The sequence below is a fragment of the Pieris brassicae genome, chromosome 9 (assembly GCF_905147105.1).
Source record: "Pieris brassicae chromosome 9, ilPieBrab1.1, whole genome shotgun sequence".
Classification (NCBI taxonomy): domain Eukaryota; kingdom Metazoa; phylum Arthropoda; class Insecta; order Lepidoptera; family Pieridae; genus Pieris; species Pieris brassicae.
The window spans coordinates 13,772,895-13,844,983 of NC_059673.1; the positions used below are offsets into that span (position 1 = coordinate 13,772,895).

At 32.4% G+C, this 72,089-nt stretch overlaps 2 protein-coding genes across 4 annotated transcripts; both read left to right on the forward strand.

The window, feature by feature from the left end:
* Positions 1-7,383: 7,383 nt before the first annotated feature.
* On the forward strand, positions 7,384-34,932 carry LOC123714298 (lachesin-like). Its single transcript, XM_045668514.1, has 11 exons — positions 7,384-7,536; positions 19,050-19,106; positions 24,426-24,529; positions 25,285-25,492; positions 26,890-27,045; positions 28,611-28,739; positions 30,016-30,153; positions 32,720-32,869; positions 33,437-33,511; positions 33,836-33,913; positions 34,730-34,932. Exons 1-11 carry the CDS (start codon positions 7,464-7,466, stop codon positions 34,816-34,818), a joined length of 1,257 nt encoding a protein of 418 aa, XP_045524470.1. The 5' UTR covers positions 7,384-7,463; the 3' UTR covers positions 34,819-34,932.
* An 8,744-nt stretch (positions 34,933-43,676) lies between these two features.
* On the forward strand, positions 43,677-50,577 carry LOC123714257 (4-coumarate--CoA ligase-like 9). 3 transcript variants are annotated; one of them, XM_045668457.1, is made up of 9 exons: positions 43,677-43,819; positions 44,184-44,391; positions 45,120-45,429; positions 45,676-45,835; positions 47,419-47,558; positions 48,398-48,527; positions 48,785-49,006; positions 49,439-49,609; positions 50,298-50,577. In XM_045668457.1, the coding sequence occupies exons 1-9, from the start codon at positions 43,712-43,714 to the stop codon at positions 50,412-50,414; spliced, it is 1,566 nt and encodes a 521-aa protein (XP_045524413.1). In that variant the 5' UTR covers positions 43,677-43,711; the 3' UTR covers positions 50,415-50,577. The 3 variants fall into 3 exon arrangements, with proteins under 3 accessions (XP_045524413.1, XP_045524414.1, XP_045524415.1); XM_045668459.1 differs by lacking the exons at positions 43,677-43,819; positions 44,184-44,391; positions 45,120-45,429; positions 45,676-45,835 and adding an exon at positions 46,847-46,880; XM_045668458.1 differs by lacking the exons at positions 47,419-47,558; positions 48,398-48,527; positions 48,785-49,006; positions 49,439-49,609; positions 50,298-50,577 and adding an exon at positions 46,143-46,271.
* Positions 50,578-72,089: the final 21,512 nt, after the last annotated feature.

Here is a 72,089-nt window from a genome sequence, read left to right on the forward strand (position 1 = left end):
CGGTGAATAAAAACATCGTGAGGGAACCGGCATGCTAGACTTTGATAATGAAGTCGACGGTCTGTCACTCCACTCGCAGTTACAGATATTAAGTTACCTTACCTAAAAGGTTCTAGTGGTTTGTTTATATTGAGATTTCCTTCTCTTTCATTCTTAACAACAGGAGTCTTATTAAAACTTAATCATCTCTAAACATAATCTGTGGCTGGAATATTTACAAAGACATTGGCGTATGATTTCTTAAGGGCGCTGTGGCGAGAAAAACAACCTAGACTCGTACTCTGTGTACAACCGAAACATTTAATTCCAGCGAAAATCGAACCTATAATGTGAATAAACTAAGCCAAGTTATTAATAAGCAAAGGCTTATAAAATCATGCGCCGGTGAAACCAGGGCTATAAAGAATTCTAAGGCCGTTGTATTGTTATTGACTCGGCCTGTGGAAGGAAATTGCGAGTCGAGAACTTTTGGCTTTTATCAATTATGTATTGTGTTTTAGGGGAAATGTTATATTTACATTGAATCAGATTAATGTAAGTGTCATTGTCAATTACATTGTATTTATTTACTTGTTTATTGATTTATATGTTTTAATAAGGCATCTCATACAAGTTATTGCAAGTATTATCTATATTTCTACTCACAAAAATAGTAAACAGCTCGCAATAAAGATACCTAGTAAATTTAAGTTGAATTTTTGCAAGCAATTATCTCTTTAGAAACCGCTCTTGGAGGCTTTTCAGCGAGGCTTACCTTAAGAAGGTATATTCAGCTTGTTATTAAATTTCAAACTTCTTTCACTTAAGCACCGTAAAAACTGTGCATTTTTTATTATGAAACTGACCCTGATAGCTAATGTAGGTGATACCTCGCGAAAATACTAATAATAATTCATAAAACAAGTTTGAACCCCAGAATAAATACCTTTATGTGGTCATAATACGTTTTAAAAAAAAAATACAGTAAAATTTAAATAACTCGAACCTCGAAATCCTCAGTAAGTCGAAAAAAATTGCCTTCCGCTGAATCCCTAAATACGCAGTATTTCGAATTATTTTGACTTTGTAACTCGAACATAATGTTATTTCCCTACGCAGTATTGATAATATACATTTATGCTCCATAACTAGAATTTAAAAATGAAGACTCTGTAAGTCGTACTTAGTAAAATATAATGTCTTACTTGGAATTCTCCGAAATAATAGCAATAAAATCCAAAATAAATCGGGTTCGGGGCTTATAATCTATTGTTTTTGTCTTGCACACGTGCTATGAATGAATATATTTATGTTGTTAAGTGTTGAGTTTACTTAATTAATATGTAAAAAATAAATACTACAATACTTAAGTTGAATTGTCATTCAAATTCGACTCGGCAAATAAACATCGAAATCGTGTGTCTGTAAGTCGAAATTTCAACAGTTAAATCATATGTAGAAGTTCTTGTTAAGTCGAATACTCTTTAAGTCGATTTTTTTAAATTTCCCTTGACATTCGAGTTATCAAGATTCTACTCTTAATAATTTGTATCTATTATTGACCAGTTTTAAATTATACCACATTTCGTATATATAAATATTCTATTCAAAAGTGTAGTGTTTAAAACACGAATAATATAAAATAAACCATATCAATACTATATCCGGAAACGCTTTCATTGTAATGTTGAGTTGTAATATCGCATAACAGAATTGCTCCGGAGATTAAAACGAAATACCTATCACAAAACAAGTTGTACGAAATAATAAAAATAGGTTTCTCTGTAGCAAGTTTCATCGGCCAGTGGAGCGGTACGAAGCAATTTCTGAGCCGATGTGGACCGTTTTGTTGAAAATAGCTTTCCTTCAATCTGCATTTTCTTGCTGATTTACCAACTTTCATACGAAACTTTGCGACGTCCGTAACTTTGCAGTCGACACATTAAAATATTAAAACTTACCTGAATAAATTTACTAAAATAATTTAGTTTATATAGGTTCAGATGAGTAGACAATTTTGGTTTACCCAGACTAGAAAATTTATATTGAAATTGGCTAAGAAAAGGGAAATAAAAAGCTATTAACCTTACATTTGGATGACACTTTTATGTTAGACTAGATGACCTGGTAAACTTCGTATCACCTACATTTATTTGAGTCAACATTTAAAACAAAATGTTTAAAACAGACCAAAGAGATCGGTGCATATATGACAACTAAGTGACAGTTATTTCTGAAAAGATGAAATATATCTTGGTTTACAATTTAGTTTTGTATTTTTGTTTTCTATTTGTGCTAGGCAGCTATTTATTGAAATATCAATGTTAATAAATACAAAGGAACTTTTTGTGAGCGATTATGATATTATTTTCACTGCTAAATACAAACACTACCGAATTATTGAGATAAATATCTCTTATTGTAGATATTTCTCTCTAAAAAGTATCGAAATAATACATTTCCCTATAATAAAGGGTGTAGAATGTTATCAAAGGATGAAACGTCGCAGATAACGCCGATATCGTGAAATGCGGGTGAAATATTTAAATTGCATATCTCTGTATCGATTTGGGAAAGCTACGATAAAATTTTCAATCATAAAACTTGTTCATAGATATACATAGTACCGCTGATTTTAGTTAATACCACACATATTAACCTAAGCTTTAATTTTTTCAATTTTCTTCAGAAACTACTTAGACTACGTAGGTCTTATATGGCTTGGAGGATATAATCCTCCAATTAAATTCTACATTAAAATACGAACGTGTGCTTACATACATACACATGTGATACCTACGCCCGTATATTTACAGATATTAACTAGCCTTTCAACCGATTAAACAACAGACTACACATGTAACAAAATCCCCTTCGATTTTTTAAATTCAGTATTATTTAAGCCATCCGTAACTGGAAACAAAGTAACTACGTCCCCTTCGATTTTTAAAATGAGGCTCACATAAAATCTCTCTATAACAGGAAGGGTTTCATGGTCGGTTAATATAATAAAATTCTGCATATAAAAACCAAACTGGTTAAGGAAGCTATAAAGTCTCAAGGAACAAAACGGGCCATTACTTTAAGCGCATCCTTACTGCAACAGCGTTACGACTATTTGTCGTAAGAAATGTCATTATCCTACGTCGAGGTCGATAAACTGGAGAGTCGCGACTAAATGGCGACCCGCTGGCTGCCTCCATTACTTGATCAAATCACACATCATCTAGAAAAAACTGTGTGCCATGAATTTTCATGTTTGGTGACGCAATCTGTTCCAATTGGCTCCGACTGAACTTTGGGAGGCATCTAAATCGTTGTACTGTGCTTTAGTAAATTGATTAACGCCCGGGTTCTAAATTGAAATATTTGTTAATTTTACGAATGGTGGATTCAAAAAGTGTCTATGTTTATCAAACATAAAAGTTCAGTAGTAAATATGGGTATATCGTTCGAGTGCTGATTGCACATACAGCCTGACAAATAAAATTAAAAGAAGAAGAAAACTCGCCATGTTGCAAAATTCTATTAGAACTCATTTCGTCAAATGGAAACAATCTTTCAAAGTATGAATTAAATCGTGCTTGGTAATTTTTGGATATAGATTGTTGTTATTACGTTAATATTCCGAAAACTATTAAAACCAGCTGCTAAAACAATTCACAATAAAACTAAGTATTTAATAATTAATATTCAACTATGAGAATATTGATATTTTCCACCTCACCATAGAAGATGTGAGGAAGTTTTTGAAGAGGCGGGAAGACTCTGATTTTGTTTAAGCAGTAATTTAAAATATTAATTATTATTTGCTGTTTCAAATGTTAAATTTCAGTTTTCTTTAGTTTAAATTCTTTTTTAATATTTTTTGTCTGTAAATGTACTTACTTGTTTTCTGTTACATATATATTGTTAATCTATGTAATCTCTTTTGGCTTTCAGTATTGACTAAGTGTTTTGTTTTATAATGTGTATATTAGCTGTAAGATTACTAGTAAATAAATAAATAAAAAAGCCTGAATAATATACCACAACATACTTGATTACACTAACTTTTGCTGTAATGTAGTGCCCATAGCAGGTTTTTTCTTTTATAAGTCGGGCTGTATACGAGGGGAACTGCACTACATTTTTACGTAAAAGCTTTATATCATTTCGTTTACTCTCATCTAATTATAGCCAGATAAGTCTGGCGAGATTGAAATTCTACATCGATTTATTATATAAAATGCCGGCAACGCACTCGCGAGCCCTCTGGCATTGAGAGAGTCCATGAGCGGCGGTATCACTTAACATCAGGTTACCCTCCTGCCCGTTTGCCCCCTTTCCTATACAAAAAAAAGTTTATCGAGACATTTTTGTGTCTGTTCTTGGTAATATTTAGTTTTAATGCTGGGAATATTCTATGCCTATTCATTTAAACTCCTGTTCTAAATCCATTTAAGTTAAAAACTTATACAGCACATAACAGCTTGCAAGTCTTAGCAGCTGTTTCTAACACAAGTTTCAAGTACGTATTATTGTCGTTTTAGTAGTATACTGTATACAGTATTAATATAATATTAACTACTAATAAAAACTACTATAGTAGTAAAACAATTATTGCAGTGAACAATATTACAATGTTTTACTATTTTATTAAGAACAATATAATAATATTGCTTAAATCTAGTTTTTAAACCTGAGTCCTATAAATATTCTTTCGAGATTTTTAAATAATATTTCAATAGATGCATGCTACGTCTAACTTTTACCAAGACAACAAGTAATGCTGACAGCACAAAGAAATATGAATTTACACGTTCTAGTTTTGCCTGCTTTCTTTTACTAGGTTCATACATAGACAAAATTTATTTTGCTAAGTAATTTTTTTTCGTAAAGGCAAAAGTCTGCACCGTTTATATCTGAAGTATAGAATTACCTTATCCAAACAATAACTAAAGAACATAGGAATATTTAATAACTAAAATCCTTCCCCTAATATAAATGTATACAATTCTGTATAGTGTTACGATAGTACACATTAAAGTGTGGGTGTCGGACATAGACGATGTGCATGATACAGCAATAACGGTGCACATTCAACTCTCTGACGCTCGTTTCAGTTTATATTATGACTGGCTCACGTTGAGGGATAACCAATGCTTTTAAGATAAGTTTTAAAACTACATTTTCCAAAGTGTAGTTACAGGACCTGAATTCAGGCAGGCATTATGCATGGTATGGTGCATGTATATTTGGAATACAGATAACGTTAAAATATAGGATTTATAACATTTTATTATGTCCGATTGATATGCTAAAATGTGTATGATAAAACGATTGATCTGGTAGAAATATGTAATGATAAGTCTTTTGTAGCTGTACGCCGAATTCATTAATAAAATTGATGCAACTGAATAAATTGAAAATAATCTCTCAATAATTAAAATATGTACTAATAGAATTGTACGGATCAAAACAGGTTTTTACCAGAATTTTGGTGAAGTCTAGTTTATATTTTAAACTACGACGTCTTCTAGGTGGACTCCTTGATTGTAATGTCTTTGTCCTTACAGAAAAGTGAGTAATGAAGTGATACAAAAGGCAATGTTTATTTTCCTTAAAAATGTAATAAAAATAAAAATCATATCTTTACGCAAGATTTCCAACTAGCGCAAGAGCGGTAATTTTGCATTAAACATATATAATTTGCAAGTGAAAAAATCAATAGGCCTCAAATCCAGATGTTTTGGTTTATATATATAAACATAGGTTAATTTATCTATTTTCTTCGCTGATAACATTCATTATATCAATAAACCCATAAAATCTACAAATAACGTTTGCTAATGTTATTCGTCGTATATGTATCATATGTATAATAAGGCAGACAAGTTTTAAAACTTTCGACACACAGCAATTATAACATTTACAGGATTAACTGTTATAATTGCTGTAATCTACTACTTTACATTATCTTCATAGTATAATATATTTATTTTTTTATTAACACTTCGTTGCACATAATATAAAAATTTAACATAATAAAATTAAAACTGGCGGTCTTATCGCTTTCGAGCGATCTCTTCCACGTAACCACTGTGAGAAGAGAAGAAAATGTATTAAATTAGATAAGGTAGACAAGAAGTGCAAAACATATTACACATAGTTATTAAGACAAAACTAAAAAAGGATATATGAAAAAAGTAAAAAGTTAAATATATTTAAGAAATACAATATTTTATATAACTGTACAAATCACGTTGCAGTATCTATGCAGTATGCAGGTTTTCCCTTTATGCTTTACCGCTTTTCCTACCGGAAAGCTTGGAAAAGATTCGAGCTATTTAAATTACAATCTTGAAATAATTATTTATAAAGTATTAGTTTACAAAAGCATTTTTAAACGTAAATGCATGCGCTATAATGCGAAGGTCCAGGGTTTAAATCCCGGTGAAACAGAATTGTTTTAAGTTACTAAAAATATGAGCATGGTTTGAAACCCTCTAACACATTGCCCGTATATAATTTTTGTGAATAATTAATTTTATAAGAGACCCTTCCTTTTTTATCGGAAACTATTTTTACAACATAAATCGAACCTTTATACTCCGTGTGTTTGCAACAAACATACGAGCCAAGAATTGTCTACATATCGTGTATATAACAGCTATTATATATACATGCGCATAAAATTATACATAAGTTTAGCTAAGCTTATATAATGTTGCAAAGCCTAAGGCGTTGGAGATTTTAACGCAATTGCTCTGTAATTAGACTAGATGAAGCCTCTAAACCTAAGTAAACATTTTCACGACACGACGTCAAAGCGCCGATTTTGCGTTTGATATATATGGGAGTTTCGCAAGAAGCATATTTTAGAACAAATCTAGTTTAAATCTGAACTAGATGCTGTCAAAGCATTTCTCCTAGTTTTTTGAGATTACGATGAGATTATAGATTGATACACGTATTATGCGGTAGTTGTAAGTTGAAAATCGTTTTTCAAAAGTTTAAATTTAGAATTTTAAAATTATCCACCGATTAGCGGTCTCTAATATTTATGATCACGGGATGTAGCTTTAACAATAAACTATAGAAGCAGCTGGTTCGTTTTCAGAAACCTCATAAAACTAAATGACATGCCTTTTAAATGTTTGAAAAAAGAATGATATTACAAAAATAATTTATCTTTGCTTTATTCAAGTGTATTCGGATTATGCATATTTGACAGCGAGCCGTCTCGTGGCTGCGCGGAACGTTTCTCGGTTATTCGTCTTTTGTCTTATTTTATTATGCCATAATTCGGCAGCTATAAAGGCTAGCGAGACGGTTTGTCTGCGTGTACCCAGTTTTCTCACCCTTGTTTATCTGAATGGGGTTGTCAGTCCACCCCGCGCCAGTGCTTCCGTCGACCGCCTCGCGATGGCACGCTCGCTGCTCGTAGCGGACTTTTCACGCGTCAACGTAATTCGTGAAGTTTCATAATAATAATTCAATTTATGTATAAAATGACTCTTTTTTTAAATGTATACGGTGTTATATGGATAGCGTTAACAGCTTGCAGTACGACAGGTAAGTGAACGTAGTGTATTTGAGGCGTCAAAGTTTCTTCGATTTGAAAATTATACTATTTCTTATTCATATTGTCTATAATAATACTGGCCTAGCAATAACCTTAATAAAATACCTATAGTATACTTGAATCAATTGAATAGAGAATACAATTTCCCTAATAATCTATTTAAATCTGTTGAATCGCAGTTAAACAAATCAATTGTATTTTGATAAATTATATATAATTATTTTACTAAGATGCCTTTAGGAATATTATTTCACAACGTACTTGATAAATTAACATTCACTAACTGGAGTAACGAGCTTGAAATAAATGTAAATTAATGGAATAAATCGCCATAAGGTATATTTTAACTACGATTTCGTTCTCCCAGTTGAATTCGATAAACATTTCATGACGTCTCGTGAAAGGCAGATTGCTATTACTATGAATTTATAAGTTTATTTAATTGGGGAAAACTTTTGAATGATAAGAATAAATTTGAATTAAATCATAACAGAGATGACGCACTTAACCGCGCCGAGATTCTTCAAAAGCTAAATTTATTCAGAGGGTTTGAGATAAGAAGCTCTCGTATTTCTTTAACATAATTCACTTAACAAGGGGAAGAATCGCAAACAAAACGGACAGGGGTCGCTTGGGTGACTCATCTACGGATATCCGCTGGTATCTCCAAGACAGTTATGGATGTAAGACGTTGTAAATAAAAACACTTGAAAAATTTTGAGGGTATCCTAAAGCCGTACTACAACTCCCGGATTGTTTCTTTGAGCTTTTTTTAATTGCTTAGTCAAAAGGCCTGTTTATCGTGTAAATTATTATTATTTCGGGATTCTAAGCCTGGACCCCAGTAGCATAGACCTCCAAATATTATATAGGTGGTCAATACAAATCGATGGGAAGTAAAAGTTTAAATATGGAATAAATTGTATGTTCTGTTCAAGGGTATCGTGAATATTATATTTTGACTTAGGCTAATAAGAGGTTTAGTACTCACAACCTTACTAGTAGTTTCAAGCGGATTTGTGCACTTTTTACGCGTAGCACTGCTACATTTGTCGCTACGAATTTCTCCTGTCAGAGTTGAGTTTAAAACTTTTGTTTGTTTTAAATATAAACACTATCTTTTTATTTATTTTGTCTCTTTTTCCATGGAATACTTTATTTACATTTAATTATTATGTACGTCAACGTAAATAATTTTTAATGGATTTCTTTATTACTTTCACTTGTTATAAGTCGTTCGATTCGATTAGAACGTTTAACGTATTTCAGTATTTTAAATTATTTATTAAATAAGAGATGTATATAATTACCAGTTATAAAACTGAACGAGTGTTGTAAAATTGTAATACGAAAATGTTTTAAATTGGTTAGTGTATCCTTTAGAACTGTCACGAAATATAATACAATAACTTACTTAAATAAAATACCTTTGAATGCATACTATTTTAAATAAAATTGTTAAATAAATCTCAATATTTACCACTACCAAACTCATAAATTATTAGGTAAATTGTCGCAAGAACGCGTTGTGGCCCAAAACTTCGATATTCAGTTTTATAGGATGTTATTCGTCGTAAGCCGCTCAAAGAACCTTGTAAATATTCCACAACGAAAAGCGATAAGACATTTATATAATATTGCTAGTTTTCGTAGCCGCATTTGTGTTTTATATATTCGTACTAGGTATGTGCTCCATGGGCAAACCACTCGTACTTATTAAATGTCGTTTATTTATTTAATCTTGCAAACTTAACCTACATTATTCCAAATAGAATATTTGCATCACTTCATTGCGGGAGTGCTTTGGGCATATAAGAAAAGAATAATCCTTAGCTATGGCCCTGAGGCAATATTATATATTTTCATATGGAATCTTAGGGTTGACAATCGTGTGTTTAAATTGTCGATGGCCTAGTTATATAAGGACTAAACTAAGAAATCATAGAGTTAACCATTTATAACTTCCATATAGATTTATGATTTAAATCTACACAGTGTTAGTAACTGCTAACCTTCAAGCAACAACTATTAGCTTAAGGGAACTAAGATTTAACTTCCATGGATCCTTAACTGTATTTTCGTCTATTAATATTAAAATGCTATAGTGATTTCAATACTTCAGTAAAATAAACAGCATTATAACTCGTTGCTTAATTTTACGTAATGTAAAGCAAATTTGTTTGACCCGCTCCTTCATTTAATTAATATCTTTGATAATGCTTAATTATTCCTAACCAACTTCAAAGGAGAAGAATTCTAATTTGGAATATCGGAATCAAATATGTTTTAAATTTATTACTTTAATTATCATATATTTATTAAATTTAATGCTTCATCATATTAAATTCAATTAATATCGTTATTTACGTTAGTGTGTGTCATATTGATACATAATATTTACATATATCTACAATAATACATATTTCTACTACTATAAAACTCAGTTTATTTAAATAATGAAGATTGACTCGTAATTAACAATTATCTGTAACTAATTTCATAACATCACTAGTATTATTGTTTCGATCAAACAAATACAAATGTTTAAGTTAAATACAGAAGTATCTGTTAGTACTACTACTACAAATAGTATTGTATTGTCTTTTGTTACAATTTACATAGCTTCAATCCGTTTAAAAAGTGTTTTCTTAATAGTATTGCATTGTCAATCAATTCATCTTATAAAGGCGCTTTACTAATATTTTTGCTATGTTAAAAATACAAATTGTTGTGGTATAACTGTTATGTCAAACTAAATGATAATAATTTCATTCCAGTATCTTTTCGATATAACTACTCTATTTGGGTTCTTAAATGAAATAATTTCATGGAAATTAAGCGATTATTTGAGATATTAATTGTAATTGATATTATTACCATTACCAAGAGCTTGAACTCAATGAAACCTACCAAGCTGCGTGCAGCGTATACCCCGCAATTATATGGTTTATCAAACATCTTTTAACGCTAATCCCCGTTTAACTAACGGTTAAGGAAACTACTCACAAGTATTAATTTCAATTACTAAGTTTCACGTAACGGAAATAATAACTTTTATTGTTAGTACACAATATCTTATGTTAAATCCTTATTAATAAATTAGTTTTAAGTTAGACTATATTGTCCTAGGGTGTATTAACTTGTAAATAAAATAATAGTATAATTCTCAGTATAGAATTAAGAACATAATCAAACATTTACTGTGAATGTAAAATACAACGAAAACAACTAGTGGCGTATGTCAGAATGTTGAACCACACATGCCTTATAGTAACATGATGAAAACAGTTGTAATCCTAGTTTATTTATTTGTATAGAATTAAAGTAGTACTATCTGCGTAACTAAGGGTTAAGTTTGTGAAATTGCATCCATATAATTTTGTCTATTATTTATAGTCTATGTTAATAAAAAACTAAAAGTGGTATTGGTTGTAATAATAAAATTAAAAACATTTACATCATTCTTTTAATAGAAAAAACTACTGACTAAAGAATATAATGAGTGCAATAACCGTAAATATCAAGTCGCTATTATAGTCCATCAAAGCTAGGTCAAATTAAGTGCATAGGAAAAATATACGTTACTATTAGCATGAAGTATTTATATGTCTGCATAAAGGATGTGGTGCAAAGCATTATTCTATGCCTCAATTCATCTTGATACTATGTTTGTGTGTTGTTCCCAAACCTATGCTTCTATTTAATTGCGCTTTGCTGCGATTATTTTATATTTAATCTCAATAATTAACTGTTTCAATATGTGACGACAAGTACGATGTAATGGTGCTTACAAATATTTTGTAAAAACTTTGGCGGTTTAAAAGAGTGACCGAATTAAGAACTATTATTATTTACTAACGTTGATAAGGGCATATAAACTTATCTACATGATTAAATTATATTTTGAAAATACAATTACATTCGAAATAAAAAAAAATTAAATTATCACATAAGCCTCGGTGAAGTGATTTATTTGTTGGTGACAAATATTAGGTCCTTACATATGAAATTGGCGTATTTCGTACTGGCCACTTTAATCACGATGTTCTCCTCTTTGGTAAGGAATTCTAAATTCAAATTTGTACAGCTATTTACTCATGTATTTGTGCTTCGATGACCGTCATTCATTTGTTTTTTTCTTCTGTTTTTTTTCTGTTTGCGTCACTCATTTTACAAAATGGGTAAAATATTATGGAGTACGAGTTCCGCCGGAACCTGCGGAAACGACTCGAAGGGTGAATGATGTGTATGACGGTCATATTGCAAAAGAAAACACAGTTCTTGGTTCCAACGTTTTCGTTCTGGAAATTTCGGCCCCGGCCCGGGCCCCGTGGACGGCCTGAGACTCAAGTTGATAATGAAGTATTGAAGGCTATTGTGGAAGCGGATAAAACTGTTTTAATTCACTTGAAGCAAATTGGGAAGATTAAAAAGCTTGAATGGTGGGTACCTCACGAATTGACTGAAGCAAACCGGCAAACGCGCGTCGACTGCTGCGTTACATTACTGAACCGGCACAATAATGAAGGTATTTTAAACCGAATGATGATGAAACCTGTGATGAAAAATGGATTCTTTACGATAATCCTACGACGATCCTGGCCAGCCAGCCAAATCCTGCCCCAAGCGAAAATTAACCCCAAAAAAGTTACTTGTAAGCGTTTGGTGGACTAGTGCCGGTATTGTTCATTGCAGTTTTCTCAAATCTGTCCAGACTATTACGGCTGATGTCTATTGTTAGCAATTGCATACCATGATGGAAAAGCTAGCGGTTAAACAAACTAGGCTGGTCAATCGCTCCACGCCACTGCTATTTCACGACAACGCTAGACCACACACTGCACAACAGACGGCTACCAAATTAGAAGAGCTTCAATTGGAATGTCTAAGACATCCTCCGTACTCCCCGGACCTTGCTCAAACAGGTTACCATTTTTTTCGAAATTTGGACAACTTCTTGCAAGGGAAAAAAATTAACTCTGATGGGGCAGTCTAAATGGCCTTCACAGATTTTATTGATTCCCGTCCGACTGGTTTTTTAGTAAAGGGATCAATGAACTACCTATGAGATGGCAAAAGTGCATAGAAAACAATGGTTCATACTTTGAATAATTAAATATATTATATTTAAAAATATTCGACTTTTTGTTCCTCTCATACAAAACGCCAATTTCATATGTAAGAACCTAATATAATAAAATAAAAATGCGTTTATTCATTTTAAGTACAATTGCATTACAATGTGTAAGATTTGGGAACCTTTTTAAGTAAAAAATACCTGTGTCAGGGTTCCCAGCTCTTCCATATCAAACTGAATTATACATTGCTTAAAATATATTTACATATAACTTAATTACGTCTTTTAATATTTCAAATTCAATCAATTTGAAATCATTTACTCATTTAGGTAACACAATGTACACTTATGAACGTCAATAAAGAAATACATATTAAATGCTAAATGCTTCTAATTTTACATTTACTGCTATTTCTCAAGAGCGTAGAACGGACGAGAAGAACTGGCAATAAACTGTCCGCCACTTTTTTTAAGCGCCAAGCTTTTTTGTTTTACGAAATGTTTATAAGACAACCATTACACCATATTCCAAATAACATCTTAAGTAATTAATAGATAATTCATAATGAAAAAAAAATTATACACTTAACAATTTTAATTTGTTTCGACTTGAACGAAATTCGTTCAGTAATATTTCATAAACGCCAAACAATGATAGATTACCTATAAATTTGCCCATTAAGTAATAAGAAATCACCTTAATGACATCAGTTTAAGATATTGCCAATTCACTTATAGATGTTTACTTAGGGGCTTTGAGTCGACAGTAAGTAAACTTACAGGCGGTATTCAAGTCCTTATTAAAGACAATAATGTATATTTAATAAGTTACAGGTAGGTCATATAATATAAATGAAGGTCGTGGTGACGTTATGCAACATCATTACATACAGCCATCGCCTCCCCCAGCTCTTCAAATCAGGGCGAATTGGCCGATGCTAGTATGGCCATAGCAGTGCCAAGGGCCACATCATTTATGGCCATGGAAGACTTTAGTTTCAAGGGCTCATTACGTGCAAGACTGGTGGAGCTGTAGGTTTGAGTGGGTAAGCACAGAAGAGAGTTCCACATAACCACGTACTCGTGGCGTGGGTACGTTACGAATTCGAAAAAAAAAGATAACGTCATCCCTGCAGCGCTGCTGCGGAAACTAAATAGACCACACCCGTACAACCCAGTATTAGCAGGGCATGAACCTTCACACCACCCGAATGGGCCTAAACACCCCCTTGCGTTGGAGAGTGCAACAAGATCCGCAGTCTATGTATGGTCAAAAATCTATTGGATTTTGACATACGGGAGTAATAGTTCGTAAGTCTTGATTCTTACCCAGGCATATGGTGTTTTACGAGTTCGACAAAGTACTGCCATTCACACTCATGGGTGTTTTTTCGTATATATATATATATATTTGTGAACATTTTGTGATCCTAAATGAATTGCTATTTAAGTCCACGATTCTACTCTTATGTTGAGATTTCTAAATTTAAAATAAATCGTATGTGGTGTGTGTATGTACATTGGGGTAGGTTGCATTGTTTAATCTTTTTAGTACATGGTTTGACTTTTTAAATTATAATAATTTTAATACAACTATTCTTCCGTCCTTATCACCCAATTCTTATATATGTCATATTTTGTGCAATATATATTCTTGATAATCAGAAATGTATTTAATTAAAAAAAAATCCTACCTAATTATAGCAATTATTGTATCTGTCTTGATATTGTATATTCGATGATCCGTTGATCCATGCGACTTCTTTGATACAAAAAGTCCTCTCGGAAGTATGCTGCGATATTACGGACACCTTGATTGGGACGAAGTTGCAAAAATCTGGTTAGCACTGCGCCTTTTTATGTTGTCTAATTTTTTTGTCCAAACTAGTTTTATTGTCCTCATTTTTATAACTGTAATCATGTTTGAGACCAGAAAATAAAATAAAGTACCACACATTTGTCACGTTCCAGCACTTGTATGTAAAGCAGGTGATGCAGGAAAAGTAAAAAAAACCTCTCAATATATATATATATATATATATATTGATAATATTTTATATGAAACCTCCACGGAATTTATAATAATTTATTTCTGAATTTAAAACAACTTTTACGAATTTATGAGTTCCAATGGACAATATTAAATATTAAAATTGTTTGTATAAATGTTTAAATTTAAGCAAACATACTTTTTAGTTGTATAACACTTATTTAATTATAATGTGATTATTGTAGATAATCACATTTCTCAATTGTACCAAAATAAAGCTTTTTCATGTTGAAGTATAGCTTTTAACGAATTCCAACAAATAGAAAACACATTTCATATGTTTTGACAGCTAAAAATAATATTCAATGCAACCCAAAATAGCCAACGCTATCAAAGCCATTCTAAAACCGGAACAAAATCCATTTTTTCCACTTCCCTATGAAACACTAAATCTCTCAACGTAGGTGTAAAAAGCGCTCGATAGTGTGAACACGGTTGAACATACTTGTGTGTGTCAATTATTCATCTGTTCGTCGATAATGGAACAATCCTGTCGGGCTCACGAAGAGACCTGTCAACGCTACCCATAATGGTATACTTAATGCAAAAAGCGATCCTATTTAATACGCCAAATATACAAAACCAATTAATGGTTTCTCGTCATTACGTAAACAATCAATAAACTTACAATGTCATTGAAAACCGACTTGCAAATTTGTTTAAATTTCGAATAGTTTTTAAACTCGAAATGTACATAGATGAAGTATGCATATGAAACTTACATAAAAAAACATAGATGAAGTATGCATAGATATTTTTTTCTGCAATTTATGCAACGCAAAACAAAGAGTTCTCGGCATTACGTAAACAATCGATAATGTAACAATATGTCATTGAAAACAGACTTGCAAATACATTTAAATTTCAAATAGTTTGCGTAAATTATAACAAAGGTTTTAATATATATAGAGTTGATCGACCTACTGTAAGTATATTAACACATACAAATAATTAACAATACAAATTAAACATATACAAAACGAAGACAAAAAATCATGCTTATGACCATGTCCATAGATATGGATAATTTTTTAAATTATGAATAGACAAAAAACGTTTTGCGTTTTACACGTTTGCTTGTGCAAACAAAATTAAGCCACATCAAATATTCGAAACAGTTATTAACAGTATAAAACATAAAGAAAAGTTAAGTACGCATTCTAATATGTATCACAAGTCACAATCTCATCATGAGCGCTATCAAATATATTAAATTTCATACGGAAAAAATGTTTGATTGTTTGAAATAGATTTAAGGTTTTATTGACGTTCTATACGGGTCGCAGCTTAGTTATTTCACGATAACCGTAATGCAGTAACAAACTGTGGTATTATTTTATAAGTTTAAAAAAAATGTGGTTTACCGAACCCTTTATAGGTCTCAAGGTAACAGGAAATATGTTTGAGGCTTCTCCTGATTGCTTACATTTACATATTTAATTCGCTAAGGAGTATGGCTTCGTTTAGTAGAAATGTACAAAAATGCTTATTTTAAGGTTGGTTAAAATAACACCCGAAATTTCTTGGGTATTATTTTTTACGGTAATTTTTTAAAGATTATTCTCCCTCTGTTTGTTGTAATGTTTTCGTTTCGTGTTTGTACTGATTTGTATTTTGATAATTCTTTAAGTTTATAAGGAGCTACAAATTTGTACTGTGGTGTAGTTTTACAGGCCAAGGTTAGACGCCTTAGTGTTTTCTTTGCACTCTTAATTTATTTATAACATTTAAGCAATCATTATAAGTTATATTTCGTAAAAAAAGTTCCACCAACCCATTAATTAATTGACGCTGGTTTGCGAATTATGTGTGAAAAATAATGTCAATCTAAATCTAACACTAGCATTATCCTTTGGAAACAGGAATGTCATACAAAAATTATCTTTTTTTAATGCGCTATTTGATTGTGTGACAAACTTATTTGGAGTTATATGCTTTAAGCTTTATGGAGTAAAATAATTTGTAAATAATTAATGTATTAGTCTCGTTACACAAAACGGACACAGGAATTGACGATGACGACTGCCTGTAAATAATGTCCTAATGATAGCTGACGCCCAAAAAGTTTACGTTTGTAACTAGCATGGAACGTAATAAACACTGGAGCGACGCCATATTGAACAGAATGGAGTTTTGGCGGGTTATTCAAATTAAATAATTTTTAATTTCTATTTTAATAACCAGTATTTAATATATTTAAGAAATATATAGGTTTTATAGAAAAATCTTCACATTATTGAATAACCTGAAATAGTTTTTAAAATCTTATCAAATAGCCTATAATAGGAAACAAATGACATATAAATATTGCAGATACAAGACTCATTACTACTTATGGTGGCTGACATCTCATTCATCAATCATCATCCGTCATGACTAAAAGCAATGAACCCGCCTCCGCAGTCCGCAGAGCTCAATTTCTACTCGAGCTAATTTAAAAAAAAAATAATGAAAAACGTAAGCTCTAATTAAGAACGGATTTTATTGGATTGTTTATTTTGAGATTTTAATTTGGATATAATACTTTATATAAAAAATCCGCGAAAATAGAGGACACCGTGAGTTATTTCTGCAAAAACCCTTCATCTTTTAGTCGATATCAACTCCAGGGAAATAAATACAGATAATATAACTTTCTCTCTTCTCTTTTTAACATTCAACACCTTTTGGCTTCAGTCACCGTGACCACGCGCGCTGTAAAGCACGCGAAACGTCGGGAAAATTTTAAAAGTTAAAAAATTATAAGTTTATAGCTATACATAGCTTCAATCCGTTAAAAAGTGTTTTCTCTAAAAGTATGTGAATATTAAGTTCAATTTATATACTTATACAGCCTCTTAGCTACATTTAAAAAGAAAACTACAATATAAACCATAAATATTCGATTTTATGTTAAGTACGCCTCATAAAAAGTGAGTATAACTTAGTTTCCACATATATCGTCATAAAGCATTTACAAGCTATAGTCGTTTCTAGCGGCAATTAAAACTTAAACTTTTAACGGCGTACTAAAGTTTCGTACTAGGGTTATTATTGTCCATAACTTTACACGATATTGTTATATGTTAAGAACAATTATTAGTTTAATAGACTGATCTCCATTCTATTGTTTTAACAGATAACTTAATCAGCTTCAGGTTTTGCGTTCGAATCACTTTTCTTTCTCTTTTCTAATAACTTCTCACTCGCATAGTTACGAAAAACAGCGAAAGGAAACCGGCGTTAACTTAAAAAGGACAAATCATAAAGATATAGAAATCTGTGGTCAGATCTAGGCGTTACTGGTTTTTATAAGGATTAAATGTCTAGTAGATAAACTGCTGATTTGTTTATATTTAATATAATTTTTTTTTATTGACAATTGATTTGATTAATTTTCTAACATAGATCATAGTGCGGTACATAGAGAGAATGGCCATTAAGAATGTCTTGAGCGTGCTAAAATATTTTTATTTATTACCTGACGTTCTTTATGTTGGTTGAGTGAACTGACAAACGGTTTGCTTTCTGTTTCTAGTGTTGGAAAAAAGGCATCTTGTAATTTTAACTTTTATTTTACTGTTATGGTAGTGTTATTTTTTTCTTTGTGTAGGTATGTATTACTTTAAATGTAATAATAAATAAATGTGTACGTGTACTAGTGTACACACGTGAAAATTCTTTATGACGATATTTTTTGAAAATTGATCTACTATATGCAACTTTACAGAAAATGGTTAAATAAAGTTTAATTATATCTAAGTTTAACATAAGGCTTTTATTATCATAGACATGATTACAAATAATGCAATTATTCAATTTACCTTACTACTGTCTACTAAGATTATTACAGAATTTCATTAATTGTAATGGAATTATTACTATCATATCTATCGTTATTTTATATTTTTGTTATTAATGGCTTCGAATCAAACGTGGTAGGGACAAGAAAAAGATAGCGCGTAACGGAGAAATGTGACGGTATTTTTTCCAACGCCGATAAAGCAGTTCAATAACCTAAATAGTTGACGAATTTATGTTTTTTTTACTAAAAATAAATAAATTTACTAGAGGAATATAAAATATATTTGACGAATTATTTATTTTGATGTAGTAACTAGACGCACCTTTACGTGGTTATGATTCTGAGTACAAAAATAAGTTACAGATTGTATATAGCGCGATATGGCTGCCAAGTCAATCAATTTTTTTTATTTCTCTATCTAGATAATTACGTCCATTTAGTAATAAACCATAAATACGATTTACTGTTTATTATTTGTTTTACAATGAGCTACCATCTAACAATATGTAATGTAGAATTTTTAAATTTTTTAACTAAGTATAGGTGTGAAGAGCAATATTATGTTCATAGTTAAGTCATATTATTATTTCAGGTCGAGAGATTCCGGGACAGAATGTCGTATCAGTCGCACCCATTGAAGTGCCCGATGGTATGTATAACATATAATTTAATGCTACATAATTAAGGTAATAAACAATTTGTCTTTATTCTGTTGAAGTATCAGTTATTTCTCCAGATATAAACGTGAAAGTAAGCGTATACAACTATAAAATAAAAAAGTGTGTGCGTTCAAAATACACATATGAGAAGTGAAACTTCTTTGTAAATTAATATATAAGGTAAAAGCCCGTATAGATGATCATGAAACAGTATATGACCATGTATTCGTATATCTATATTCACACTTATTACACACTGTATACGTGCTAATGATATATAATAATAAATAAATAAAAAATCTGCGTTTACTGCACAAGACGTTATGCGACAAAATTGCCATCTAAAGTTCTAATATGTAACTAATAAACGAATACATCAACCAATAGCGTTTATTTTTTCTCGATCTCCCTTACTATCAATCTTTCTCACTATAGCTCTCTCCCACCTCTCGCACTATGGCACTATCCGTGATGCCACGTTCGCTATATCTCACTCTCTCTCAATCGGTCTCAATCGCTCTCTAACTTTTCTTCGACAAAAACGTTTCATTTGTAAAAAAAAAATCCCTCATGCGCCTAAAGAAGTTTCACTTTAAAAATACTAATTGTACCCACAGGTTAAAGGTTGGTGGACTCCGTTTCCGCACTTAGACTCTCATTAGGTCCGTTGTGCGTAATTGTACCCACAATTATACACAAAATAATTTCCTGTTTGACTACTTATTAAGTCAAATGTCGTTAAAGTTTTGTACCCAACAAATATATTACGATTGTAGAACGTGTGGGTACACATGTATCATAACGGCTTCCCAACGAACTATTTTAATTTATATTTTTCAAAAATATTATCGTTTTCATGATTACATATTGTAAATACATGAAAATATTTTACCGGATTTTTTATAGTAACAGCAGGTTGGTGCTATGTATACACTGGTATACTGAGTAAACCCAGTGTATACATAAGCAGTGTACGCAATATATAACCATAATCAAAACTATTATTACTATTATAACTATCTTGCATTTGTCAAAGACTTGAACAATTTATTTGATATAAATAAATTAATAATAGATGGACTGACAGGTCAATGATTAAACAGTTTAACCAGTAGTTTATCAACAAATACCATAAGTTAAAGGAATAAATTATTTACAAGACTGATGCGATTGTACTTTATTTATGCTCTCAAACTCAAAATACTCAACACTATCACTTAACATGAGAGGAACCTCAAGCCAGTTTTCATAGAAAAAAACCAACAAACAAACACTTATATCAGTGTGAAAATGACGTGAGAATCAGGCGATGCGCTAGCCAGATCCAGGCAACTTCCTCGAATCGAATAGATCGCGATATCGCAGCACACAAATCCTATATTACAACAAAACAGAGTGGTTTTCAAATTTAATTAAGTTTTCTTATAGTGTATTATAAATAAATGTTAAAAATTATAAATCCATAAAGAGCGAGGTTTTCAAGTTTTACAAAGACCCATTAAAAGCTTCGTACGACAAATTAAACATAAAATTAATAGAACCAGCGAATTAAAGAAACTATTTGTCATTCGACTTCGGTTACCATACGAGCTTGTACAGCTGTTATTTCTCAACATTAATTATTCCAATGGCGCTGTTGCTACAGTTGTAATTCTCTCTAATTAGCGCCTCCACAATATATCTTTGATATATACGACGTTAAGTATGTATAAATTACGGCTTAACAACTTAACTTGGTTTAAGACAATCGGTCGCGATTATTTTATAATTGAATTAAATAAGCTTTTCAATTATTATTAAAAAAAATTTTTTTGTGTGACAAAACAGTTTATGCCCATCGCATAATACAAAAACTGTCTTAGTATAGTTATCGCCCGTTGTCCTTAATATTATTTCATTGTTTGCAACAAAGTTATTAATAAATATTAATTTTGGTTGGAATAAGAGAAACTGATTAGAAGAGAAACCAGGGTCTTAGACAGTATACAAGAGGAACAGACATTCGAAGCTGAAATATAAGTGGACTGGGCAAGTTAAAAAAGGTAGTAGAACTGGTCCAGTTATCTAACTGAACGGTCTTCATGTTACGGAAAGCGTGGGACAAAGAGGACGACCACATAAGTGATGGGACGATATTCGCAAACGAAGAAGAGGGGGGGGAAGACTTTGCCACTTGGCAAGCGGATGAGAAGCTAGATATTATAGAGATAGATTAATTGTAAATACTTTACTATCAGAATAAAAGTCTTTATTAATTAGACATCTTGTAGTGTGAACCAATAATGCAGTCCTAATCGTTATAAGCCCAAATTTATTTATAGAAATAACCTGGAACACCTACTATACACAGTGAAGCACAAAAAAGATTTACAGGACTAACTTTAATAATAATTTTAAAGTAAATAAAGTGCACTAAATTATCAAACACCTGGGATACGATAAGATCCAAATTAAAATCTCAAGATAAAAAAATCCGTTAGTCATACCTCCAAAAAACCTTCATCTTTTAGTCGATATCAACTCCGGGGAAATAAATACATTTAATAGAACTTTCTCTACAGCTGTGATATTTTATGACATTTAACACCTTCTGTCTTTCACGCACGCTGTACAGCACGCGAAACGTCGGTTTTTTTTAAAATATGTAAAATAATTATACGTTTATACATAGCTTCAATCCGTTAAAAAAGTGTTTTCTTTGAAGTGCACTGTTTAATTTAAGAGAATAAGTGATGTCGTCTTACAATAACAATATAAACTTAAAACAAAAAATAAGTATATACCTACTAATACATATAAAAGGTCACAAACATTATGAGTGATATTTACTAACGATTTTACTCTCTTTGGAGTACATACTCTTGCAGAGGAGAGAGGACATGAGGGACAAGCTCAACTGCCCCAATTAAAAACTATTGCTATACAGCCTACAAACATTACAATACAACGAGGTAATGCTGCCAGCGTTAAGGGTACTCTGCCACAGGGCCCAGTATTATTTTATTGATTATTGTTACATATGAATATATATAAAATATACTTGACGCCGTGTTACTACTGTATACATAAGGTGTAAAAAATAATAATATTAAATCAATGGCGCTACGGCCTTTATAAGTCTGGGTCTAGGCCTCAGATTTCTGTTTCTGTTTCATGATCATTTGTAAATCGAATAGGCAAGTAGGTGATCAGCCTTCTGTGCCTGACACACGCCGTCGACTTTTTTGGGTCTCAGGCAAGCCGGTTTCCTCACGATGTTTTCCTTCACCGTTTGAGCTAATGTTAAATGCGCACATAGAAAGAAACTCCATTGGTGCACAGCCGGGGATCGAACCTACGACCTCAGAGATGAGAGTCGCACGCTGTAGCCACTAGGCCAACACTGCTCCTACATAAGGTATACGTTTCGAATACTTAACAGACTACTGACCACGATATAGAGTAATGGAAGTTATATTTAAAGTCATAAATAAAACTGGTACTCACCAATCGATAAGTGCAATAAAATCGAAGGCAAATAATTTGACATTTAAGCTTCACGCGACATGATCGTTATCATACATACTAAAAGATGCAATGATTGCATTTTCGTAACGGTATGTAAAATTCCAGTTACGAGAATAAATACAAGCCATTAACCATTCAAATAACCATTTCCAGTGTAAAAACGAGTGATTGTTCGGCGACAAATTGTTCGCTTAGATTACTTGCGTGATAGAGGCAGTTGAGTGTTGTGCGGAAATAACACGATTTTAACACTTATTCATAGGAAATAACACATTGAGCATGAAAATTCCCAATATATATATACAGTGTTCAAGTAGGAATATTTTAGTTTTACATTCAAACATATTTAACTCAAAAACAGTAGGTCAAAACATAGAAGATTTTGTCGAGGTGTCACTAGGCTATCCGTGATCACATTACAATACGTGATACAATTTATTATACTATTTCAAAAACGGTTATAACAATATAATACAATAAAATATATCAACTAAAATACATAGCGTAAAGTTTAGATCCATATAAATTTATTCAATTATGAGATGGCGTGAAACGGTACCAAAGTATAAAAATACGTAGCAAAAACTCAGGCCGCAAAAATACATTTCGCACAGTTGTATGTAAATTACATACCTCGCAACGCTTTTAAAGGGCTCCTATATTGAGAGTTTTAAACGTGATATATTATTCCGAGCAAAAGAGTGATACAACGACAAACCGCTATTTGTCGAGGTGGGTCGGACATAAATCACGCACCCCACGCAGACACGATGGCACCGTTGTTGTGAAGGTATTTGCTCCATTTTTGACGGTAAACTCGAGTGATGAAATCGACGTGCCGATGTCAATCGGGATGCCACATCTGTTCCTAGTAGACAAGACAAATCGTGGATGTGCATTATGCACCTTGCGCTTTAAGTTCACTTATATGGTATAAATATTACTGTTTTAATATTTTAATATTTTCTGTGGACATTGTCAGGGTAAATTAGTTTGACAGTAAACACAAAACAATCATAGTTAATTACTAGACAAGACAAATCGTTAATGTGCAGGTTGCCGTTTAAGTTTGGAATCACACGAGTTTTGCTATTACTAAAGTATATTTTAGTCAGTTAGTAATGATTATAAAAATCGGTATAAGTTCAACTTTATTTATTAAGTTCTAAAACAACGTGTAGGCATTTATTTATACACGAAAATATGATATCATAAATATTACATTAATTATATTAAAAAATAGCTGGCAAGGGAAAACCACAGATTTACAGAAATTGGTTAAATAAAATAAAATGATATAAAGTTTAACAAAAGACTTTTATTATCACATACATGAATACAAATAACACAATTATTTCATTTTACCTTATCACTACTAAGATTATTACATAAAGTGTAATAGATTTATTACTATCATTGTTATCGTTATTATATTTTTTGTTATTCTTAGCTTCGAATCTCTTCGAATCAATAATTGTATTGCAAGAAAAATACGTAACGGAAAAATGTGTCGCGTAACTCAAAATTGTGACGTTAAATTTTTTTCCAACGCCGATAAAGAAGTTTCACTTTAATAAAAAAAAACAATAATAACTAAAAAATACAATAACAATAATTAATAACAGTAGTAATAATTATAATATTGAATAAGCATTTTTATTAGCATCAAATAACATTTAGACAATACAACAGATAAATCCCTTTCAATCTGAATATGTATTATGAATACATACTTTCCATATTCCTAGGTTTCTTTAAGTAAACATGTTTTCGTCTAGTGTAATTCATATGTATTTTTACAGAGTCCATGTACCCGAGATTTGCAGAGCCAATACCAAACGTTACCGTAACTGTTGGCAGAGATGCATTGCTTGCTTGCGTCGTCGATAATTTGAGAGGATTTAAGGTATTATTTTATCATTATGGTGTGGTACACACAAATCAACCATTTACGATGTCACTTGTCTTGAATTGTTTCTACATGAACCAAATTACTGTGTAACTTCCAACAGACATACCGAATTTAATAATAAGTCTTGTTCCGCGCCAACAAGGTAAAACTCTACCACTCCTAAAACAAGATACTACCATAACTTCATGAAAGTAGAATACACAAATGTCGGGATTAGTATTACTATTAAGTAAAGTAATATGATTAAAAAGTAAGATTTATCCCGACTAATTCGATACAAGAAATATCGCAATAGAAAACAGAGCGTTATTTGACGCATCTGTTTTCACGCATTATATTCTGACATATGGCCACAGATATATAATAAATGAAGTAAAGTGTGACTATTAAAACAGTTTTTAGATTAATTACTAATAGAAAAAGCAGTGCGGTTATTTTTGCAGTGTTATACAAATTAATATTCCTGCGTTTTTGAAAATACTTCATACTAAATGTTGGTTTTTTTTAATTAAAATCATTGATAAAGCTTGTAATTGCGTTTACAAGGAGTATGTTTCTGTATATCTCCAGAGACCCCGACTATATTTAGTATGGACTGTGAAGCTATAAAATCTTGGGTTTATTTATTTATTAAAGTTTACTACATCATACATAATATTAAATCTACTGCATTTTTTACAAAATCATCTATCTAAAATGTAAGACTTGAAACTTTATTATCTTTTATATATTAAAAAAATCTATTTTAGGTGGCGTGGGTCCGTATGGACACTCAAACAATTCTAAGTATCCACCATAACATCATAACTCAGAATCCTCGCATCAGTCTCTCATACAATGACCACCGGTCATGGTACCTCCATATAAAGGACGTGCACGAAGTGGATCGAGGATGGTACATGTGTCAAGTCAACACTGACCCCATGCGATCCAGAAAGGGATATCTTCAAGTAGTAGGTATGTTAAGATCTATTGTCGCTAATTAAGTTCCCTGCCCTCTAAGTTATCATATATGAGGTGGACCATGTAAGACGGTGCAGCCCAGCTACGTTAAAATGATCAGGAGTTAATTAAAAAATAGTCCGATTAAAACTAACGTTATTAAAAATCGGAAATATTGAGTCAATAGTTTTTAACCGATCCGTTTATTCGTTTTAAAACTCAAGTCTTACCTATAATAATGCATAAAGCTTGGAGGATATTTAAGCTATAGCACAATAGTTACAACAGGAACAGAGTATACTCCACGTAACGTTCCTGGATTTTACGAAGAACTCCCTAAAGCATCGAAATCAACTGGCTTTGGCTGGTTTAGCTTGTCTTCCATATAATGATACACTTTACATAGCAAAGTAAAGATACACTCATTCTAAATAACTTCACCAACTTGCTAAAATTAATAAAAACTGCGCAACTGTGTACGTTCTTTTTCGCTTTATTATCCTAGCCCGAAATAAACTCGACAGTCGGCTACATGCATATGAACTTTCTAAGAAACTCGTGATTTTGTTGTCAAATTGGGATTGCTTGCAAGTGTAGATGGTTGTTGACCATGACTAATAAGTAGGAGTCATTGATTATCTATACCGTTTTCTTCTCTCCATTTAACAACAAATCTTTATTAAATATTGCACAGTGTCAGTGACTTTCTATAGAGTTTATTAATATCTTTCAAAACATAACAAATATTATTCCCTTTTGCAACTTTTAATTATTTCACATGAAGAAAAATTTCAGTAATTGTAATTGAATCCCAAGTCATTACAATAATTAGAATCAAAAGGAACTTTTCAAATTATAAAAGTTTTCTTACAAAGTTTCAAGTACAAGGATTGAAATTACACGCTTGAAGTGACACTCGCATCTAGTTAAGCAATTTAATGAAAGCACTAAACGCTTGCATGCAACCTAATTATCTTTAGCGTTCACAAACACTACATTGAAAGGCATAGACGGCTGTTCGATGGAATTCATCGTTCTAATGGCTTCTTGAGTCTTTATTGTGTATTGATTTTGATTATGAAATTTAAGATCGTTATGACGTTTTTCTAGTATAAAACTTAACCATTTGTTATTTATGGCATTGGAACTTTAAACGGTAATAAGGTTTTTTAAGAAGAATTTTAAAACAACGAATTATTGACAGTACTATAAGAAGTACTTTCAGAAAGTTAAGTTAAGTTCCTTACTTAATTCGAGACTAAAAAAATTGTTTACCATTGAAGAGATTTATACCAAACTTAGAAATGTTTCTGACACCATGTCCCATTGGAGTATTACGAAACAACCAGTAGTCCGGGAGTTCTAATTTTGATTGCCGATATTTCATTATTATAATTAGTTCAATTTCCCAGTGCCACCATCAATCATCGACAACATGACGTCAACTGACATGGTGGTAAGGGAGGGTGCTGATGTAACCATGGTGTGTCGAGCCTCAGGGTATCCCGAACCCTATGTGATGTGGCGACGGGAGGATGGACAAGATTTTAATTATAACGGAGAATCAGGTAAATTAAATTGTTACCTTCTAAGTCGGGGTTTTTTACCGTAGTAATTGTGGGTTAGTGCAACACCTACTCGAAAAGAAAAATAATTGTCTACAAGTCATAAGGTATCTATAAATAATAACATTACAGACTTTTATATATATTTTTTGCTATGCTCTAAAATCTCATTTGAAATTATTTTATTTATTTTATTAATTATTTATTAACACTTCGTTACATTACAATATAAAAATTGAACATAATTAAATGAAAAGGAGGGCAACTGGCGGCCTTATGGCTTTCGAGCGATCTCTTTCAGGAAACCACTGTGAGTAAAGAAATTTTTTTTATTAAATTATATAAGGTAGGCAGAAAGTGAAAAATTAAAAATTACATATAGTTATAAAAAAGAAACTTAACAGGAACAAAAAATAAACTAAACTGATGTTGGATACATGTAAGACAAAAAGTAAAAATTGCACATAAATCACGATAATCCAATTCAAGATCAGTCTCAGATTTTATTATAAAGATATTCCAATTTAGATGTTCGAGTATAACAATAAAATATGGTATGGTTACATTTATTCGAAATACCAAATTGATTAAATTTGTAATCACTCTTATATACCTGTTAAGAAAGGATAGCTAGAAGAATATATCATTCTAAAGCTTTTATATAGTATCTAAAAATGATTTATGTGTCTTTTTATTTTCTATTTTTAAATGTATCATCTTTTTAGTTTAGTTTCTTTTTTTTGTTCCTGTTTAGTTTTGTCTTAATAAATGTGTATAACATGTATTTTTGCACTACTTGCCTATCTTATGTAATTTAATACATTTTTATTTTTTTCCTCCTTTTGATTTTATTATGTTATTTTTTATATTGTAGTGTAACGAAGTGTAAATAAATAAATAAACAATTAAAAATATCTTGCATCGTTACTAACCTTATGACATCTACTGCTATACGCATGAATGTAAATAACACTAAACCTTTGATCTTACATGTGGATGTAAGTCGGTTTATGCCACAACAACAGCGGTCCGTCTAAAGCTAAGATTTAAAACAATGTCGAAACCTTTACGTTACGTATAAATAATTGTAATATAAAAAACATATTACACGCATATTAATTATTTCCTCCATTTTATATTTAAATTATCGAGAATTTTGGCATATAAAAGCAGTCTGATAAAAGTGTGGTACCAAAAATCGAAAACTACTCATAACATAAACCAGTCCTAGCATATTTTTTTAATCTGTTTCTCATTGTGTCAAACTGTGTTAACGCTGTGATCTGTGATCTTTTACAACTGTAATTAATATTGTTTTAAGCGACTTCTGCATATTTAAATAAAACCTTTTTATGTATGCCATTTGTGTCTTTTATACGATACACTTTATAATATATACAAGACTGGCTAATCCCGGGATAACACCCGCGTTGATACAGTAAAAATTTATGTCCACAAAATCAATAAAATTGACGGCCTATTTCTAGTCGAGGTGTTTCGGCATTAAGACCACAGCAACACAATTTTTGTATGAGATCATCTTATTTAACCAAATATATCTTCGACAGTAAGTGTGGTCGACGGTGAAACACTCACGATAACGAAGGTATCTCGCCTGCACATGGGTGCATACCTGTGCATTGCATCTAATGGAGTGCCACCTTCAATTAGCAAACGCATCATGCTCATGGTTCAATGTGAGTATTAGCGCTAATCTAAGATTATCTGAAGCTCAAGTTGTATGTCTGTAATATTCTGAACTAATTTGATATAAGCTTCGTTACACAATGAGAAAAAAATATCTGTTAGAAGCTGGACATTTTATCGTATTCTGTACGATATTCATTCTTTTATTGTTACTTTGAACGGTCCATATATAATACAACCATTATCCATTAACGAATGATACAATAATAATTCGTATTTTATTGAAATACGAATTATTTATTGGGTCCACATTAAACTTGATCTTATTTCCATAATATGTATATTTAATAATTTGTATATTTTTTATAGCTCATCATTTACTTAACAAATTGTTTTCTTATATATATATATAAGATATATTTTATTGAATTTAATGGAATTTCCCGCTCCAAGAAGGCAGGCAGTTTCGTACTTAGTAGTTCCTTTGGTTTTCTTTCTTAGTTGGGGAAATGCATTGCGCATACTCTACCGCGACGACTGCTTACGTGGACTCGCGATTGTCCATACCCACTAAAATCCCAAGGCGCCACCAACAATCACCTTAGGCGGAATACGGTAACAGCAGAGCCTTATCCGCTTCCCGACATGTGTTGTGGCGGTTGCGTCTGCCTCTCCACGCCCATTGTTGGTTTGTGAAGATACTTGACACAGCAAGTATCCTTCACAGACCGGGCTGTACGCTTTTACAAATAGCTAGGGGAGATCGGCTCCAGTACTTGCAGAGACGGTTCACTATCCCTTCTTTTGAACGCATGGACCCCTGCTTCCCTGCTTGGGCACTTTTTAGGTGGTGAGGATTTAGTGAGCGCGTCGCGTGTACGAGACGGCCCTGCGGTTTCTTTCGCTGTCGCAGATGGTCTTCGGGACAAAGCTCCCTGGTCCTTTCCGCTTCTTCTTTGATGTTCATAACCACTTCGCAGTAATTGTAAAAAAAATCCATGGGCCGTCATTTCCTACGTTGAATAAAGATTTTACTACGTTTTGGTAGTCTTGCATTCTCGCCCTGGAGTACAATTAGCAAAGGTCTCCTTTCCGCCTCCCATGCTGGGTAGTCCTTCAGCAGTTCCTTTGCAAGTTCTGTTACACAACGGTCATATTATCATAATAGTGCCCAAGTAATATTTAATTTGTCTGTTGTGTATTTTTCATTGCTATTTTTTATAATGTACAGTGTTACAATAATTTCGTTAATATAGCAATTAAGTGTTATTACAGTAATTTAGCCCTATTTTAATATTTAAATTCTAAAATTGAGTTTTCTCATAGTTCCTCCGATGTTATCAATTCCGAATCAACTTGAAGGCGCCTATCTCGGACAGGATGTAACGCTGGAGTGCCACACAGAGGCGTATCCCTCCTCCATCAACTACTGGACAACGGATAGGGGAGATATGATAATATCCGGTGAGAGTTTTACTGTACGATAATGATAGAGATAAACCTAAGTTATATGTAGCCCTAGATAAACTTATGCAAGCTGTATAATATGTTTTTTTATGACGGCAAGATATTCTACCTTAGTAAAACAAATTTCTCATACTATTTTAATACTGACCAATTAAAGATTGTCTGCACTGTTGAATAAACTTGACAAAATTTTTTTTTTTTTATTTTTTAATCATAGTATTTCTCAGTACATAAATTGATATCTTGTTAATGTGTTGTTTTTAGTCCAGTTTTAGATATTATGATAAGATATTATTAAATAATTTTATCGTGCATTCAAACGGCAAAATATATTTTTTTTTAATACGTGCGTTTTTAATACGTAAATTGTGACGTGGTTGCAGTCGGGAGCCTTTCTACGATGTTACCTTTGGAACTATTCGGCGACCTTGATTTGAATGTGATTGGTGACCTAGGCGATAGCGTTTAACGCGTGGGGCCGTCATATGTTTCTTGAGGACCTCATCTAGCTTTTGCCAGTCGATAATGTTGTACCTTTTCTCTTGGCTGTTAGGAGGACCGAATTCAAATGGTCAGAGTCTAGTTCATGTAGCATTTTAATGCTACGCGGCTTGAGTGCTACGTTACGTAGAACCACTACGTCCAAGACGTACGATTAGAAAGCGTTACAAGCTATACCGCAACGAGTAACTCATCTTTGGAACTGAGTCTTTATATGTCTGTTTAGAAGTAATTTACATACACAAAAATAGACGTGGATTTGTACAAACTCTTATATTTTTATGAATAGCATCTTAATATATGTATATGATCACAAAAATTCACAAAATTACAAACAATATAAAATCATAATTAAAGTTGTGAATAGAGAGATACCATACATCATATTGTACTAAATAACATGCTTTCAAAATGTAACATTGTACGATTCTATCAATGATTTATTATCCGATAATGAAAATAGTTTCCTTGTAAAGGAAAAAGCACTTCTAATACATTGTGTGCAGTCATGCGTGAATTAAATACGTTTGTACAAAATAGCACTGAATATTTTGCTCGTAAGCAATTTGATTTCTGCGCGATCAGTTTTTCGTAAAGCGTAGTCTAGAGTAAAATGTTTTTTATGAATGATATTTAATGACAAAGAAGGTACGTCTGCAATGTATGTGAACTGAATGAAGATGGTCTTCATCAATTATAATTGAATGCAAAATAATTCGCAGCAACTTAGACATTTTACGTTTATATTAATTTGAAAAAAATGCATTCATTATGTGAAAACAAAGTCATACAGCCTCTTTAGATTGTAATGATTAAAAATACGGAATATAACTTATTAGTACATTATAGATTGACAGGTTTTAGTAATATCTGAAGTTCGTGGCATGAGATATACGTTTGTTTTATTTTTTTATGATCTTCTACGATCACCAACCCGAAACCATGTTGTTGAGAAGTCATTACTAAAATAGAGCTTTACTGTCCTAATATTAATACTTAAAAATAATAATTTTTTAAATCTAGTTGACTGATCAAAAGTACAATTTGTCTGGAGATTATATACAACGTTTGCGTACAGGATATTTGACTAAGTATATGTTGAGGAAAAGCTCTGGCTATCCAACGTATAACTTTTTACTTTGTTGCCTTGTCATTGCCTGAGGGGAAAAGTGTATTTCGCAATTCACTATTTTTGCCAAACGAAGTTTGTTGTAAAATACGTGAAACTAATTTAATGTTATTTGGGAAACTTTATAGATTAAACTCAGCTAAAAATATACTCGTAAAAATAACTGTATTCGTTGTATAAATTTTAAATTTTGTAAATAAAAATTAGGTTTAAAATCCACAACGCCCGATTTAGTTTGATAAAAATTTTTGTTAACTTTTAGATAAAAGTTATGTTACTAAAATAGGTACAATTTATAATTAAAGTTTTAAAACGTAACAATTAGAAGTAAATCAGTAGAGCGATGGAGAAAGTTGATTAGGTGCGTGTGAATACGGACAAATCTTATTATTTTTGTTTAGTAAATTTATTAGGAACAGTGGTGTATACTGATTTATACAAAACTACTTTAAAAATTAGCTTTGGTTGGTTTAGCTTGTCTTCCATACAATGATACTCTACTACTCTACAAAGCATTACACCCACTCTCAATAACATCAACAATTAACTAATAAAGTACTTCTTAAGTAGCTAAAATTAGCTAAAACTGCGTAGCTGTGTTCTTTTGTCGTTTTATCGTCCTAGCCCGCATTAAACACGTTTTTCGGCATACATACGAACTTCCTAAGAAATTTGTTTACAAATTGGGATTGCTTGCACGTGTAGACTGTTGTTGACCATAACTAATATGTAGGAGTCTACATTTAAGGACAACTCTTTATAACGCTATAAAATGCACAGTCCTTTCAGCGTCGTTATATAGGGTCACACATCTATACTGTATATATATATATATATATAAACGTGAACCCTATTATAATATAACAACAACAACATTTATTCCAACAAAATTGTACTCAGATTTTATAATTGAAGTAGAAATGGAAATTGTAGGTGGGAAATACGAAGCGATTCCAGTCGACAGCGGCTACAACAAGTTCATGATGCTCAAGATACGGAATATAACGAAAGAAGATTTCGGTTTCTACAAGTGCATCGCCAAGAACTCGCTCGGGGAAACTGATGGCATTATTAAACTCGACGGTAAGCATTTCTTGGTGTTTTTCTTTATTATTGCTTAATTTTTAAAGGCATCGTTGCGTAATATAATATTAAAATTTATATGTGAAACGAACTTCTCTGTTTGGTAAAATAATTACAGCTATAATCTTACCGAACCAATCTAATAGTTTAACAACTACATAATACACATATCTCAATTTAAATCACAGTGTTACAAGTTCTTTTAGAAAATAAATACCGTTTTATCTTTGAAGATGTGAGTACTACCATTGATTTTTTCTGCACAGAACTAGCCGTTTTAAGTTAATAATTTACTAAAGATAAACTAACACTTGGTAAATCCCAATTGTATTTATATATAGTAGTTATTAAATGCATCAGAGTTCTAATAAAGTTATCTCTACATAGTTCAAGCCTGAAATAATGTTTATATTGTAATATTAGATACTGTAAGTCAAAATGAATAGAAAAATATCTGTATCTACATAGGTTTGTATATAATTTCAGCATTAAGTTCTTGTATAAAATGTATATAATATTTTATACTTTATTTTAGAGTTACGACGGATAAATTCTTATTTGTTGCAGAAATACCAGCCCCGCCGTCCGCCTTTACGACCACTCAGAAACCGATACTAGACAACCAAACAATAAGGAAAAAAGGTATGTTTGCTTTGACAGACAGTCGCGGATTCCAGTTATCTAAAAAAATTAATGTGAATATCGAGCTTAATAGATCCTACGTCACTTAAAAGCGAATATCATGCAATAATTAATTAAGCTGGCTTGCATACTTGTTAATAAAATTCAAAGTCATTTCCGGTGTCGGCAAATTTTAATTACATGAGATGAAAACTCAATAATGAAATCGGAATTCATTTGACTACTGTTTTAAGCTTGCCGTGCAGTTTAGGTTATTTGGATAAAAATACTTTCTGCTCTTAGTAATGTCAAAATGTCAAATATAACAATAGTGTAAATCTACAGGGCAACTTGTTCAAACAAATGAAGCCATCAGCTCAACATTCCAAGGTGAGGTGTTTGATGGACAAATACGGGACTTTGGTATGTAACTTACAAGTTAAAAATACATATTTCCTTACACACGAATCATAATTTTGAATAAAAATTTAAAACAAGTCCCACCATGATCGGCGCATAATATCATAGAACACTTTATATGTATACATTATATGATACAACAACATTCACACCATTTTTTAGAAAAACACAAAGTATTTACAATGTTCTTAACACATTGTAGTAATAATAATTAAACACCGATGAATAGAAAACTAAAATAAGTTAAAAATTGTTTGTTCATGTAGCGGTAATAAGGAGTGTTGGCCACTAATTTGTCCACTAAAAGGCCACTGAGGTCGTAGGTCCAATCCCCGGCTGTGCAATGGACTTTCTTTCTATTTAACATGCGCTCGATCGGTGAATGAAAACATCATGAGGAATCCGAAATGGCCTTAGACCGAAAAACTTGACGGTTATTTTCAGGCACAGGAGGCTGATAAACTACTACTGTGCAAAAGGCGCCAACTTAAATCTCTAAGTAGGGCTTGCACACTTGAACCCCACGGCCCAGGAGTCTTTACTCCAAAAGTAGCAAAGAATTACTAGTAGTAATATTTTTTAAAACAATAATTATTATGGATTTATTGAGTTAAGGGAGTTGAATTTTTATATTTAATTTTTCCCATGAAGTTCATGAGCCTTTTAATATTAAATGATGCCTATTTAATAACTTGTATTCCAACACATATTTATAAATGAATCTATAAATAACGGATACGTCAATTGTTTATCTAGTGTTTATGTTTACAGAATAAAATTACAACGATTTAAGTATTATTCAACAATATTTTGTTTCAGATTTCTACGAGAACTCGGCGCCGACGCACAATTTGAACATTCATTTTATGCTATTGTTTTGTTTATATCACATAGTTTTAGTATCCTGATGAAAAATTTGAAATTTTTTGTGATAATTTACGCAAGAATCAGACGTTTTTATGAAATACAGATATTAATATTTTTTAAATCATCGGCAGGCTTACTCTGTAACTTCAATAGCAATTCATATTGTCATACTCATATTGTATGCGACACGAACGCTGCAAATATTGAAAGAATATATATATATATATATATTATTATATCTTATTTTTAATATTTATAGGATTTCATCTTTATATAACGTTGAATATGCTCTCTGTATCGAGTGTTATTGGACTGTGAAATCAATATCGATTTCACAGAGTAACCCTGCTGATAACACCTAACAAAACTTGAAACTCTTAAGTAAATAAATAACGAAAACAAACAGTAGAACAGTTCTTTATGGAGTTATATTATAAAAAATAACAAACTTTATATAGTTAAAACTGTATTTCATTGAAACATGTTCTGTATTAATACGAGTTCCTTTATGTCATGCTGAACAGACAATAACATTATTGAAGTCTGCGACCGAATTTCTACGAACCTGGCATATGTGTGGTTTAGACTAAATGAATGACTAGATGTTTCAATGTGATTGACATTTTATTTGCCAAAGAATACCGACTTAATATAAAATATCTGGGAATTTCGATGAATGAGCACGCAAAAAAACGTTTTAGTTAATGCTCTCTTATAATAAGGTGCTTTGAAATTATATATGATTTATTTAACGCAAACATTATACACTATATTATTAATAAATATTGCTAAAAGATGCTATAAAATGCAGCTTATTGAAATGTTGGTTGGCTTTATCAATAAATAAATAACTGCGCTTATAAAAAAGAAAAACCTGCGTAAAATATTGCCTCATACTAAATCCTATAATATAGAATAGGAGGGAAATCGGGCCTACGAGACGCCCAAAAAGGTCAGTAATCGCAGTCCATGGACACCAAATTTTAACACACCCAGGATTGCTGGACTTTGAGGGAGGAGTACACTCTTACTTTGAACAGTTGTCGAATCTCTACAGGACGACTTCCACAGGGAGTCGATTCCACAGTTCAGACAGTGTCTTGTGAAGCTGACTGTAGTAGTGCAGTATATTGAAATACATTAATTATTTTTTATATATTTCAAAATATATAAAAGATTTATTTAATATTATTACTTTACTTCATATATCAAGATCACAAATGACATATATTGTGACAATTAATTTTTTGAAGCCAGATAGATAGTTAACGAAAACAAATTACTAAAGTCAAATTCTTTTAGTCTAAACTGGATATTTTGGCTTTGTTTTAAAGTAGATGTAATATCTAATGTATAAATAGATTTAGGTCGAATTTTCTACATCAATTTTGTAAATTTTGGATAAGCCTTGTAGAATCTTAGACTACTAAAACGAGTCTTAAGTTAAAATTTAGTATTGAGCACTGTAACGCGTTTTACAGACTTTAAGATTGATTCACATTTTGAATGTGGAACATATACTTGGTAGTTAATTGTTTTCTTTCTAATGAGTCACACATGAGTACTATACAATCTACAAAATCGTTTGTCGAATAAAACTCATGCTTGGTTCAACGTTTTTGTAGTAAACGCACAATTCCAAATTTAAACTGCCTATTTTAGAATTTAGATCGTTAATGTTGTTTAGGAAATAAATTGCTTTATTTTATAGGGATGCACATATTTTTTGTATTGATTTAAACATTGTATTAGACCTTAACCAAATGTAACTGAAATATTGTACCTAATAGACTATTTTATCATTCAGCTGTTAAAAGTAAAAGCTTAACTATGAAGTGACATTTCAATAAAATCATGCTTTGATAAGTTGTTGTTTTTATTTTGTTTATTATATACTCTACATTTGAAGAGTTTTTTAATAATATTCCAATGAATACAACCGACGTTATTAATTCTTCACTATCAGCCGCCTTTTTATTATTGCATAAGAATGTTCCTGAGTGCAATCATGAGTTTATATAGTTTATATTTAGCCGCAGTAGCTGCAATAACATTTAAACAACTAAAAACATTAAGGATCTTTGGGGTATATCTGTATTCATTTTAAAATTAGTAATGAATGCTATCAATTCAGAGTTAGCTATAATATTAAATGAATGTATAGATTATAGCTTTTGACTGTGTCCATTAAGAAATCCTAATCAAAAAATTCAACAATATGGCATTGGCGAAAAAACGCTAAAAATTATGGAATCGTACCAGAGCAATAGAATTCAAAAGGAATCATATAATGGGGATAGCCTTTTACTATGGGTATAAGGCTCCATACTCGGTCCCTTCTTATTCCTTGTCTATACAAATTTGCCATCCAAAAATCAATTTCTTTTAAAGGTGCTTCAGGAGATAGTACTGTTTGATGATGACACTTCGCTTGTGTGAAGTGAAGTGAAACGACGAAATCCATCACTTGTGAATGTGCCATCTTCAGTGTAGTTCACTGGTTTAATACAAATAATCTTAAGCAAAACGAAAAGAAGACAAAATGTATTAAATTTGTAACAAATGTAAAAAGCAATAATGCTCAAATAATAATTAAAGATGAGGAAATAGACTTTGTTGATAATGCTGTGTTCTTGGGAATAATTTTACTTTCGTCTTGCGAATAAGTTCTGCAGCGTTCACAGTGAAAAAGATACGCGATCTTACTTACGAGAATGCAGCAAAGCTCGTTTATTTCAGCTATTTTCATAGTATTATTTCATATGGAGGTATTTTGTGGGGTAATGCAGCTGACATTAAATCAATATTTGTAGTGCAAAAGTGAGATATAAGATCGATCTGCAGATAATCTGCAGATCGACCCACGGGAGTCATTCCGAGGGAAGTTTAAAGAATTATATATTTTGACTTTGGCAAGTCAATACAATTATGAGGATATTGTATGTGCGAAAAATATAAGATATCTTTAAAAATAATAGAAGACAAAATTAGTTAGAAATTATTTCCGAGGCAATTGTATTCGTTCTTTCAACAATATTCCTATTCCTAGTGAGATACAAATGTTGTCAATAAATAAATCCAAATCGTACGTTGAAGTAAAGCTACTTGCTAAGGCCCTTTATAATACAAATTAATATTTAAACGATGCTAGTCCTTGGAAATGATTTCCATCAGTATAAAGAGGTGACTGAATCGTCAACATCCACGACGGTTTTAATGCAAACTGTGATCCATGTCCATGTGGTATCAAATTATTTCAGTATAATTACTGTTATTATTATTTTCTTATGTAGCCAATGTATGTATGTGGTATCAAATTATCATATTTCAAGGATTTTCATGCTCACCTAAATGTCATAAAATACCGGCGTCGATACGTCGGGTTGTTCCTCTGCCTAAAATATCGCGAGGGGGTCGGTGGCTGGCCATGCATCATACTCGTGAACGGGTGCTACTTGTGGTGACTGGTCGGACTTGAATTCGTATTCGGTGATGTTAGTTGTTTCGACTATGTATTTGCGTGTTGTTCCCACGAGAATGTAAGTGCTATTTCACTTCGTCTACTGCTGTTTTTTTTTTATTTTTTACTATAAATTATTTTTACTTAAGATGTCACGTGGTACATGTTGTAATGGTTGCAGCTCTAAATACTGATATTCGATATTTGAAAATAAAAAAGTGGAAAAACACTAACCTAACAAATTTATGATTTCTACAAACCACTGAAAATTACAAAACATATATGCTATGTCTTTGATTATATATTATTAAGAGACTTGGTAGATTCATTAGTCTGGAGGTTCATATAAACAGCATAGTTAGCTTAGCTACGTATAATATTTCTTCAAAATAGTTGTTAGAGACATTTTTAATACTGTTAATATAGGTTGTAGTATAAGGACTGATAGGAAATTGACTAGTGAATACCGAAGTAGGTATTTTTATCTACATATAAATATTGCAAAATATGTTGCTAACCACAAGACTCGAAGACGGGTAGATTAAATCGAGTAAAATTTTAAAATTCCTTCATTGCAATCTGAATAAGGTTTTTATGGAGAGATTTTAATTTTATTTATTACGTAGGTTTCTATGGGGTAGCATAAAAAAACAGTTCCATATGTTTGTATGTAGCAAAAAAAAGGTAAGCTTACTAAAAAAATCACAGTCGAAACTAATTTTACGGGAGCAGATAGTTTTATATATAAATAAACAACAGTGCGAGGTTAATGCAACTTGTATGTTATAATTTTTTATAATTTTTAAGTTTTCTGTATGATAATTTTTAAATTTGAACCAATACGCCACTGAAGCAAAGTGAAAACTATGGTTTCAAAAATGTTACATAATTATACTTAAAATAATATTCCTTCCAGAAATAGAAAATATTTACCAAGTTTTCGTAAGCGGTGCTCCGAGATTTGCCCACAAAAGGGAAAAAACCAGACCCGGTCGGTGTGTGGCTTCTCCTGACGTCATTCTAAAAGTACATTCTATTTTTATAATTTCTATTTAAGTGTATTTTATATAATACATTTTAAATAAAGCTATTTTTATTCCGAATGTATTTTTTAATTTGCCTTAATCGAGGTTTGTTGACACTAGTAAAAATGGCATTTATTTAAAGGTAATAGGAAATTACAATTGTATTTGTATGTAACTTCATTAAAATGCAAGACCATAAATGTGAAAGTTAACTAAGGTAAGGAATATGAACAATTTATACTTGTAAAGGAGGTGCTCTGTTTTATTATTATTATGTACATATTCCTACATAAACACCTGATATGTAGATAAGATGCTTATCTAATAATATTCAAGATTTTATTGAGAATCAATTGATTTAAAAAATACAGTACTTTTTCATTAAATAGGGGGCAAACGATCCTGCACGACGCCCAAAAAGTGCAGTCTTCTCAACATCCAGTATTGGAAGCTAGCCTGTGATATACTCTTTCTTTAAGAAATATGAGGACGAACTCCCTTCGGGAGTCACTTTCACAGCTCGCTAGTTCGTAAAAGAAGTGTTTTGTGAAGCGGACCGTGGAAGACGGAAAACTATCAAGCTGATGAATACTATGTTTAATATATACAATATTGCTCAGCCTACATAGAAATATTAATAATTACTTTTATATATTGATAAATAGAAAATTAAAATATATTTAAAAATCTCGGTTCCTGTGGCAGTGTACTTTTAATGCAGCATTTCTTCGCTGAGTGAAAGTGACAGCTAGGATCACCAGTATCACTATCAGGCGCCAACTTAAATCTTTAATTAGTGTCTGTGAACTTGAGCCCCACGGCCCAAGAGTTTCTACTTCAAAGGGAACAAAATATGATAATATTACTTATAATCAAGATATATATAAATATCCTGTATATCAAAATTTATGAACAAAAAATATATTTAATCACTAAGATTGTGGTAAATTTTTTCATGTGTCAACGTTCATGCAAGAATCGGGTGGCGTGAAATTCATTACAGAATTGCCCAGGAATTGTCGAGGGAATATTCCGCACCACAGAATTGAGTAATAAATGGATTTACGTTAAAATAAAAAAAAACTGTGCTGCAACCTTTTAGGTCGGGGCCTCACATTTCTATTGTTTTTTTTTCTAATAGGTAAACATTCTGTGCCTGTCACACACCGTCGATCTTTTGAGTATATGGCAAGGTGGTTTCCACCAAACCAATATTTTCTTTACGGGCAAATGTTAAATGCGGGCAGAGACAAAACGTCCATTGGTACACTGCTGTCTCTAGTCGGCCAAAGGGAATTTGAAAAAGTCGAATCAAGAAAAATCTAAAAAAACATAACTATCACATATATTTTATTAAAATTAGTTAAATGCTTTCGTCCAGTCTTAAACACGCAACAAGATCCAGCTATCTGACAGACCAATTACGATCATACGAAACGCGGCATTGTTTCGTCTGTTGTTTAGTTAATTGTGAACAAATACAGATCTTATCATACGAAATCAAAAAGTACAACAAAATGACGTTGGTTTGTTTAGTTGGCTTGTAGTTAGTAGTAGTAGATTTCACTTCCCGACCCCACTTGCTTAGCTCCTTCTCTATCTTCACTTTAAATCTGTAACTGTACGAACATCGTACCCCTAACTTTCGTACGTGAGACTGATCAAAAATTAACGTGATTCATGTGCACTTGTTATTTGTCATGTGTCCTTGTTTAGTTTATTTTTTTGTTCCTGTTTCAATTTTGTCTAAATAACTATATGTATTATGAATTTGCACTACTTGCTTACCTTATCTAATTTAATATTTTTTTAACAGTGGTTGCCTCGAATATGTCGCTGGAAAGCGATATATATTATTTTTACTGCAACGAAGTGTTATTAAATAATTCCAATAATATCTCTAGTGCAACCACGCACAAGAAACCGTTTTTTTTTTGTTTCAACTTATCACTCCCTAAAATAGCAACAAGACATATTTAATGTTTGTAAGCTAGTTTAAAATAGACCCTTAGACGTATACCAAACACGTTGTCAATAGACAAGACAAAAAAGACTATCATAGACTCAAGTAGTTTCAAGTGTAGCAGATAATACCGACCGCCATTCCATTAATATGTAACGAATACCAATCTCAGTGCAGTGCCCTTTATTGCCCTGATCAAATCAATACTCCTTACGCTATAACGTGTTCATTAGCTAACCGTTATTGGCAATTATTGGTAAGAGAATTAACATATTTACATATAATTACACGTAAACTGCACTATAATTGCAGATCACTAGATCTTAACATCAATACAAACAAACCTTGTTGACAATTAATCCAAAGCGTATATTATAATTTTAAAACTTTGTATAGCGAGTTATTGTAAACAGTTTTAGTTAAAAAGACGGTATTTAATACCTCAAACGAAAAGCATTTACTTTATTTTAATATCTAATCTTTTTAACTAGGATCTTTTCAAACGCGAACGATTTATATCGTTCCATGCATGACGGGCGTGGTTGGTAATTGACGGAACGGTTTATCGCGAATAATCTCAATATTTTCCTTACAATTTGTTCTTCCATCCGAATCTATAAAAAAATGGCTGGTGAAATGTATTTGTCCCACAAACGAGAGGGCAGCAGCCTGTTAATTATTCTTATCAAATAACTATTAAATTAAATTGCTTGCAATATGATACATAAATAACAAATAAAAATAACCTACTTAATTTGTTTTATTTATTTTTATCACTGACGTAGTTATTGTTACGTTAATTACAATCATGTTTTATGGTAGCGATAAATTTTTATCACCCATATAATACGTTATTTCCTTTTTTTTAATTATACATTATTTTTCGTTAACAAACTATAAATTTATAAAAATAAAAAAAAAACCTGTAAAACACGTGTGTGTACTTATGTACACGCGTTAGAAGTTGTACTTCTTTGCCGAAACAATATAAAAATCTTTTTCATAATTTTATCTCTGCCTTATTGTTGTAGAAAAAACGACACTTACAATAGAAAAAAAGGAATTTAATACATTAAAAGTTTTATTATAACGCATTATCCAGTTAAATAAACTTTATTTAAATGTCGAAAAAGAATATTTCTACATAATTAAATATAATAACTTCAGGGTGTCGGTTTTTTGTGACGCTGTGCGCGTAATTGTAAAAATTAAACTCTCATATTTTTTCCGTAACGCACCAAAAGAAGTATAACTTTAAAAATTAATCAGTAACGCTACAACCTTTATAGGGTCCTATTTCTGCATCTGTTTCATGATCATTTGTTAATACCAAATTTTGGGTTGTGACAAGCCGGTTTCATCACGATGTTTTCCTTCACCGTTCGAGCGAATGCTAAATGCGCACATATAAATAAAGTCCATTGGAGCATAGCCGAGGATCGAACCTAAGACCTCAAGGATGAGGTGTGAAGCCACTCGGCCAACACTGTCCGCCTGATAAAATTGTAATTCATAAGTTTTATGGTTTAAACGTTAAGAAATGAACTTGAACTTAGATGTGCGAAAAATGAGTAAAGAATAATGATTATATTTCGTCTTTGTAATTCATTCCACTTTCTAAATTATAAGTATGCTTTAGTGTTAGTATTAACCAGCACATGGTCGAAATAAGTGTCTGTGAAAAGATTTTCGTGTCTAAAGACGTATTACACACTTAAAAAGAAAATTCCAATGTTGCGGGGGTCAGAAATCACGCTCTTACTGTTGATCTATATTTAAGTGTCTTTTAAACGATAATAAGAAATAAGTTATTGTTATTAATACGTTTATATTAAATTGCGTTATTGCAAATATAATTGCGATACAGTGGAAATATTTGTTGTGTTTATATGGAAATGGAATTCTATAGTATTTTAAATAGCAATACAAATAAATAACAAATATTATACAATACTATAAATAATTCAAATAATTAAAAATGTCACCAAAATGGCTGATTAAACGTACAAGTTTATTGAACTTATCTCATTTACGGCATAACCTAATACTGGTTAGGGATGTAAACGCTATTTCAAAATTATATGAAAACTAGGTGGCCGCGTGGTTCCCGGTCCTCAAGTTAGTGGAGTGGGCTTATTAAGTTAAGTGCAATTTCGGAAAATAGATCTTATCACCTACGATGGAACCAATTTCGTAATTTCTATACCATTGAAAGATAGAATAAAATTTTCATACAACTTTCCATTCTCTCAAAGTGTGCTGTGTAAAATGTTGTTATTTCAAACTGTCAATTGTAAATAAGGCACTACATAAGGCGTATAAGGTCCACATTTGTAAATGTATAAAACTATACGTCCTATCAAACAAACAAAACAAACCATTATACGTGTTTACCCCATATTTATACAATAATGTTATAAAGAAATCATTTACTCACATATCGTTCTTCGTTCAAGTCGTTTGGCTTTAAATTAATTTTCACGAAAATGAGTTTATATGTTTATGGTGATCAAAATTTTGAAATTCCTGATCAACTTCATTTTGGAAAATACCTAATAAAACAGTTATTTAAGGGAGGTGACACGATTGCTGTGGTAAGTTATACAAAAATATTTACATGAATTTGCTTTGGTCATATAGGTAGGTAATAATATTTATTGTGTCAGCATCATTAATATAAGGATATATTATATATATACTGGCAAGGATTATTGCCGCCCATAATCCTATATGTGCTTTCGCCCTATTGACGTGGCTTAGGACAAATAAATACATAGTTAGGTACTTTTTTAGCAACTTAAAAAATGTTAATAAAACCTATTCAAGAGGTTAAATCGTGAGGTGGGCTCGTTCGAATCACGGCTGTGCATCTTTGATATTATTTGATATCTGTCTAAAATTTAATAACCGTGCCAGTGTCTCCATGATTAGTACAAAATAATGACAACTATAATATAGGAACATGCGGATACTGAAGACAAATTAACATACAAAGAGCTGTTGCAACATGCAGTCAATATGGCCAGTGAACTGATGAAGCTGGGAATTAAAAGAGGAGATATTGTTGCAGTGGGTTCGGAAAAACGGAACGCACTAATAATCTCTATATTTGCTGTCATTTTTACGGGAGCTACATATACTGCGTATGATTTGCATAGTGGAAAATGTACGTTTAATTTTTATTACATTACAATGTTTTGTGGACGTCAGTAATTCTACCCATTACATACATAGTTCGTTCATCAAAATTGGTACATCTTAAGTGACCTTGTGAAATTAGTTATAATGTTTAACCAATGATATCATTAATAAATAGGAAAAAATATTTTATATGTATGTTTGCGACAGAGTGTTGCGGGGAGTTTACAGAGTTAGTAAAACATTATCTAAAACTATATACATTAATGTTTTACATGATTCCAGTCCGAGACCCCAGGGGGGCCTTTTGATCCGCCTTTGAGTATTTATAAGCATGTGAAATCTCAGCGTTTTTTATGGCAGTTTTTGCCGCGCACCATTACTATGTGGAACCAGCTGCCCACTGAAGTATTTTCGAACCAATTTCACTTAGTCTCCTTTACGAATAGTTTCACTCAATATTAGATAAGCCCGTTTCCTATATAAAAAATATCAAGACTACTAAGATATACTTTAATATGTACTTGATTATCCTTTATCATATACGTACATTTACTCTAAACTGAAAAGCAAGATGGGCAAACCAAGTCTAGTGTTCCAATACAAATTATTTAACAGTTCAGAAAACAAATAATATCATCCAAATTTTGCGATGAAACTAAGTGGAAGCCTAGTAATACTGGCGGTCGAACAGGTCGTGTTGCTCGACTAGTATTCATATATAATGTTTCATTATTTGTTTATTATTAATTCCAGTTTCTCTTCAACACAAAATAACGGTGGCTCGCCCTAACTATTTCATATTTTCTAAGTTGTTTTGGGGATTGTACAATGAATTATTATCGCCTGAGTTGATGACGTTAATCACTTTCGACGATGAACCAACATCAGCGCATTCAATAAAGTCCTATATAAATAATGACGTTGATATAAATAGCTTTGAGCCGGGGGATGTGTACGGGCAAATGGATATTGCGTTAATTCTTTATTCGTCGGGAACCACTGGACTGCCAAAAGGTGTTCGGTTAACTCATATGAACTGTATATTAAACAGTTTACCATACAAGTAAGTTTCTCAAATATTTTGTAATATGAATGAAAGTTTCAAATGACAAATCCAATAGGTGTTAATACGTAGTATGTAACGGAAGAACTTTTTTGTGAGGAATCAAATAAAACTCATATATAAGAGTTTTTTTTTAAATAATGACACTATTTATGAGAAAGCTCTGAGTAAAAATCTAATATGCCATTTTAGAACTAATTTAATATAACTTACTATCAAGACGAAGTAAAAATCTCTTTGTTCCAGACTGGACCGTGACATAACAAAGAAAATTTTCACGTGCGGAGAGTGCTATCATAACTATGATATATTTTCATTGTACAAATTTATAAGTGCTGGAAGTACAATAATTTACCTTTCTGACATTACTTCACAGAGAATAGTGGAATGCATTGATAAATATAAAGTAGGTTTTAATTAAACTAGTGTATTACTAGTTTATTTTATCTACGCTGTGATAAAATGAAATATAGGTGGCTTTGTTTCAGTGGAGTTTATAATGTAATTGATATTAAATCGCTTAATTTCTTTATTTTAAAACTAATGAGATATTACTGGCTCCTTAAACTGTGAGAAACGGTAGGTTAGATTTAAATCATCTGCGAAATTGAAAAGAAATGTATACTATATAATACGTGGATAACACTGAAAATGTTTAAAACTAGCCAGTTAGAAACATTTCTAATGAAAACTTTTTTGAATTTCAATTTCAGAACTCTTTGGTAACCTAATGCATATTGCATTCATTTGTTTTTGTGAATTGGCGGCAAATCTAAAACTCCTTGTTATACGTGAAACTTAACCTAACGCGAGAAAATTTTCAGTCAATGAATTATTAGGACTTTCGTTGTGGGCTTACTCAACAACAAAGCTATGATAGGCTGCGATAGCATTTCTTAATGAAACCCAATCTCGTGCCAATTAGTTTAACGAGTTTAAGCGTGGACGTAGCAATCTCAATGTTGATCCGCGTGAGGGACGTCTTTTAACAGCGACTGCTGAAGAGTGCTGTGCGACGCATGATAATGGAAAATAAGACCTATCAACCGATACGAGCAAGCCTAGGCATTGGTATAAGTCATGTTCAAAAATTATTACACGAACATTTAGGCGTCAGGAAGCTTTATACCAGATGGATTCCCCATACTTTAACCGACAACCAGAAACACCTTCGCATGGCCTGGTGAATATTTGACTATGACAGGTGTCCAGATAATGAGTTATCCGCCATACAGTCTTGACCTGGCGCCCTGCGACTTTTATTTATACCCAAGAACTAAAGATAGAATTCGAAGTATTCACTTTACGAGTCCTGAAGATGCGGTGAAAGCGATCGAAAATGCCATAGAAGAGACCCCTAAGAAAGAATGGGCCCACTGCTTTTCTCAGTGGGTCCATCGAATGCGACGATGTATAGAGAGGAACGGAGATTACTACGAAAAACAATATAAGTATTGGCAACTAATCTAAATTAAGCCGGTTTTCATTTTTTAAACATGTTCAGTGTTCCCTAGGTAACAATTATTTATACAATAGTATGGGTGCACTGAAAATAGAGTTGGGCCCATTTTTTCTTTATTTCTTAATTTATCGAACTTTATCCGCGTTTAATTTATTTCTACGTTTTCTTGTACAATATTTTATTAAAGTATATTTTTATAAATACAGAACAACCTAATTAATAATCCCGTAAACGAGGTAGCCTGGTTTTCTAAGAATAAGAAAGAGATTTTTTATTTAAATTGGAACTCACACATACACTTATTAGATTTCTTATGTTTTTTTGTTGTTGATAATTTTACTTTAATATGTAAATAGCAGATAAACATGCGATTAGTTAAATCCCGGATTCCTCTTGCGCTCAAGTATTAGTTAAGTATAAAGAAAAATATATTTTTGTATTGAAGCTGTTAGTGCAATGCGATACCGGGTTAACACTGTTCCTCCCCAGAGGATAAGATTAATTTAATTCTTTGATTACTTTCTCAGATTAGTATGGCGATGTTAGTACCATACCTAATAGTTGGTCTATGTAAAGTGAATAACAACTACAACTTGGAATCCCTAAGAATAATATATAATCGATCAGCACCTCTTCATAACAAAACAATCGAACAAGCGAAACAAAGGTACAAGTTGTTTCCATTTTAACCAAATCGAAATAATCGAAAGCAATCATTATGTACGTGGGAGTTGAGTCACATTTTGGAAATGTGGTTTGATTCTTGAATTTACTCCCGCGAGGGTTATTTTATTATATAACAAAACTATTGCTAGGTGACTAACGGCCGAACCGATTTGTGGATAGCGGACAAAAGATTCCTTAGCAGGCTTCCCTCTTTGTTTTATTGACTGGATAATTATGGTTTTGCCATCGTTGTAAGCCGTATTATTTCTCAGTCTGTCACATTCCTAATCAAAAACTATTTCACGGAGTGAAAGCAAACAAAAATGGGTAAAATGAATAGTCAAACTATTTAAAAGCAAATCCATTTAATGAAAAGTTCAGTGTAAACTCCATGTATCCTCCCTCGATTTAACGACGACCTCCCTAAAGCGTCGAATTCAAGTGGCTTTCGTCGGTTTACCTTGTCTTCTATACATAATAGAATCTACATAGCACTACACCCACTCTCAATGACGACAACAATCGAGTAAAAAAGTACTTTTAAAGTTACTAAACTTCTTTTGTTACTTTATTATTTTAGCCCGCAATAACATCGATTGTCGGCATCATGGATACGAACTTTCTAAGAATTTGGTATTTTTTACAAATTGCAATTGCTTGCACGTGTAGACTGTTGTTGACCATGACTATAAGTAGAAATACTTATAGTCAAGGACTTATAGACGTATAGATTTTCTACTCTCCATTTAACGGCAACTCTCTATAAGGCCACTGTATCTTAATTGAAAGTATTTAATACAGATCGTCAAAACACTCGTTCAATTAAAAACTATTCTACAGATTTCAGAACGTACAAATTTTTCAAGGTTATGGTATGACTGAGTGTGGTGAACTCACATCTGAAACATGGGGACATATGGGATCAAAGCCAGGAAGTGTCGGAATGGCTTCTCCGGGTATTATTTTAAAGGTAAATAGCCTATAGTTTTATTATTTAAGCAGATTACTAACGGTGGATAGAATATTATTTATTTTCAAAGAAAACAGTCACTATTTCATAGTAATTATTTCAAATGAAACCTGTTGCAGCGAAAAAACATGTATTTAATTATCAGAGTGTTCAACTAGTCAAGGTTGGAGTAAGAGCATACCTTCCATCCTCTACACATTCCAACTCTTTTGTAAGTTTTCTTCAAGGCTGTTTGTATTTATTACCATGAATTTTAGATTTCAGACCCGAAAACAGATAAAACGCTAGGACCGAATCAAAGGGGTGAAATACGTGCTAAGGGTCCTGTTCTCATGAATGGTTATATTGGAATAGATCCTGCTACGTATTTAGATAAAGACGGATTCCTTAAAACTGGCGATTGGGGATATTATGATAACGATAATTATTTCTATATAATTGATAGAATCAAAGAAATATTATGTTTTCGGGGTGATCAGGTGGGTACTGTCACATATTAATACAGATCGAAAACAGGTACAGAAACTTGAGTCGATGTTCAGGTCACTGTTTTTTTATAGCAAAATAAAATTTTATACCAAATAATGATCAAGCCGTTCCCCGTGATATTTAACTCTTATCTTGTCGCCGACTTATTTTATTACTATGACTAATCGCTGTCTAAATAAATAAGTAACTGTTAAGTTTAATTGAAATATACATAAGTAGACGAAAAAGTATTATAATAACAAAAAAGCGCAAAGAACAGATAACGTAACTGCCTGTAAATCTGTGTTTTTGTCCACAAATTTATTAAATCCTGTATTTAAACCCTAAATTTATTTCAGATATTTAGGCATTAGCTTAGTTATATTATATGAAAGAAAAACATAAATAATCTACGCAGCAAAAGTATTAAAATAATGTTCTAGGTACCGCCATTGGAACTAGAGACTATTCTACAATTACATCCAGAGGTCCTGGAAGCCGGTGTAGTTGGAAAATATGACGAGATAAGCGGAGATATTCCGACAGCATTCGTTGTTCGTCAGCCGAACGCCAAAGTGACAGCTGAAGAATTAATTGACTACGTTAGTACTGAGGTGAGAATATATACTTTTACTTAAGGCCTCAATCAAATTAGTATAATCTTGAATCCAATTATATAACTGTTCAGTTTCGCGGTCATTTGGAAGGGAAGGCCTCTTTGGAAATTAGCCTCCAAAAAGCTAAAAAAAAAATAATACTAGCAGACTTGAGAGAGGTCTAATTGTAAATATAAGCCATTCGAAACAAAAAAATTAAGCATAATCGATCCAGCTGTTAGTTCAGTTACAAACACACACTCACAGAATTTTCATATATATAATAAACTATTTTTTTGGAACATTATTAGTTTACATATAGTTATAGATTACATACGCGATACTAGTAAAAATATACCTCTTCCAAAACGGAAATTCTTATTTAAAAATATGTGTTTTTTTATTAATTCCTATTCTGTAAACATTCACTGGTTCTGGTTTTCAGTAATGGTCTAATTACACCTGTATTTCCCTCTTGTGTAATCTATTGCTCGCTGGAGGTTAGAATTTATATATATTTAAGAAACTAAAGTTTAGATGCCCGTAGGTTAAGATAAAATGTAGGAATATAAGATATAATATAAGAAATCTAATTCTTATTACACACAACAATACTTTAATTTTTATAAGTTTCAGTTTTTCTACATATAAAATTTAATGTCATAAGGAACGTAAAGGAATTTAAATGCATATTGCAACATTTCAGGTTCCATCGTTCATGCGATTGGCGGGTGGTGTAATATTTATTTCAAAATTACCAAGAAATGCTCGAGGAAAAATCCTACGCAATGACCTAAGAAAACTATTGAATAATAATAATTAACTAACTAAAATGAGTTGATTAACCACAGCATGAATTTATAATGTTTATTTGTCGATTCCCAACAAATCATTAATTACGACATGTCATGTCATACAAAACTGGCATTTCAAGATGGCCGATCACCTATTTAGTATTTTAATAAAACTTTTGTTTATTTTTAGGCATGCATATTATATATATAAGTAATGTTACAAATGAAAATACATTTTTTTTAAAAATAGAGTAATGTTATTAAAATGTATACCTATTTACGTATACGTATTTATTAAAGTCTCAGCAAAAGATAAAACAATATTCTATTGGAAATGGCCACCTTTAGCTTTTTACATGTCTTTAATCTGTTTCGCCACGAATATATGGATTTACGCACTGTTTCCAAAGAAAATTCGCCACTGCTTACTCCAAAGACTATTTAAGAGACTCATGTAACCGTGTCGTTTAGAGCAGGCCATGTCCTCTAAAACTGACCATAATTTAAAGTCTAAAGGCTTGCAAAGCCCGGAAAGTCGGTTTCAAGAAAGGCTTGGGTAGGCAGGTGCAGAATCCTGGTGGAAAGTCCAAGGTATATTTTTAACAAGTGTATTGCTGAGAGGTTTTCACAACATGATCCAAGACTGTAACTTGTTACACGTTGGCTGAAGCTTTCACTCCTTTTTTACAAAAATGTAGTTTTGGGACTCCTAGATAAGACACGCCCCACGAAACCATCACTGACGCAGGATGATGACCACGTTGTATCTTTAAGACCACTTGAGCACCTTCTTTAGAACTGTGAGAATACGCTTTATCATTTTGCTTATTGTAGTATTCTTCAATTATCGACGGTAAGCACCGATTATAAGAGAATACCTCGCGGACGCGGACGACAAAGGACGCGACAGTCCTAGCGGGAATCTTCATTTCTCGCGATAAGATTTTTTGCTTCCTTATAGAACTTCAACGAATTCTGGCTTTAACAGTCTAACAGCCTTTGTAATTCTAACTTCCTTTACTTGTTTTTGATAGACAAGGTGTTATTGTATCTGTTGATAGTACGATATATCAACATACGGTGATATACGGTCAAGTTTTTGAATGTCTGTAATATGACCGACGGCTCCATACTCCCTTTGTGCAAGGCAATCACTGCAATCCTATTTTCTTTAACACCTCATTATATTTATATTTTATTTTATATATATTATAATTTGATAATTAACTCGAAAAAAAATGTATTTTCATTTGTAACAGAATATATGGCCAGACTAGTTATATGACCAAATCAGGCCGTATTCCTAAACAGAGCAGTCATTGTAATCCTTAGACGTCATATTATTTTTATTAAAATGTGATAATAATTGTGTGACATTTATATTCAGTAATAATTTTTATGTTATTAAAGTCTCATTTTTATTTCTTATTTCTGTATATTTTCTAAAAACCGCATTTTAACCGCAATTCATGTTTGATATATAGTATAATATTTTCCAAATAATTCTTATAAAAATATATCAAAGTTATATCTGAAGGATTTTAATACCTATAGTAGTCTGGACGATAAACCCTTTTCATTACAGGTATCAGTAGAAAGGATATTGACATTAATACCTTATTATTACAACTATATATGATATATACCATTATATGATATTTCAACGGTTACTTACTCATCGAGAATCACTGGCCTGCCAATAGGAGTTTATTATACTCCTTAGCCATTCCAAGTTCCAAAAAAACAAATACATATCGACTCCAAATAGACCACCTAAAAAACCAGCGGTAAAACTTTTTAGTTCTAAGCGTCAGCTTAGTTTATCTTTTTCGTGATCCAAAAGTCTTTTATCTAATAGGCAAGTAAGCTAGCCTTCTGTGCCTTACACACGACATCACCTTTTGGGGTCTAAGTCACGCCGGTGTTTCCTCAATATTCTTCTTCACCGCACGACGGAGTATAGAACATATTGACAGAAAGTCCATTGGTACACAGCCGTAAAATAAGAATCGGATGCTGAAGCTGGCTAGTGGCACAGCTCTTTTACCAATCAATGATCAATATTTGGATCACTTATACCTATTCAAATTTAAAAATTCTTTGTTTTACTCTCTCATACCTCACAAATAATCTTGAGATTATTGAAGCCTAAACTTCAAGCACGTTATAAGGGCAAATGTTATATTAAATTCAAATAAACGAAGAAATACTCGCTCATTCGAAAATCGTTACAAATGAGCAAATAAGTGAAATACATTTCTTTAGGTCCCGCCGTATATGCAAGTGGCGGGTGACGTGAAATTCATCACACAACTGCCAAAAAGCCCGTGTGGAAATTTTTTCCGTCGCGATTTTTTTTACATATACTTTACAAAAGTGAGGGTGACTTTTTATTCAATCTTGCCCATACAACAAATGGCTAATAATATTATTTTAAATAAAAAATGTGTGCGTGTACTAGTGCACACACGTAAGAAGTGAAACTTCTTTATGACCTTATTTTTCGAAAAATGATCTACTATATGCAACTTTACAGGTTAAATAAAGTTTGGTTAAATAAATATATGGTTAAATAAAGTTAAATTAGATAAAGTTTAACAATAGGCTTTTATTATCACAGACATGAATAGAAATAATACAATTATTTTATTTTACCTTATTACTATTATATATTTTTGTTATTCATGACTTCGAATCTCTTCGAAAAAGCTCGTGGTAGGGACAAGAAAAAGATGGCGCGTAACATAAAAATGTGACTTAACTTTTTTTCCAATGAAGTTTCACTTCAAAAAATCAGTGGCGCTACAACCTTATTTTATATCTAGGCCTTAGATTTCTGAATCTGCTTTATGATCATTTCAGTCAATCTTATAGGCAAGTAGGTGATAAGCCTCCTGTGCCTGCCTGAAGCCACTAGGTCAACACTACTACTAGGCTCAATAAGTAATATTATCTTCATCTAATTTTCTACAATACTAGCATAGCTTATAGGTAATGTTTATAATTGTACAATAATCTTCTGCCACTATGTGCGTGTGTCCGAAATTCCCCACTTATTTTCACTACAGTACACAAATTTTAGTTACTCAAAAGGATTGGTCGCGCTGCAAATTAAGAAAAGCAATTAACCAATGTATATAAGGTATGTGTGAATTTGGTTAACTGCAGAATAATTATCATTATATGTTTCGTAAAACGTTTGCTTCTAAATTATTCAGTGCTTATAAACAATTTACCACCTCGAATTCCGTACGACAAACGTGTACAATATGCCTATTTATAGTTTTTCCTTAAATAAAGTGAACGATCATACTTAGCTAACAGCCCTTATTTTTAAACCCCTTGATTTTGAGGAATTTAAAAGATCACACATATCTTATATTCTCTATACAAATTTAAAATTCAAAAATATATTCATCGACTCCAAACAGACCTTTTTAAAAAAACAGTGGTGCTACAACATTTTAGGTCTAGCCCACAGTTTATCTGTTGTTCTTTTAATAGGGAAGGAGGTGATAAGCCTTCCATGCCTTACACACGCCTTAACTACAACGGGAAGCATTAAAAGACTTATTCCACGATGTTCTTATTTAATTTCTTGTTTTAAAATTGCATAAAACTGTACAATAATTATAACTCAAGCAAAATAGTATTGTTTTAGTTTTGTTTCTTTAGAATCATGATATAGACAATTTTGTTTGAGAAAGAAATGGCTTCCTATATACCTAGCAAGGACGTCAAAATTCAGTTTTTTCATACATTATGAATACTTAGAAAAAATAAATTTCATTTCTTTGGACAAACTACACCTCAGGTAGTATACTTTTTTCTATAACATATAAAGATCGCTTTAGTCTTAAATTATTTTTATTCACAGGCTACATACTGTTTGTCTGTATAACTTCAGTGCAATAATACTAGAGTAGTATATCGATCAAAATATGAAAACGCTATTCATTCTATCCGGTTACGGAAGCGTCTGGCTGTTGGCCAAATACAGAGAGGAGTCTCGTTAAGGGGTCACGGTCCTAATTTAGATAATTCGATTTTTTTGTTACAGTTATGAAAATTCAACTATCTGCATTCTAAAATGAAGTAGATTGAAAATTGTATCTTGGTCTATACGTGACATCTAATGATCCTTAAGACAAGTGCGGTCAGTGCTTACACAGTTTTTCAAGGAATCTATATTGTATAAGCATTCACATTAGGTTTGTATTCTTTTATATATTCTGTTATATCTTACAACAGCTTACAACATTAGCACTTATAATGACAATTCTAATTTTTAATTACGAATAACTTTATATAAACTTATAGTCTCGAGGAAGAAATTCTCTTACCTAATTCTGTTCTCAAATACCCAAATACCGTGCTAAAGATTGCACAACAAGTGCACGAGCTCAGAGATTTGGTCTTATAAGGTCTTACATGTTTGGGCATTATCTTTGTCTTATTCTAGCTACATTAACAGTAACGCACTTGCGAGCCCTCCTGGCGGTATCACTTAACTTCAGGTGAGCCTTCTGCCCGTTTGCCTACTGTTCTATGAAAAAAGCTGTTTTATAGAAACTGCTGGTACTATACAGTTACCATCATGTTACAGAATACTCCCGATACGGTAGACTAGGTAGAATCAAAGCGTCAATGTGCTTGGTACGCGAAACGTGTGGGCAAATTAATGTTTTAAACTGAATTTTCTTATATAATAAAGTACTTTAATTCTTCAATATGTAATCTATTTTCTACTCAAACATGGCAAAATTCTATTTTCAACTAATTACTAGGTTTCAAATGATGAATATTACCAAGATTAATAAACATGAAAACGTGTAAGTGCGTAAGTAATGCAATTTAACTGGTAATAAATAAAATTTTAAATCCTATTAATTATTTTAGTATTGTACAATTGTAATGCATAAACATCTATTGTTGTGTCAATCTGATTATGTCGTAACCCGTTGAAGATATATTAAGTAATTGTTATCGTATTCTGTTTATTACATTATGTAATGGTTCAACGCTCTATTTAAATAAGTAATGAACAAAATTTGAATAGGAGCCAAGTACCAACAATAAGGGTAATACAAGTATTATATTCACGTTATTTCACTTTATACTTCTTTTGTATTACCCTGTGAGACGTTTAATTCAATAACAAGGCAGACTTACGTTTAAACTATAATAGTTGTAATCATTTTTCTAATATAAATTCGCAAGTGACATCAAAGTAAACTGGTTTACTCAAGACGTTAATAGCAATATCCTGGATCAGCAATTCAAACGGAAATACGTCACGAATCTCTTTATTAAACAAGAAAACGTCATGAGACGGACTTTTATACAATATTATGTAACATAGAAATCTAATTCGACTAAGGGTCCTTCAAGAAAAGAGCGTACCAAATCTTAAAAGGCCGGCAGCGCGCTTGAGTGTCTTCTGGCAGTGCGAGTGTCCATGGGCCTGGGCAGTAGCACTTAACATCAGGTGAGCCACTGTAACCTAAAAAAAACATAAATAAAAATTATAATATTTATATATATTTTCTATGTAAGGCAGTCACAAAATTAGCAGCAATCCTATACTTGCTCGATTAGAAATAAAGAAGAAAATCTGCTCAATGTTTGAGGTACACAGTCACCATCATTCCTGGTTTTCACATAAAACCATTTCATAAAAGTAGTGTTTGCTGTATGAACTTATTTCACTCGCAAAGTTTTGACTACATATAACTGAATATAAAATGTTGTTAAAAATTTCAACTAAGTGCAAACTATAGAATAACTGTAACAGCGGACCGAACAGAGAAAAGCAGACACTTACAAACTTTACACTGAACTCAGCCACAGAGGAAAATAGATAAATCAGAAGTATTTTCTTTGTTGACCTCGGCATGAGATTTCTTACGCCGAATATTCATTTTCGTAAACAAAACTTTATGCTCCAATAATGCCTAGATAGAGCAATAGCGTTGCGATTTAAGATTTTTCAAAATAGTTTGGATGCTGATAACTTCTACGTTTTTAGGACTAAGAGGATCCCATATCAAACAAACAACAAACATACCTTATTAAATTAAAAACGTTTATTAAATTTTTACAATGATTAATTAGACGTCTCGCACAAAACAGCCCCATGTGCAAAGGCTGTTTCTATGGAGAAGAATCAGTCAACCACGTAGTCCTGGAATGCGTGGTTGTGGCTAGCCAACGTACAGAAGATGCAAGGAACGAAGAAGGTATCAAATACCCACTTCTTCCTTGTATCTTTACCCTTTTGTGTTTCATTTTTTGTTTAGCTTTAGCTGGTTTTATATAATATACAAAAATCATTGAGAGTCAAATAAAAAAAACGACGTACAAAAGCGCCCAGGAGACTTCTGCGCTTTCCAGAGCTAGGCTGGCCTAGTTAGCCAGTTTAGTTAGGACTTACGCACAACGAAACTGAGTCCACCAACCTTTAACCTTTTAAACGACCTGCGCTTTTAAAAACCTACAACCTTTTTAGGTTAGGTCTTATAGGCAAGTTGTTGCCTTCTGCGCCTTACGCACGCCGTCGACTTTTTTGGGTCTAAGGCAAGACGGTTTCCTCACGATGTTTTCCTTCACCGTTCGAGCTAATGTTAAATGTGCACATAGAAAAAAAGTCCATTGGTGCCGGGGATCGAACCTACGACCTCATGGATGAGAGTCGCACGCTGTAGCCACTCGGCCAACACTGCTCAACGCTCTTGCGCTCTTAACGAATAGCATTATCACGGGTTGACTTTTAATTAAACTAATATGTGAATTAAACGCGTTCTAATTGTAGTGTAGGCACTGATTGTTCTCTATATAAAGTCCATTGTTAGATGCAATTCATATTGTCTAATAACATTAACAGTTATGCCTCACGTAATAGAATTAGAATCTCGCATTATTATATAATTACAATCTCAATTCGGAAGTACGTGTGGTACGCCTAAGAGATTTAATTTTCCAACGGACGGACCTTAATTCAAAAGCTGAAGTCTTGAAATATTTAGTTTTTATCCTTAATCGAAATCACCTGCTCGAGCAAAACTAAAAGCGTCTCTGAACGCTATATCGGGATTTATCTAAACTGTAATAAAATTTGCATTGTCAATTTTTAAATGAAACGTATTTTACATTTAAATTGACTGGTTCTACCCAGGTTCTACCTCGAGGCAATTTAGTTCGTAGCTCTCGGTCCCTGCGGCCTCTAATAGGTTTCTTAAAGGGAAATCGAGTTAAACAGGCGTGATTGACTTAATTGCAATGATCTTTATAGCCGAGATTAAAGAAATGCTTTGGGGTCGATTAAACTTGATACACACCATTATTATTACCCGTTAAATTAAATCCTATGTATTATAATTGCTACGAAATGCAATGCCTGGCCAGTGAAAAAACTGTTTTTGCTTCCAATCACCGATGAACATATGTACATCTATAGAAAAATATCAGCTGTGTTATATACGGAATTTATTTTATAGGTTTGTGGACTTAACTTTGGTTTTGCACTTATCTTAGTAATTAGGAGACCCTTAGGTCTCTTAATAGGTCCGTTGTACGTGAATTCCTGGCTAACCAACCTAGACTAGTTCCAGAAGCACAGAAGTCTCCTGGGCTCTTCGCGGGTTTTAATGAGCGACCTCACTGCTGCGAGGATTTCTGTACGTAGATTATCCACATCCACGCATTCCAGGACTACGTAGGTGACTGAATCCTCTGCACTGAAACAGCCTAGCAATATACGCAATGATTACATGTTCAGTCGGTAAAAACTAACGTGTGGTACGTATGAGTTCTAAATCCTTTTTGAGATTACGTAGTCATATTTAGCCCCAAGTCCGGACTATGGAATGTACCTGTAATTGTAATTGAAAAATCGACGCCAAGTTTACGTGATGATCCCACTTCTTCATAAAGAGGAAACAGTCAGAGGACATGACGAAAACGTTGAAACTCCACTGATTTATCAAACCCCCATTGAACGCCTGCGTATGGTACGCTGAGGTATACCTTCATGTATTTCGATTTAGTTCTGGCATTTCGTTTAATTCTGTGGAAAATAGACGCCAACAAGTTCATTAATAGCTGGCACTTCGAAAATTGAATCGCTTAATCGCAGCCGTGTGGAGCGAGAAATCATTGGCAGTTTTAATCTGATATTGTGTTGTGGAACTTAGAAACATTCTTTGTTCTTACTAACTCCGGTATACAAGTTTTATGCGTTAAACTAAAGTTAACAGTAAAACGTATTATAAATCTTAGTGTTATTTTTATAGAACATAGTAATTATTTAGATGATATGAAAGTTGACACAGTTATAGTAAAGACTAGAAAAACTAAAAGGAATAGAATTATTATTTTTTGTATGGTTATTCAAATGTTTCTTGGGCAGGTTAATGAGGAATGGAACTTTTGTAAAAATGTCAATGTCAAAGGTCAACTTTGAGTTGTGAATTTTTTTCTGTTCTGCATTCAACATTCTTGAATAACATTTACAATGAGTGTATGCCATCTATTTATATAATTCGTATACGTATCCTACGAAAGTATAATTTTATAAGTGTTTTAATCATGAAATCAGATAAAAACTTTGGTTTATAGTCAATATGTTAGGCCATTTTATAAGTCTTTAAGAGCAATTTATTAATTTTATTTCTAATGTTATATAGTAGTAGATCACAAACCCAGCTCAAGTTTTGAATGTAAAGGCCTCGCTTCAAGAGCATACAATATCGACGTTAAACTTAAACTAACTACCAAGTTATTGTATAACTTTCCGTCTAATTGGGCGTTTTGCCAAATTGTCACAAGTTGAATACGTTTCGTTTTAAAAGAACCCGTTATTCTTCAAATATTAAAATTGGACAATGAACTAAAATAGAGGCAATGTTACAAAATTTTCTTTTTATTGTCTATGAATAGATTTTTTTTAATCAATTGTCCAATAAAGTTTTATTTGAAGACTTTTGTTTTTAAAAAGTTGTTAAATTTTAAATGATTTTGATTCACGTGTAGCTTTAATTCACTATATTTAAATTAATTTGAAATTAGTTGTTACTTTGTAGTGACACTCAGTCAATGATGTCAATAAAGATGTCGTTTTCAATTATTTAATTTATCAACTTTGGCCAGTGTAGCCTTTGGGTCGGCCAACCAGTGAGCGAGCCAGTCAATACCAAAGGAATCGCGAGTGTATTGCCGCCTTTTTTTCGTTTTTCTTCCGTAGGCTACTTACAAAATTTAATTAAGTAGTATATACAGAAATATGCCTAATGCCTGGCTGGTTACGGGAACAAAAAATATATGAAATAGACAAATGTCACAAATTATTAATCCTACAAGCATAATGGTCCTATTTCGTACTGACGTAAGTACGAAATCTGACATTTGTACAAAACAGGGAGAAAGAAAATAATGTGACGTAAAAGATAAATGATATGAGGAATAATGCTCGGCAATATACAATATCATTTATACGTATTTTTTACAATCAGAGAAATAGCTATACTCTTACGACCTAGAGTACTTTTGGTACAAGTAATACTACTACTACTACTACTATCATGGTAACAAAATAGCAGGAGATGTTTTCCAAGTCTCAACCTAGGTAACCCTAGCGTTTGAACCCCGGGCGGTGCAATGCGCAATTAGTACTGGGAAACAAGATATTGGCATTTACTGGCACTTACACAAAAACAAAGCAAACATTGAGGAATCATAAGTCTACATTATGTTATCTATATGTAGATAAGTATAGTATTTATATTCGTGTTATAAAACTTATCTACTGCTTCAATTAACGTAAAAATCACTAGTCCGTTAATTTCTAATATTTATTTATGATTTCTATAGATAGAGAGATTTGATAACAATTTTACTATATTGGTTCCATTGAATAAAATATAACTAGAAGTATTTAAAGTACTAAATCAATAACCATACCATAATAGTAAAATATATTTTTTTTGAAAAGAGGTTTTATTAGGACTTACTTACGTAATCTGTACCCAATTGCATTATATTCGAAATTCAAAAATTTTAAACAACCGAAACAGAAAGTCTGTTTAAATAAAAGCAGCTGAATTGTTGGTTTAGAGTTATTAATATTAATGAGCGGCTTTAGCCTGTATTCAAAACAGCTCGCTGCACCTATGAACGTTGCGTCTAATGAACCGTGAACGGACCCAGGAAATATAAATGCATGAAATTCTCCAACATCAAATAGGATGTAGTTAGAAATGAGCACGAATACTGATCGATAAACATCATAGGATGTAAGGTGAGTTTTAAGAACGACGAATTAGTCTTAAGATGGGTAATAATTTCCCTAGAATATTTAACGATAAAAGTAGAAACACGAAGGTTTTTGATAGAACAAACAGCAAATGGACAGAGTATTGAATGGATGCTGTCACCTCAAAGAAAACGCTTAAAAGCTTCTGAGTGCGTTGTTCAATGCTGTGATTTTTAAGATTTGTTCTTCTCTGAGGGATCCTAAGTCGTTTCGTTTCAAAACATTATCACAACGTGCCAGCTCATATATAGTGGTTTTGGCAAATAGTGCTAAAAATAAAAATAAAAAATGTTCAGTTATATAGTCCAGCTATATATATATATGCATGGATGTAGTTTTTCGAAACCTACATGTCTAATGTCCTTAAGCTTTACATAATACATGCAACGTGGGTTACACTGAAAATGTTTAGGGCCAGTTAGAAACATTGCTCAAGAAAATTTTATTTGAATTTCAATTTTAGAACTCTTTGGTAACCTAATGTAGTATATTGCATTCATTTGTCATTTGTTTTTGTGAATTGGCGGCAGATCTAAAACTCTCGTTACACGTGAAAATGAACCTAACGCGAGAAAATTTTCGCTAACACTAAAACAAAGCTATGATAGGCTGCGATTAGCATTTCTTTGTGAAATCCTATCTCTTGCCACTATTTACAACTGGTTTAACGAGATTAAGCGTGGACGTTGCAATCTCAATAATGATCCGCGTGAGAGACCTCTTTTAACAACGACTACTGAATATAACATCAGTGCTGTGCGACGCATGATAGAGGAAGATAAGAGAGTGACCTATCAACCGATACGAGCAAGCCTAGGCATTGGTATGAGTCATGTTCAAACATTTAGGCGTCAGGAAGCTTTGTACCAGATGGATTCCCCATACTTTAACCGACGACCAGAAACACCTTCGCATGGACTGGTGAATATTTGACTATGGCAGGTGCCGAAATAATGAGTCATCCGCCATACAGTCCTGACCTGGCGCCCTGCGACTTTCAAATATTCCCAAGAACTATAGATAAAATACGAGGCATTCGCTTTACGAGCCCTGAAGATGCGGTGAAAACGTACGAAAATACCATAGAAGAGCTAAGGAAGAATTGGGCCCAATGCTTTTCTCAGTGGTTCCATCGAATGCGACGATGTGTAGAGAGGAACGGACATTACTTCGAAAAACAATAAAAGTATTGGCAACTTTAAGCCGTTACCGTACATTAAGCTGTTTTTCATTTTCTAAACATTTTCAGTGTTACCTAAGTAATTAATAAAAGCAATACAAGTAAAAGTAAAAAGGCTATATTAAAATAATATTAAGTATATGTTCATTATTATATAACTAGTTCACGACCTCCAACGGAATCTCCAAATTCTTCCACTTGTCTCTTATCCTCGTTGCCATTTTCCAATATTTCCCCACAATCCTTGTTATTTCTTCTCACTAGGTCATTCCAAGTAAGGATATCTTTAACTAATCCGCCATCGCAAACGCTGGCAACGTGACCGGCCCATTTCCGTTTTAATTGTTTTTATGTTACCACTTTTTGTTATTCGTATTACCTATATGGAATGTTATATGATAATTACTTAGGAACATTCAATATTGAGATTAAAGAAAACTCCAACTCTATATTACAAAGAAACTTATAGGAAAAGTTGAAAATGCTTGATGGGTCAGAAAATATATCAACGGTTGTGCCAGAGTTTACAACATCATTATGAAGCACTTATGGTGGTTACAGATACAAGTAAAATTATTAATACAAATATTTTACGAAGATACATTGTCAAACTCACATAGTTACAGAAAGGATTACTCAAGTTCCTCGAGTTTTACTTTAACGTCTACTGAATAGAGATGGCAGTATAGTAAGATAGCTAAGTTCCCGAAGGTCGTTGACTAGGTGATCGATTAACACTTGAGAACTCTAAGTGTAGGGGAAGTTGGTCCGCTAAGTTGAACTGTTAAGTAAAACTAGGAAAGTCCCGCGACCACTGAAAGTCATCCATCAAATAATTTCACCAACAAGCCCAATAATTGTTCAATGGAATAAGTTTCCTCACAAAAATGAATCTATCAAACACAGTTATTGTTAGTTATTAGAACTTTAAAATTATCGTGGAATAATAACCTGCATACACTGGGAATAATTCTAAAAGAAACGGTTAAATGGTTTAGCGTCATCCGATATACTACAAATATACGTTCAAAAATAACAAAAATAGTTCAAGATAAGTGTAATATTAATGTATAAAGTATAAAATGGTTTGATTTCTATCTCTATTTGTTGGAATATCTCCGACTCGTTGCCTTATATTAATTGTATTTCTTTATAACTCTTTAGTGTATATGGAATTAAAATGTGTTTACAAATTATGTAAGAGTATTCAACCTTTAGGTTTTTAGGTGATTTCTGTACATTTATTATATATTAAGCAAATAATTACACACAAGAAGAAAATATTAAAGCTTTTATTATACAATCAATTGTGATAGTAACTGTTGTTTAGTATTAAAAAAAGGTGGCAGTGAATTTCTTTGAATTTATAGTTTATTTTAGACATTCGTACATTCATCGCGATGCTCTTAGTCATTTTATTATCGTGATTACGCTAAGTATGTCGAATGAACATTACAAAGTAGGAATAATTCCCAATGCGGGTCCATATATAGTCACAAACACTACTTGACTGCAGTTTGCATTGCCCTACCTTGAGAGGCAGGCGGCAGAATAATAATCGGTTTGTATGCCAAAAATAACCAAGTATCTGGGGAGCCTTCACTTTGACTCGGTTGGTGCCCATTGTGTATTCTCGGACGAGGGTCTGTGATTTATAGGAGACCATTGACAACAAACAAACGCTTGCGGTTCATCTGTCTTATGATGACATCATGATTAATAAGGTCTATTTAAATATATCTTGTTTATTTTGAAATTTATTGGTTGACGAAATTGATACTATGGCAGGCCATGATGATAGTTTCTATAAACCTACTTTTAATATAGATTTGGAAATATTCGACAGCGTTCAGGACTAGTACATAATAGAATTATATAGATTCTACAAATTCGTGGAATAACGAGAAAATATTGGTCTTGTCTCTTATGACTCATAGGTCTAGTAGTTAAAGCATACACTTAGTACAAACCAATAGGATTTTTTAAATAGAACGTTTTGAACGTGGGACGTTATATAGCTAATCTGCTTGATCTAACCACTTTTAAACTTGGTACTCGAACTAATGAGGTAACTTCAAAGGTTCCATTTTGATGCACTGTAAGAGTAATCTTGTCATTGGAGTAGTATTAAGTTATTCGTTCTCTTTTACTTATTTCCTACGATTCAATAATACATTTTATACAAAATATCGTAATGATATGAATAAATTAAATTGTGCTAATTTCGAAGTAAAATATTGTAGGCTTTCGGCTCAAAACCGTAAAGAATCTAATAGATCGATTGTTAAGTTTTAACAATCTATCTATATAAAATAGGTATTAGTTGATCTTAAATTCCTATTAAAGTACAATAAAATAAATTAAAAATATTTTATTAATAAGTTTAATAAAATATTAACAAGTAAGAACAAAGTTTAGCTTTCACTTATTGATTAGTTTACAAACTCAAACATGACAATCTTAAGCTAAACCAAACTAGTGTTTTTTAACGAAAAATAAATTATAATTTGAAATCTCACAACTTTCAACTTCAGGTTTTCCAAAGTCGATAAAAAATTAGGTTGTAATATGTTTTACAGAAATTTTATTTTGAAAAAGACCGTACTTTTTATTCAAGCTCTACGCAGGCAAGATTGCAACCAGCTTCGAGCCAGATTATAATAAAAACACGATTGCAATTGAGTATAGCTGGCGGAATCTAAAAGTAATCGAATAGGAATGCGAAAAGGCAGTTTCTGTAAAGTATAAAATCAAGCACAAGGATTGTTGATATCGAAATTTATTTTCTCGAAGCTATTAAAAAGTGGTAGTGCATAATAAGCTTTAGAACTTAGAAGATCATTTGGACCGTTGTGCGTTAAGTTCTCGCTAATTAAGCCAGCCTCCTTCCTGAAGCTCAGAAATTTTCGAGACACTTAGCAGTCTTCACGAAGCAACCTCACTATTCCGAGAGCTTCTTCTCCTTGGGAAGTCACATTTACGCATTCCGGAACTACATGGGTGACTATTGCCTCTGCACTGAAACAACAAGGGATTGTCTACCGTGACAAGGACAAAGAAAAAATAGTGGTGCCATATCACTCAGTTTAGGATTCCTGTTTCTTCATAATTATTGTTCATAGGGAATTGTACGATGCGCTTATTCGACGCTCAATATCAGTTGACACAAGGCCGCGTTAATAAAATCTCTAGGTTAAGAATTCCTCAGCCGGTTATTTAAGTTATACTTCATATGAAAATAAGCTAAATAAACTCAAAGTTAAAGACAAAAGACATTATACAAAGACTGTCATTTATAAACTACAAAAACAATAGAACGTTTCAAAAACATTACGAAACGAATACGAAACGATGCTCTAAGTTGTTTTATTCGGTAGAATAACAAAGATAGGCAACAAGGGTTCGCGTTCTGGGGCATATTGTGCAACTAGCATGTAGTTTCATCTCGCCAGTAATTAATTGGATTACAGCGCCTTTCCCATTATGCGAGATGGAGGCTATTTAGTGAATGGATTTGGTACGCGTGACGGCGTTTAATCGGTTTGTACTCGTGTGTATAAATTGATTCCCGCTTGACGTTAATTATATACGACGATAAGACAATAATGATTTTTTAATGTTATTTTGCTGGGGTAGGTTCGGCTACGCTAACCTGGTCTAAGAATATCTACAATTAACAGATTATAGAATGGTACCGTGACTTATTCATGACATCATTTAGAAAAAAATCGAAAAAAAATAGAAAATCATCTATTATTAATTAATATTAATAATAGATTATTTTTTTAGCGTTGCAATATATTAGGTCCTTACATATGAAATTGGCGTTTTGTATGGGAGGAACAAAAAGTCGAATATTTTTTAATATAATATATTTAATGAATCAAAGTGTGAACCATTCTTTTCTATGCACTTTTGCCGTCTCATAGGTAGTTCATTGATCCCTTTACTAAAAAAAACAGTCGAACGGGAATCAATAAAATCTGTGAAGGCGATTTGGACTACCCCATAAGAGTTAAATTTTTTCCCTTGCAAGAAGTTGTCCAAATTTCGAAAAAAATGGTAAACTGTTGGAGCAAGGTCCGGGGAGTACGCAGGATGTCTTAGACATTCCAATTGAAGCTCTTCTAATTTGGTAGCCGTCTGTTGTGCAGTGTGTGGCCTAGCGTTGTCGTGAAGTAGCAGTGGCGTGGAGCGATTGACCAGCCTAAGTTGTTTAGCCGCTAGCTTTTCCATCACGGTTTGCAACTGCTGACAATAAACATCAGCCGTAATAGTCTGGCCAGATTTGAGAAAACTGCAATGAACAATACCGGCACTAGTCCACCAAACGCTTACAAGTAATATTTTTTGGGGTTGATTTTCGCTTGGGGCAGGATTTGGCTGGCTGGCCAGGATCCAACCATTGCGCTGAGCGCTTCCAATTATCGTAAAGAATCCATTTTTCATCACAGGTAATGATTCGGTTTAAAATACCTTCATTATTGTGCCGGTTCAGTAATGTAACGCAGCAGTCGACGCGCGTTTGCCGGTTTGCTTCAGTCAATTAGTGAGGTACCCACCTTTCAAGCTTTTTCCACGGGGCTTGTTCGAAATTTCCAGAACGAAAACGTTGGAACCAAAAACGAACTGTGTTTTCTTTTGCAACATGACCGCCATACACATCACTCACCCTTCGAGTCGTTTCCGCAGCACTAGTGCCACGGCGGAACTCGTACTCGTAAATAATGCGATACTTTAAGTTTTCCATTTTGTAAAACGAGTGACGCAAACAGAAAAAACAGAAGAAAAAAACAAATGAGTGACGGTCATCGAAGCACAAATACATGAGTACATAGCTGTTCAAATTTGAATTTTAAATTCCTAACCAAAGAGGAGGTATTTGAGGTCAAAGTGGCCAGTACAACAAAACGCCAATTTCATATGTAAGGACCAATATTACAGACATTGTAATTTTTTTAATCGTTCTCCTTTGACCAAATGTTATCAAAGAAACAAATACACAAACAGAAGAAAAATAAAGAAACCCTTGAAAGAATTATAAATAAAATTCTAATCATTAATTTTAATAAAAATAATTTAGAAGCACCATTGCTAAGACGTATTATAGTAATTTTTATGTTATTGTATTTGTTTTTATGTTCAAACATTATACCTCAAACTGTACCTATGATATCGTCATATTTATAATTTAATTTACTCACTCACGCGCCAATTTTATCTAAACATTACCCAAAGGTCCTAATCATAACAGTATGAATAGTCCTTACAAACAAGACTATTTCATTCGGCGAATTGAGTGGCAGTGAAATAGGGCTACTGAAAATGAAGACGCTCGTTTGTTCATAACCAGCCCGTTAATCCCATTATTACAAGTCACGAGAGCGAAGAAAACTGGTAACAGATGTGCCACTTGACTCGAGAATCCAGCGTCTTGATAAACTTGAATTTTACTTTCTTTTGTATTCGCTTTGTCTCGCTCCGTTCTTGCGTTATAATTATTTTTTAAGTCCACTCAAATAGCGGGAACGTACACAATGGCTGCCCGTGAAGCATAAGATAATGTTTTATTTAAATAATCTATATATACAAGAGCTGACTCATAAACCTACATATTCAGAACGTAAATAGGACTTCTTCCTTTTTAATATTTCTTATAGAACGGGCGGGAGATTCAACTGATGTTAAGTGATACCCACGAACACTCTCAGTGCTAGAGAGTTTGCGAATGCGTTGCCGGTCTTTTAAGAATTGGTTAGAAATATTTCTATTGATTCAAATTGGTTAGAAATATTTCTGAGCGTTTCTAGCTGAATCCACATAGTGGTGGTATGCAGCAAAAGCTTCCTCAAATAACGCTCAGTTTTGAACGACGGACGTCAAGATAATACAGATGGAATTTCCTAATCTGCCTCGACGACCGACGATGAAAGTCAACTGCAGATATTAATCTAAGAACTCCTCTGAACGTTCTCCAGGGCACAAACGGTAGAAGATTCAGATAAATCCAACATATTTACGCAATGCATGAAAGGGATCAAGCCGCTCGGAAAATGATTGGTTGTCGACGATTATTTTGTATAGTATCATACCTAAAATATAATTTTTGCCATAATATAAGAGGACAAGAACCGTGCGTCTGTGTTAAAGAAACTAGTTATTGGCTACAAATATTGGTAATTTATTTATGTATAGAGAGAGTAGAAAATAATATTAATTTAATTTACTTAACAGAAAATATTTCGCATCATAACTGTATAAATTCGAACCGAATTGATCAATGTTCTTGTTCTTTCTACGTATAGAAGTTGTTTGCATAAATAAGTTCTCAATGGCATAATAAAACGATATATTTTTGTAATATTAGGAGAATTCGTCTTTGCCCTACATCCATTCGTATAGTCTAGAACTGCCCCAAAGCCAGACCATCAATTTGCGGTGCGATCGAGAGGTCACAAACGGGCACTAACTTAACCATTATTTGTTAACGTATTTGACTACAAATACACACATGTAGCAACATTTTATCAAGGCGTTTGAATGGGGTAAGAAAAGTAACCTAATATCTCAATACTTTTAACTTCCTTCTAAATTACTAAAACATTAGGTTTAGGCATTTATAAAAGTAGTTACCAATTGTTTTATGCTATTTAATTTTCTATACAATAAAACAAAGATGATATCGACACCCAGTGAGCGGGACTTCTTACGGGCAGTGGCCCATAATTAATGGGGGCGTAAGTTGCGTGATGTGTGCTTTATTGATAAATTTTCCACGCAACTATAAACAGGCGTATTTCATAGTTATCGGGAAGAACATATAGAAGCCATAATCGAAAGGACACACAGCCAAGGAGATTTTTTTAAAATAATGTTTGTATACATTATCATGTCTGCTATATACATTTATATAAAAATGAATTGCTGAAAACTCATGAATGGCTGGACCAATTTGGTTAATAATCTTGAAATATTTGTGGAAGTTTAAACGGGGTGAAACGGGGTAAAGTAGAGAAAAATACTAAAAACGACAAATGAATTTTCGAATAAAAACTGTTCCCAGTTGGGAAATATCTCATATTTTTTGTCTTTTTAGAAATCTCTCGAGTATCTTTAGTATGTTTAAAAAAAATATTTGTCAAATGATACAACATTTATCCAGTCGTCCAGTTTTAAATAAAACGCATGACTCTTCCTTTGAAAAACATGCACATAACACACAAATAGCTTATACAGATTTAAGGGTAGTAAACGTGTTATCGTAACCATTATTTTTCTTGATTTTCACCCTTTATGTCGGTTCAACAACCCACAATGTTTCTAGTTAACAAATCGCCAGCCATTGTAGCTCGCTGAGTAATAGATGTATCTCGATACAATCTACACTAATTGTTTGTGAAAGCTACAGGCTAAATCTAATTAAAGCCTTTTAATGTTTCCGTAGTAATTATGTTTTAAATATTAATCTACCTATATACTTTTAATCGAGATTCTTTGTTACTTTGACCTACTACAGTGACATAGTAAAAAGTTGGATAAGTTTTGCAATATATAATGTTATCGCTTCTATGCACGCATAGGTAGCTATGCAAAAACCTCGGCATTTAGTCACACGTTGGATGTTCTTCAATGCACGCGATCCTTTTACAAACCACCGACTTTTATAGCCTCAAAATGTTGCATACAAAATTGACCCATAACGTGAATGTATTAAAGCACACTCTTCTATGAAATATTTCGTATAATAATAATATAAATTATAGGTATTGCATGCTCCTTCAGACCAGAAATTGTTCTACTAGCGCAGTCCGAACGTATTCGATACCGTCTGAATTTCCTTAATATTCGTTACTTATATTTTACAACGACGGCATCACAATAGAAAATTATCTATAAAAAACTGGCAAGTTAATTATCTCTTGTGTTATCTATTTAAAACGTATGTTGTTTACAGGGTATTTGATATAGAAATTGTTTTTGATAAATTACGGTTTTTGTCTGCGATTAGCTTACTAATATATAATTTTAGAACGATATTTTTGGTAATATTACAGTAAGATTTGGTCATTTTTAACTTAGATTTGTGCTTAGAACTTAATCAGTTATTAGGTACGGATGATAGCGAATAATAATAAACTAACAAAGAGAAACCGGGAAAAAAATCTTAAAGTGATATGTCTAATCAAAAGTTTCAACTGAGACATCTATTAGTAGTTAAATATGCATTAGGAACTTTAGACCATATTAAAAAACTACGTGAAAAATTTTAATGTTTACATTGTAGGTGTCATTTCTTCAATTCAAACGAAAGGTAAAAATAAAAACCTTTGTTTAAAAATTGCATTTATTTAGGCGAGTTTATTCACCATAAACTGACATAGGAACTTATCTTAGCTTTAAAAAAAGCGCTTGCATGGTCCTTCTAGAATTTTAACTCCAACTTATTGTAAACACCTAATTAAATTCTTAAAACTTAATATGGACTTGTTTGAAACATATTCATACTCATAGCAAAATCCTTTTCAGAGGCCCTCAATGAAACATAAATCCGTAGATGAGGGTCCTTGAACAACAATATCTGGATGAGCCAATTAATTTCGATCTTGGGGTCTACCCTTAATCTGATGGTCACTCACGCCCAAAACTTGTAATTGAATTTCAGTTTTGGAATATTCAGCGACTGCCTTACATTAATATCAAGTAACTCAAAGGATTATTTAAATATTAAACTCTTATTTTGATTGGCAGGGATAAAGTGCTTAAACATCTATTAATTTCAAACTTCAGTGCTAACTAATCGGTAAGCAAATGTACTTGAGAAGTATATTCCAATTACAAAATCAACCAGTTGCTTTAATTTAGTTGAAATATAGAACGAACTGTCAAATGAAAATTAAAATCCAATTATAGCATTGTAAATAAAATGGGTGTGTTTTAACATTCGTTATTCAAATTACTATTTTAGGCAAACTGTATAGCTTTTACGGCGTATTTTTAAGGTTATGGGCTGTATTTGTTACTTCAGTAGTTTAGAACTCGAATAAACAGTGATGTAGGTGCCAATGTTAGTAAATAGTTGTAAATAGTTATAATAATAAATATATAGATATTTTTTAGCATTCGTACGTGAAACGCGGAAAGGCGTTTTCATTATTGCGCACGCTTAAAGAAATCGGTATAGACATTTTTAGTTTAACACTGACAGATTTCACAAAAGTTCCACTGTACATTATTTATTACGGTTTGTTAATATTTTTTTCCTTTTCTTTCGAGTCCCAAGTCGAATTGGTTCGGAAATATTTCGGCAGGTAGCTGCTTCCATAGTGGTGCTGCGTAGCAAAAACATAAAATATACTCTCAGTTATGGAATATATTTTATCATTGAGTAGTCATTTTTTGACGCTTTTACGAAAAATACACCTTTTGTCGAACCTATGTGCTTATGTAGATAGCAATAAATCACTTAGGACTAATTGACAGTGTTAGTGCTCATTAGTAAATAAGAATTTAGATTACGCCACTATCCATAAAATACCTCTCCTTGTGATTCTTAGGCTTAACATATTGCTGGTAAAACTGTGTTACGAATTATATAAAATACTGCATTATATTTTTATTGAGAAGAAGTCGAGAGTTAACGCTAAGTATGCAAGTTTTATATTCAGTCATCTGGAGTGCGACGGAATGTATTTAAAATATAAAAGATTCGTAATATTGATATGGTCAGTATAAGATGTTGTTAGGTTAGCTAATTACGTTATAAATGGACAGAGGGTCCCTTAAGTAGGGACTGAATAAATGAACTGACATGGTATTACATACATCTTACAACTTTTTACAACTGCGTTGGAATACTTAGTCTTATTTAGTTATGTTTTTGATGGGATCATACTTAGAGCTACGTTTAATCTGAGGGGATAACCATAAATCAGTGGTGTGATCATTTTTACAGTACATCCAAGACAATCATATTTTTAATAAATGTAAATATATATAACACTATATTTACATTTATTTAAAAGATGAAGGATGTAAATGGGCGGTCCTGTCTTGGCTTTCCCGGGCCAGGATAAATGTTTCAGGTTATCAAAAATTAAGCAAACAGATACAGAAATATGTTTGACTGGGGTACTTCAGAGTAAATGATATTCAAAAGTCTCGTGAATTGAAATGTCGCGTTGCGAATGCGTTTTACGATGAACAAAGATATAAAGA

What these genes read in the sequence shown, in the direction of transcription:
- LOC123714298 (XM_045668514.1), top strand. Translation starts at nt 7,464, where the DNA reads ATGTATAAAATGACTCTTTTTTTAAATGTATACGGTGTTATATGGATA. An exon ending in GGGAGATATGATAATATCCG is followed by an intron (nt 30,154 to 32,719) that starts GTGAGAGTTTTA and finishes TGGAAATTGTAG; the next exon opens with GTGGGAAATACGAAGCGATT. An exon ending in TGGCATTATTAAACTCGACG is followed by an intron (nt 32,870 to 33,436) that starts GTAAGCATTTCT and finishes TATTTGTTGCAG; the next exon opens with AAATACCAGCCCCGCCGTCC.
- LOC123714257 (XM_045668457.1), top strand. Translation starts at nt 43,712, where the DNA reads ATGAGTTTATATGTTTATGGTGATCAAAATTTTGAAATTCCTGATCAA. An exon ending in AATGCATTGATAAATATAAA is followed by an intron (nt 45,836 to 47,418) that starts GTAGGTTTTAAT and finishes TTACTTTCTCAG; the next exon opens with ATTAGTATGGCGATGTTAGT. An exon ending in ATCGAACAAGCGAAACAAAG is followed by an intron (nt 47,559 to 48,397) that starts GTACAAGTTGTT and finishes ACTATTCTACAG; the next exon opens with ATTTCAGAACGTACAAATTT.